The 72,089-nt window shown below is 43.3% G+C and overlaps 1 pseudogene; it reads left to right on the top strand.

The window, feature by feature from the left end:
- Positions 1-30,332: 30,332 nt before the first annotated feature.
- Positions 30,333-32,199, top strand: LOC132659033 (testis-specific Y-encoded protein 1-like; annotated as a pseudogene).
- The last annotated feature ends 39,890 nt before the right edge of the window (positions 32,200-72,089 follow it).

Here is a 72,089-nt window from a genome sequence, read left to right as displayed (position 1 = left end):
TGCATTAAGAGGTGGATTCTTTACTGCTGAGCCACCAGAGATCAACCTTTCCCAAAGTACTGGATGACTTTACACCGTGGGATTCACTTCAGTTCAGAATCAAGTGAGGCGAGCTTTGCGTTTTCAGGTTCGCAGGTCCTCTCCTAGGGCAATTTGAATTTCTTAGGTGTGATATGCAGCCCTGGAATCTCTGTGTTTAATAATGTCCCAGGAGATTCTGAGATTTGAGCAATCTTCAGAAGCATATGAAAGTGAAAGTGTTAGTTATCCAGTTGTGTCTGACACTTTGCCAAACCATGGATAGTAGCTCACCAGGCTCCTCTGTCCATGGAATTCCCCAGGCAAGCATACTTGAGTGGAGAGCAATTTCCTTCTCCGGCAGATCTTCCTGACACAGGAATTAAACCCTGGTCTCCTGTACTGCAGGCAGATGTTTTACTCTCTGAGCCATCAGGGAAGCCTAGAAGCATAAGTCTGTAGTCAAAATGTTTCTTCCCCTCCCCTAAGTATTTGCAAACATTTTAAAACTGACACCCAAAATATTTCTGTTGTAAGTGTAAACACTGCAAAGGATGTACCTTTTGGCATACAATCAAAATAAACCCTTTTAAGTAAATCAAACTAGGAATTGCCTGGCAAGCCAGCACTTAGTGTTTAATGCTTTCAGTCTGGTGACCGGGGTTCAGCGCCTGGTCAGGAAACTAAGCTCCTGCAGGAAGTCTCATGGTGTGTCCATAAATAAATAAAACTGTTAATATCACGCTTTCAAACATATCCAGAAGAAAGTAAAGAGCATAGAGTTTTAAAAATATTCCGTTTTATTCACTTATTTGGCTTCTTCGGGGCTTAGCCGTGTCATGCAGGATCCTTTGTCCGTTCTACGGCCCTCTGGCATGTGGGATCTTACCCACCACGTATTAAACTCACATTCCCAGCATTGGAAGGCAGATCCTCAACCACTGGACCGCCAGGAAATCCCTAGCCCTGGGTTCTGATACTTACCGACATTGGAGGACATGGCAACCCACTCCAGCAATTTTCCCTGGTGCACTCAACGGGTAGAGGAGGCTGGCTGGCTACAGTCCATGGGGTCGCAAAAATTCAGACACAGCTGAGCTCCTAGGCACAACACTGGCCATCATGCTTCTTAAAAGAGTCTAAAACGAGCTCTTTCTAATGGTCAGTTTTTCTTCTTTTTTCCCTGGTTCATTGAGATGTAATGGACATACCTTCTGTAAGTTTAAGGGGAGAACATGTTGATTTGATGATAATGGTGTCTTTGATGGTGTATCTGATCACAGCATTTGAGATCACGTTCATTAGTGGACATCATTTTTGTTCGAATTCAGTGACTCTATTACCTTATAACGAATGGAAATACACGTATTTCTTCTCTGAAACCCTCTCTGAAACCCACGAATCTGTGTGCACAGGGCTGTAAAGGCAGTGGGAGGGAAAGCTTGAGATATAATCTAGGTGCTGCAAAGGAGGACAGAGAAGAGGGCGAGTCAGGGGGGAAGGGTGCAGGAGGGCGGTGAGGGTGTGACCTGACACCCCTGACGTGGTTTAAGAACGCATGAGCCCCCGCCTAGAAAAAGCTCCTGGGGTTCAGCATGTAGATTCACAGTGAGGACCCTGGGAATCCAGCGGGTGCTGAGCCTTCAAGTGCAGATCACTTGGGAGTAAGCTTGCTTCCTGCCCTCCTCACCCTGCCTCCTCCCCAACCCACCCCCTTGCCCTCGGAAGAGGACAGGGGTTCGCTGTTTGCAGCTGGAGAATTTTTTGCCATTGGAAGAGAACTCCTGACTTTGTAGGTTCCTGACATCAGCCCATGCCCTGTTGGAATAGCTGTGTGGACCACCTTCCCTTGCCCTTGAGCTATTGAACCGCAAATATCTAAAGACTCAGATAAACTGGAGATAAGGTGGTGGGCCTCTGGATGCTGGAGATGCAAGTGGGGACTCTCACCACACTGAGACCTGGAAAATAGCCCCTGGGAGGGGCCCTGAAGCCCCACTCAGATTCTTTCCCCTCTCCAACATTTTGCTAGAAAGGTTTCTAGTTGAAAGATCCTATGGGGAAAAACTGGTTCAGAAACCTGATTGGAGCCTGGTTTGGGTACTATGGATTGGACTCGAATGGGCTTTAAAAGGCGTGGAATCTCCTGATGCCGCCTCACTGGGAAAAGGCTTTTGGAGAGCCAGGGAGGAGTTTCACGGACACTGGACACAGGAAGCGGTGCTGCTATTCCCAGAGAAATCTTTCTGGGACGTGGAGACAAAGACACTCCAGCTTCACCCTCCACTTGGTCTCAGAGTAGGAAGTGTTTAGCTGCACTGAGTCAACTGGACTTCAGGAGCTGGTGAGCCATGGGGTTTGGAATGCTTCCTTTTGTTCTCTGCAGCCATGAGTCTGCAAAATTTATCTGCTAAGGGCTAGAGAGTAACCAGGCATTAAGGGCCATGAGGTCTCTCCCATTAGCAGGGTGAAATAGCCTCAGGCAGAGGCAAATGATCACGTCTGTGTTCCAATAAAACTTTCTTTGTGACACTGAAATTTAGATATCATATAATGTTCACACGTCACAAACCTTTCCTTTGTTTTTCCCAAAATTAAACATCAATGTAAAAAATGTTAAACGTTTTTAAAAATTAAAAAAAAAAAAAAAAAACAATCGGGAAGCAAGCCGATTTGTCAATCCCTGTCTAAACCACTTGCCTATATAATGCAGCTAGCATGCCATTAGTGACTTGTGACATGAATTTAGTAGGCTGGATTCTGCTTATGAAAAATAGAAATCTTCAATAAATCTAAGATGACATCAGCTGTAAGATACATTATTCCATTTACCTTTGGCCACACCCAGTGGCATGTGGGATCACAGGTCCCTGACCAGGGATTGAAGCTGTGTCCCTGGCCTGGAAGTGAGAAGTCTTAAATACTGGAATACCGGGGAGGTCCCACAGCACTATTTTTCATACCACTGTAAAATATATATTTATATACATATGTCTGCGTGTGTGTTCAGTTGTTTCAGTCATGCTAGACTTTCTGCAACCCTATGGACTGTCGCCCACGATTCTTCTCTGTCCATACGATTCTTCAGGTAGGAATACTGCAGTGGGTTGCCATGCCCTCCTCCAGGGGGTCTTCCTGACCCAGAGATGGAACCTGCATCTCTTAGGTCTTCTGCATTGGCAGGAGGGACCTTTACCGCTAGGGACATCATTTACACACAAGCAAACAAACTATGATATGCTACTGATGAAATGTGATCTGGTATCACAAATGGCCAAATGTAAACTTTAGAATGGCCTTTAATGTCTATGAAACGTGTTAATGGCATGGAAGCTATCAACAAATGTATTATATGGAGAGAAACTGTGTTACAAACCTTTAATTTCAAGGAGCACCGCTGCCCCTGTCAGCATCCAGCTACATACTGGCTGACTTTCTCTCTTGCCTGATAGTTTTAATCCATTCAGATTTGGAAGTCATCAAATGCTTGGAGAAATTGCTTCTCAGCCTTTTGGCTAAGATCAAGTGTAAGTACCTGGGGAGCCAGGAATGAGTGGGCCGAGCTTGAGGTACAGGTAAATGATTGTTTCATAACAGTTACTGTTTATTTCTGCAGCAGGCATGTAGCACTGACAGACACTCCATGTTGTTCTAGAAACCAAAATACAGCAGCCCGATAGCTCTGGAGGGGAAAATGGCATGTGAGTTGGGGGAGGCTGTGATTTCTGACATCATGGTCAGGAAAGCCTGGCAGAGAAACTGTGGACCGAGGCAGCTCAGGAGTTGGGTGCTGGTAATTGAGACAGCATCCAAGGCAGGGGGAGCAGTAGAAGTCTTGAGAAGTCCCGTCCCTCCCTCCTTGGTACCCTTGGGAGATTGGGTCTGGGAACCCTGCACCTGGAGACACCAAAATTAATGGGTGATCAAGTCCATTACATAAAATGGTACAGTCTTTGCATGTAACATAAGGGGATACTCCCACATGTTTTAAATCATCTCCACATCCGTATAATACCTAATACAATGTTGATGCTGTGGAAGTAGTTTCAAGTACAGTGTAAATGCTCTCCCTCTCTGAGAGAGAGAGAGAGAGAGAGAGTTGCCAGCATGAGGCAGGTTCAAGTCCTGCTATTAGAAATGGCTGGGATTTAAAGAAAATATTTTGGATCCATGTATAGACTATGGTGCCTTCTGGACTCGGAGAGTGGAGGGAGTGAGAGGTACCCCCAAGGGACAGCTGGGGGCTCTTTTGGACATTTTCTGTCGGTCAGCATTTCTGAGTGAGATTGTAGATCTGTAAGCAAAATGGTGCCTACCAGCTCTCCTGCAGAATTTAACAGGAGCACGGGGGCCACCATGGGGACTCAAGGCAAAAGTGGTGGCTGGAGAAGGAAGTTTAAAACGGTCATGTCATTTCACTGAGTTTGAGATGTTTCCTTATGTCTAAGGGTGCTAATAGTTATCTCAATGTTTCAGCCAGTGATTCAACCAGGTACTAATTTTGTCTTTTGAAAGAAATATAATCATCACCACTTATCGGCAGACAGTAAGTTTCAAGACCCCCAGGGGACATCGGTAACCTCACACAGTATCAAACTCTATGTACACAATGGTTCTTCTATACAAACACACCTGTGATGCAGTCTACTGTATAGAGGCACAGTAAGAGATAGCTACTGCCTAAAAATAACAGGAAAGTGAAAGTGAAGTCGCTCAGTCGTGTGCAACTCTTTGCGACTCCATGGAGTGCCGCTTATTACGCTCCTCTGTCCATGGGATTTCCCAGGCAAGAATTCTGGGCTGGATTGCCATTTCCTTCTTCACAGGATCTTCCTGACCCAGGCATTGAACCTGGCTCTCCCGAATTGTAGGCAGACACTTTACCATCTGAGCCACCAGGGAAGGTGTAATAATAACATAGAACAATTATAACAATATACTTTTATAAAAGTGTTGTGAGTGTAGTCGCTATGTAAAATATACTACTGTACTAATTGAGCGATTTTTTTTCACCCTAACTAAGCACTTCCTACGCTCTGTGTCCATACCTTTTGCAGTTGGAGGTTTGACAGCAAAACTAACCCAGATTTATTTTCTCTTCTTCACATTCACCACAGATATTAGCAACCTCAGCATACATTGTTTCTTTCTCTTTTATATCAAATTGAGAACTTGGATCTTTTCACTGAAAGGCAGCACTTAATGGATTTTTCTCTGGCATATGTCAATGGACAGCATCCCTCCACTTACGGTTTGGGGCCATTATTGAGTAAAGTAAGGAAAACTTGGTCACAAGCCCTGTGGCATCTCAACAGTCATTGTGGTAACCGAGTGACAGACGCGTGGGATGTTCAGGACTAAGGAACGATTCACATTCTGGGCAGGAGGAAGCAGGATGGTGTGAGATTCCAATCACTCTCCTCAGAATTACCTGCAGCTTAAAATGCATAAGTTGTATATTTCTGGAGTTTTCCATTTAATATTCTCGGTGACCAACTGAGGGTGACCTGAAACCACAGAGACTGACACCTGAGATCAGAGGGGATGACCTTGCCTGGTGATTGCTTTTAGGGGGAGAGAAACACTAGAAGGGGCCACTTGAAGCCACAAGTGGTTGCAAAATGGCCCATCTCTTCCCGTGTGAGGAAGCACAAGCACGACCACAACCCGAGAAAAAGACCGCCGTGTCCAAATCCAGAGGTGAGGACAATGACGATGCTGAGGTCATCTTTGTTGGAGTGGAGCACGTCAAGGAGGATGCTGAAACCTTCTTTGTCAGAGTGATTTCAACTTCAAAGCCAGTCATTTCTAACGTTTTGAACAGAGTGACCAGGGACTCATCTTCAAGAAGAATGAAGGACCACGTGAATCCGGATCCCTCCTGCAGGTGGCAACCTGCAAATCTTAGGACCCCAGCATCAGAGCCAGCTGCCGTATCACCAGTTTCTCAGTGTGTATGGGGAGGAAGAGGCAGTTCTATTATTTCGGAGCCTTCATCTAAACCTGATTAGAAAACGAGCTCGCCGGAAACTGTCCTTCACAATTCAGAATCGTTCTCTCTGCGGCCTCCCTGTCTCTCTCGAGCCGTTCTCTCATTAGGAGGCAAGGATGAAAGCCCTCTTAATTCAAAGCGGTGTCCCACTTCAGATGTGAATTTTAACAGTGGGAATCCCAAAAGACCCAAACTCAGCGATGGAATCCCAGGGGGACCTGCCTCCACCATGGCCCCTCCAGGTATCCCTCCTGGAAAAACACGGTTATGACCTTGGAAGATTCCCTGACCTCACCAAGCTGTGTGCATGGTGGGGCATCATTTTCACGGACTCGCACCAATGGCCAGGCATGCTTCCGTCTTATGGATCCAGAAGGAACATGTAGTTTGTCAGGCCTGGAGAAAATGGACTTTCTGACTCTTGCACGTCAGAGCAAGACTGTTGATCCCATGAAAGTAAATCTGGGATCAAATTCACTGATGAGAGTAAATGTTATCTGATGGCTTTTACTTTGGAGCATACAAGAGACAGCACCAGAACAGAAGACTCACACAGCCTTCAAATGCCTCAGCTGCTTGAGTCTTCTAAAATATGTCAAGTTTATGACCCACCTGAGGAACCATCTGGAGCTTGAGAGGCAGAAGGGTGACAGCTGGGAAACCCACACTACCTGCCAGCACTGCCACCGCCAGTTTCCCACCTCGTTCCAGCTGCAGTGTCGCATGGAAAGTGTCCCTGCTTCCTGGGAGCCCTCCACGGTCTGTAATATCTGTGAATTGTCCTTCAAAACAGATCAGGTTCTCTTACAGTACCTGAAGGACAGTCACAAACCTGGCAAAATGCCCTATGTCTGCCGTGTTTGCACTTACAGATTGTCAGCCTTTGCCAATGTAGAGGCGTATTTTAGAACATGGCATGGACACATGAACAATTTGTTTGTCTGTTTTGCCTCAAAATGTTCAAATAGGTGACATCCTTTGTAAATCACGCTCGGAGGAACTGCAACAGGAGGGTCTTTCCATGTTGCAAGTGCTGGCTACAAAGTTTGAACGTGAAGGAAAAGACCGAGCACCAAACCAAGAATCATCAGTCATTCAAACAGCCAGAGCACTTGCCAGGGTTGCCTCCTGAAACAGAGGTCATGATCCAAAGTTCAGTTCAGCTGGGACTGAGAGAGACAGCATCCATCATTGTGAGGAACACTGACTCCCAAGTGCCACCCAGAAAACACACAAAAAAGATTGACTACGAGCACAAAATATTCCAGACATGCTGCAGCATGGGATCTGGCTAAAAAATTATGTTCTACCCACCTCCAGAAATTCAGAAAAGCCCCATTGAGGTTCAGCCAGCTGTACATAAAGACCCTGCCTGGCTTTTGTTGTTCAGTTGCTCAGTCGTGTCTGACTCCCTGTGACCCCATGAACTTCTGTATGCCACGCTTCCATGTCCATCATCATCCCCTGAAGCTTGCTCAAACTCATTCCATTGGGTTGCTGACGCCACCCAATCATCTCATCCTCTGTCATGCCTTCTGCTGCTGCCTTCAATATTTCCCAGGATCAAGGGTTTTGTTTTGTTTTGTTTTCCCAATGAGCTGACTCTTCCCTTCAGGAGGCCAAAGTATTGGAGCTTCAGCATCAGTTTTTCCACTGAAGATTCAGGGTTGATTTCCCTTAGGATTGACTGGTTGGATCTCCTTGCAGTCCAAGGGACTCTCAAGAGTCTTCTCCATTCTCCAGCACCACAGTTTGAAAGGATCCATTCTTCAGCACTCAGCCTTCTTTATGGTGCAGCTCCTCCATCTGTACCTGACTCCTGGAAAAACCATAGCTTTGACTTTATGGACATTTGTTGGCAAAGTAATGTCTCTTTCTTTTAAAACACTGCCTAGCTTTGTCACAACTTTTCTTCCAAGCAGTGAGCATCTTTTAATTTCGTGGCTGCAGTCACCATCTGCAGTGATTTTGGAGCTCAAGAAAATAAATTCTGTCACTGTTTCCATTGTTTCTTCATCTATTTTCCATGAAGTGATGAGACCTTTGCCTGTGTGAACCACAACAAACTGGAAAATTCTTAAAGAGATGGGAATACCAGACCATCTGACCTGCCTCCTGAGAAATCTGTATGCAGGTCAAGAAGCAACACTTAGAACTGGACATGGAACAAGCGACTGGTTCCAAATAGGGAAAGGAGTACGTCAGGATTATATACTGTTGCCCTGCTTATTTAACTTAAACGCAGAGTACATCATGAAAAACACTGGGCCGGATGAAGCACAATCTGGAATCAAGATTGCTGGAGAAACAGCGACAACCTCAGATATGCAGATGATGTCACCCTAAGGGCAGAAAGTGAAGAGCCTCTTGATGATGGCAAAAGAGGAGAGTGAAAGGCTGGCTTAAAACTCAAATTTCAAAAGACGAAGATCACAACGTCTGGTCCCATCACTTTATGGCAAGGAAATGGTGAACAACTGAAAATAACAGCACGTTTGATTTTCTTGGACTCCAAAATCACTGAGGATCGTGAATGTAGCCACAAAATCAAAGGAAGCTAGCTCCTTGGAAGAAAGCTATGGCAATCATAGACAGCATTAAAAAAGAAAAAAAAAAAAAGCTAAGGCATCACTCTGCTGACCAAAATTCTTATAGTCAAAGCTATGGTGGTTCAGACAGTAAGGAATTCACTTGCAATGTGGGAGACCTGGGTTCATTCATGGGAAGGACATCCCTGTAGTCCGGTGGAAATACTCGGTGCTCCCAGATTAGGGCATCCAAGTTCATTCCTTGGTCCGGGCATTAGATCCCACATACTGCAACTAAAAATACCACATGTGACAATTAAAATTCCTGCTCCCACATGCTACAATGAAGATTGAAGGGTCCTTGTGCTGGAACTAAAAACAAGCACAGCCAAGTAAATGAACAAATATTTGAAAGAAAGAAAGAAAGAGGTATGAGAATTCCCTGTTGCTTCAGTGGTTCGGACTTGATGCTTTCACGGTCAATGGCCAGGGTTCAACACCTGGTTGTGGAACTAAGATCCCACAGCTTCTGTGGCATGACCAAACAAAACCTCAGAAAGATAACTGAGGAGTACAGAACTCCCAAAGTTTGAAAATGAAGCAATGGCACTGCACACAGGCTGAGGATAGAGTAAGGATTGCCAGGAACCCAAAGTGCAAAAGCGGCACCTCTGCAATTCACAAGCCTCTTTAATGTTGTGGTTTAGGCTTCTCCTTCTCCTGCTTCTGAACCTAAATAACTTATTGCTCCTAAGAGAAATTGTTATGGGGAAAACATTATTTGAACTGAATGATAGTGAAAATAGCAAATTTTTGAGACAGAGCTAAAGCAGTTTCATGTGTTAATATGCATCACATTTGAAAAGAAGAAAGGTTGGAAAAACAATGACCTAAGTCAGTGCTATTCACAGACCTTTCTGCAGCAATAGAAAACATTTTCATAATTGTTACATATATTCCCTCATAAGGGCGATCAGCTTTTCACATATATAAATGCTTATGTTTCTTTTCTTTTCTGTGAGGTGTTCTGTTTATATCCTTTATCTGTATATTCAGATGGAGTATTCATCCAGCAGGGTTTGTTTTCTTTCTTTGTTTTTTTTTTTTTTTTTTTTTTTTTGCCTTGCAGTGAGGATTAATGGATCTTAGATCTTCAACCAGGGATTGACTCTCTGCCCCCTGCAGTGGAAGCACAAATCTCTAACAACCCGATCATTAAGGAATCCTCAGTAAAATATATTTTCTATGTCCGTATCTAATATGCCACTTTGCAAATGTAAAAATGTAGCCAGTGTGACTGCGGTATTAAATCTTTGTGTGTGTTCAGCGGCTTCAGTCTGTCCATCTCTTTGCGACCCCATCAGTGTAGCGCACCAGGCTCCTCTGAACCCACATCTTTTACATCTCCTGTATTGGCAGGCAGGTACTTTACCACTAGCACCAACTGGGAAACCTATTAAATCTTTACTTTAATTAATTTAACATTAAAAGATATGGCTAGAAGGATCAGATCTTCCTTACAAAGGAGTTTCAATTAACTTGTATACTCAGTAATTTGTGTATCTCTTCGATATTTTCCTCAAGATGAGATTCCATGCCCCTCCCTAAATGTAGGCTGTGTTTAGCGGCTTGTTTCCAAGAACAGAATATGTCAGCAGGAAGGAGACAACTTTCTAGCAGACGAACTAGTGGTAGGTCATATTGATAGTATGAATCCTTGATGGGAGATGATGAGAAAGATATTTTGCCTTGGAGGTATAGTTCTACAATTATATAAACCCCAGGGCAATCAGGAGAAACATCCCAAACCCATATAGAGAGTCATTCTGCAAAATACCTGTCCCTGAAGAACTCCTGAAAACTGTCAAAAGGCTTGAAAAACAAGGAAAGTTTAAGAAACAGCTATAGACCAGAGTAAGCTAAGGGAGGTATCTGTAGCTTCTTGCTCTATATTCTCATGCAGTTCAGTATTCTATATGGGACTATGAAACTAGGAAAGAACATTTGTGGAAAAACTGGTAAAATTTGAGAAAACCCTGGAACTTAGTTAAAGGTACCCTACTGAAAGATGCTGGAATAATTGTGAAGCATAAAGGAAGTCATTTCACACACACACATTTCAGACATTGCAAGTGCTTTCTCTACACAACACCCACTTCATTTTGACTTCACGGAGATGGAAATCTGAAGTACGGCATACTTAACGGAAATCTTCGAATACAAAGGATCAATAATATTTAGACTGTGTCATCTGACTATAATGCAATAATGAGAAATTGACCAAGAAACGTCTTTGAAAATGCCATTCACTTGGAAAATAGAAATAACTATCTTAACACATATCTCTATGGAATTTTCATGCAAGAATCCTGGAGCAGATTGTCATTATTTTCTCCAGGGGATCCTCCTGACCCGGGATCGAACCCAGGCCTTTTGTGTCTCCTGCATTGGCTGGAAAGCGATTTACCAGTTGAGTGACCAGGGAAGCCCATGCAATATTTAGGCTTGTCTTTAGAAGAGAATATTAGGATATACTCGGACGTGAATGATAATGAACAGCCTATTCGCAAAAATTGCGGGACACAGTTAAAGTTGTACGGAGAAACAATGGAAAGAGTAACAGACTTTATTTTCTTGGGGTCCAAAATGATTGTGGGTGGTGAATGCAGCCATGAGCTTAAAAGATATGTGGCCCTTGGAAGAAAAGCTATGACAAGCCTAGACAGCCTAGTAAAAAGCAGAGACATTTCTTTGCTGACAAAGTCCATCTAGTCACAGCTATGCTTTTCCCCACAGTCATGTATGGATGTGACAGCTGGACCGTAAAGAAGGTGGAGTGCCGAAGAACTGATGCTTTTGAACTGTGGTGTTGAAGACTCTCGAGAGTCCCTTGGACAGCAAGATTCAACCAGTCAATCCTAAGGGAAATCAACTCTGAATATTCACTGGAAGGACTGATGCTGAATCTGACGATCCAATAGTTTGGCCACCTGATGGGAAAAGCCAACTCATTGGAAACCACCTTGATGCTGGGAACGACTGAGGGCAAGAGAAGAAGTGGGCGGCGATGGATGAGATGTTCGGATGGTATCACCAACTCAATGGACATGAGTTTGAGCAAACTCCAGCAGACAGTGAAGGACAGGAAAGCCTGGTGTGCTGCATGCAGTCCATGGCGTTGCAAAGAGTCCAACATGACTGAGGGACTGAACAACAACAACAAATTAAGGTAAATTTATAGCATTAGATACAAGAGAAATGAGAGTTACAAACAGTTATCTCAAAAAGTTGTAAAGATGAGCAACAGAACAAACTTATAGCGATGTGAAGGAATGAAATTAGTAAAGAATGAAAAATGAATATATTAGAGAAGAAAATAATGTAACAAAACCAAAACTTTATCCTCCCATAGGAGATCTCAACGGTCTACTAGGAGACTTCCAGCAGCACAGGGCATTTAAAAAAGACTCTGTGAAGGGCCAAAGAAGAGATATTTTAGGCTTTGCGAATATGATCATTGGCGATTAAGTTTTCAGCCATAGACAACAACGAAAGAAACTGGCAAGTCCCTGTTCCAAATTTAAGGACTCCGAAAACTGAATTTCACACAATTTCCACGTCAGAAAATAAAAGTCTTTTCGGTTTTCCTCAGCCATTAAAAGCGTAAAGCTCTAAAATTAAAAAGAAGAAGAAGAAGAAGTAAAGCTCATTCTCAGCTCACAATAGACAGTGCAAAAACAGGGGCAGGCTGCCCTGCCTTGATTGAAATGTAATTCCAAGAGGAGGGGCGCCAAGATTCACTGTAAGGTCAAGTTCCTTAAGCAAAGAACTGGCTTAAGGGAGGTCACCCCTGAGGGCTGTGAGTGCCAGATCACCATCACTGGACTCCCCTAGTAGAATCGGAGGCCGTTCTCAGCCCTGTGCCCTGGCGACTGTGCCATCTGTTTTTTCTTTCTTCGCCTTCGGTGAGCTGAGCAATCTTGACCCAATACTCTTGAGATTCAGATTCAGCCTGACCACGCCCACAGGGGGTGCTTTTACTGGGTGGGGGGAGTGGGTGGGGGGGGTGTCCATCTCGCGCGCATGCGCCCAACTCAGCCTCGCGGCCAATCAGATGGCAGGAGCCAACACCTGGCAGCCAATCATCGGAGGCAGCCCGGTCGCCTGTAGGGGGAGCTGAGGCGGCGCCCCAGACCTGAGGAAGCCTCGTCCCGTCCGCCTCGCCTCCTCATCCCCTCCGGCTGGCCTCCTCAGGCTTGATCCGGGAACTGCCTAAGGCAGGTGAGCTGCAGGCAGTTCTGTCTCCTCGGTCAACGGGGGCTGGTAAGGACTGGAGCGTGGTTCAGCCTAAGAGGTGCCTGACGGCTAAAGGGAGGGTTTCTCGGGTCCCCACTCGCACGAGGCCTTGCTCGGTGGGGCGGCTGGTGAGGGCCCGCGGGCCCTCAGGAGGGAGTGTGCGGCAGGACCCACAGGCCTCAGGCGCCTTTCGCCCTCTCTCCTCTCTAGTCTGGGCGGGCTCAGCTCTCCAGCAGCTTTCCGGCCTGGGGGTGGGTGGCACAAGTCAGCTCGCGGAAAGGGCCTCTTAGGCCCCTGGCCCCGGGCACCACCCCCAGCTCTCCTGTGGAACCTAATGATTTAAACACACACACACACAAATCTTCACGGCCCAACCCGGTCCTGCACCCAGGCATAGTCAGGCGAGCGCAGCAAAAAAAAAAAGAAAAAAAAATCGATCTAGTGGCCTTTTCACTGCCCTGGTGCTTTGGTCGTTTTCCTGTTTCCTCGGCCTCTCCTCAGACTCCAGGGCTGCCCCGTCCCTGGGGGCCCCGAGATTCAGGCCTTTGGTTCGGGAAGTTGGCAGATGAGGTATTTGTTTGTTACTGAGAGAAGGGAGGTGGGAGGAAGAAGCTCAGGGCAAAGGAGTTCAATCACTTGGTCTGGTTGAGTGTGAGACGCCTGGTCAGCATCCGTAGGGTAGGACCAGGGAGGGCCTGGGGGGATAGAATGTTCCCGGAACAGGGGACTCACCCTGGCCGTTTTCTCTGCTTGTCCCCAGGATGTGACCGTGTGCTGCCTGGGAGGTCTCAAGCGCTCAGGACTTAAGTGGGCCCCTGAGGTAAGGTGACAGACATCTTTACAACAAGGGACAAAGTTGTGGCTTTCTTACTTTGTGTTTTTCTCCTTTCATTCGTCGGCTGACACGTTGCTGTTGAGAGAGAGTATTCCTGATTGGGGATTACGTGACCCTGATTGCGGGTGCTGACTTCAGGGCCATCATGGTTTCAGGTTTGCAGCTTTCTGAGTGGCAAGCTTAAAAACAGGCATGGTGACTTGCTTTCTCCTGCCTTCTTGAAAGAAAAAAAGTAAGAGCACCATGGGTCTTAAGCTGTGTAGAGTTGACTCCTGCCACTTGGTGAGGCTAAAATGGGGCAATGCACATATCCTAAGGTTTTAGCTAGCAAAGCAAAGCAATGCAGGTGTGGGGTTCCCTGGTGGCCTGGTGATTAGGATTTTGGGTTTTCACTGCAGTGGTCTGGATTCAGTCTCTGGTCAGGGAACTGGGACCCCACAAGCCAAACAGCATGGCCAAATGAATGAATGAATTCGGTGGTTCATTCAGAGAAATTATCCTGTGATTTAACATGTTCACGTGAGATTACTTGCTCATTTCTGTACCCTTAAGGGCTTTTCTTCATTAAGTAAGTGAACTCCACTGGATGGGGGTGAGGCACCATCTGAGTTCATTTCATGCGAGTAAACAAGATCATAGGAAGCTCTATGCCCAGCCACTTGTGCCTACAGCTGTGTTGTATACTTATCTTGCTGGTACAGCTTTGAACTTCACCGCATGTTTTGTTTTGGTCACAACCTGTGGCTTCATAGGATATTAGTTCCCCAGCCAGGGATCGAACACAGGATCCTGGCAGTGAGAGGGCTGAGTCCTAACCAAACCACTGGACTGCCAGGCAACTCCTGTGTTTCGGTGCTGTGGATAGGGGTGTGTGTGTGTGTGTGTGTGTGTGTGTATGTGTGTGTGTATGTGTGTGTGTGTGTGTGTGTCTTGATTTTTGCTATATTTATAGGAGAACTGATCTGTGTGTAAGTATGATGTCAATGGTATTAGAACTTGAAATGTTTGTGTTGTACATATGATCTCAAAATGGAATAGTTTGAAAGAACTTACCACTTGTTATCTCTTGGCCTAGGATCTCTCCTTAGGTAGTAGTCAAGCTTTTGTCTGGCTTGGCAACCTCTGAAGACTTAGCTAGTTGAATCTAAGCTCTCTCACTTGTCTGTACTCTTCTAGCCTCAGTTCCTCCTTCTGTGGGCCTCTCCAAGGGGCTTCTCTTGTGGAGGCTGCTGTCTTTACTCAGAATGAGTGATTCAGGAAAGTACTTGCACCCATGATAAAGTGCAGAGTTTTTTTGAGATGTTACACATCTGCACTTGTGTATTTGCTTAGGCTCACAGGTCTACCCTGTGATAGATTGAGAGAGAACTACACAGGGGGAGGAATATCAGGAGATTGAATTCACTTGAAGGCTGGTTACCATACCCATTAATCCACTATGCCAGCCTTTTTTTTTTTAATATGATCTCAGCTCTGTCAATGTGAGCAAATTATTCGGCTTGTGTACCCTTCTTGTGTGCTGCTACTGCTGCTAAGCCGCTTCAGTCGTGTCTGACTCTGCAGTCTCATGGACAGCCACCCACAAGGCTCCCCCTTTTCTGGGATTCTCCAGGCAAGAATGCTGGAGTGGGTTGCCATTTCCTTCTCCAGTGCATGAGAGTGAAGTCGCCCAGTCGTGTCCAACCCTTCGAAACCCCATGGACTGCGGCCTACCAGGCTCCTCCACCTGTGGGATATTCCAGGCCAGAGTACTGGTTTGGGTTTCCATTGCCTTCTCCAGCTTGTGTGCTCTTGTGGTTTGATGTACTCAATTCCTGATCTGCTCATTTCTAGACCTACTCATTTCTTGATATTCTAGCAAGTCTCCTCTTTGTCCTCCTGGATTAAGGTTTCTGTTTCTCTGGATGGTTCCCATCAGCAAACAGACTGACTATAACGTGACCTGTCGGTAAAAATCCATCTTTTGGTGACACCTCCTGCTTCTGCTGCTTTTATTTCATATTTGCTTGTTATAGAACTCTGCAGAGTTGTTCCTAGACTTTGTTATCTCGAGTTCTCTCATTTTCCCATAAAGCCACTCTTGTCAAGGCCACAGGTGAATTCAAATGTTTAACTCAGTGGTGAACTTTTAATTGTTATTTTATTTAATTTGTTGGCAGCCTTTATCAGAGTAGTTCATTTCCTCCTCCCTGAAAAAAATGTTTCACTTGGATTACAGAGTGCTTCTCTTCCTGCTTGTCTTCCACCTACAGTTCCCCACATACAATGTGTGACCTTTGTGTCTGGCTTTATTCAGATGTCGTATTTTCTTTTTAAGTATTTATTTATTTAGCTATGTGGCATGTGGGATCTTAGTTCCCAGCCCAGGGATGGCACCTGTGGAGAGTCTTAAACCCTGGATCGCCAGGAAAGTCCCCTCGTTTGTGTACTTTCAAGATTCATCGTGTTCATGCTTGTATAGCAGTGAATGTTTTTATTTTATTTTTATGGCTGAATATGGTATATGAATATGGTAAATGGCTTCCATGCAGTCCATTTTGAGCATATACCACAGTTTGTTTATCCATTCGTCAATGAATGGATAATACATGGATGGTGTACTCTTTGTGGCTATTGCGAGTAATGTTGCTGTGAACACTGATTTTGCATGGACTGAACATTTTCAGTGTTGGTGCATATATACAAAAGAGGGAAATTCCTGGATCATATCTCTACTCTACATTTAATTTTTGAGGTACTGACCAACCACTTTTGCAAGAGTGGTTGTACCATTTTACAGCAATTACCTCAACAATATCATGAAGATTCCTTTTCTCCACATCTTCTGCAGCACTTGTTATTATTCGTCCTTTTGATTGGGTGTGAAGTAGTCTGGTGTGAAGTAGTATCTCAGTGAGACTGATTGACATTTTGCTCAGGGCTTCCCTGGTGGCTCAGAAGGGAAAGTGTCTGCCTGCAAGGTAGGAGACCTGGGATCAATTCCTGGGTGGGGAAGATCGCCTTGAGAAGGAAATGGTAATCCACTCCAGCACTCTTGCCTGGAAAATCCCATGAATGGAGGAGCCTGGTAGACTACAGTCCATGGGATTGCAAAGAGTCGGAAATGTCTATTCAAATTCTTTTCCTGGTTATTATATGCTTTTCTGTTTTTAATTGTTGTAGAAAACATCTAACTTAAATTTTTACCATTTTACCCATTTTTGCATGCTAAGTATTTTGCACACTTTCATCAGCCTTTTGGAGAAAGAAATGGCAACCCACTGCAAATCTGATGGAGAAGGGAACGTGGTGAGCTTTAGTCCCTGGGGATGCAACGTTGGGCACAACTGAGTGACTAAGACATATACACACACGTAGTCACAGTGTTGATTTGTTGTTGTTGTCATTGTTTTAGCTGTGTTGTGCAGCTTGAATGACAGTTCCCTGGTTGAGGATCATACCCAGGCCCCTGATAAGACACTGTGGAGTCCTAACCTCTGAACTACCAGAGAATTCCTTATCACATTGTTATGAAACAGATCTCTACACCTTTACAGCTTGCAAAATCGAAACTCTGTACCCATCACCTGTCCCATTAAACAGCAACTCCTCTTTTCTTGCCCGTTGACCTAGACCATGGACTCCATCGTTCTTTTTTGTTTCCTTTCTATTGCTTGACTGTGTTAGCTATTTCATGCAAGTAGAAACTTACAGTATTTGTCTTTTTGTACGACTGGCTTATTGCATTTGGCTTGATGTCTGAAATGATCATGCATGTTGTAGCATGTGACAGAATTTTCTCTATATGGCTAAATAATATTTCATTGTGTGTATATATCACATTTGATGGACATTTCGATGCTTCCACCTCTTAGTTGTTGTGCTTCGTGCTGCTGTGAGCACGGCTCTGCAGATATCCCAAGACCCCATGTTAACTTCTTTTGATTTTATATCTGGTAGTGGAACTGCTGAATCATGTATCAGGTCTAGTTTTTTAGTTTTTTGAGGAGCCTTTAAACTGTTTTCTGTAGCAGGTGCACCATTTTAAAATCTATCTATAACACACAAGGATCCAGTTTCTGTATGTGCTTGCCAACAGTTGTCCTTTCCTTTCCTTCATATGTAAACACACACATATGCACATACAATTTTTTCATACCCTGTTCCATGATTGTTTATCACAAATTATGAATATAGTTCCTTGTGATATACAGTACGCTGTTATTTCTCTCTTGTATATATTATAGTTTGCATCTGCTAATCACCAGCTCCCAATCTGTGCCTACCCCAACTTTCCCCTCTGGGGAATCACATAGTGTGCTCTCTATGTCTGTGAGTCTGTTTCTGTTTCATAGATAAGTTCATTTATGTCATATTTTAGAGTCCATGTAAGTGATACCATATGATATTTGTCTTTCTCTCCTTTTTATTATTTTTATTTGTACTTTATTTTATTTTACATCACTGTGTTGGTTTTGCCATACATTGACATGAATCCACCACAGGTGTACATAAGTTCCCAATCCTGACCCCCCTCCCACCTCCCACCCCATATCATCTCTCTGGATCATCCCTGTGCACCAGCCCCAAACATCCTGTATCCTGCATCAAACATAGACTGGCGACTACCTTACATGATATTGTACATGTTTCAGTGCTATTAACTCCCAAATTATCCCACCCTCTCCCGCTCCCTCAGAGTCCAAAAATCTGTTCTATACATCTGTGTCTCTTCTGCTGTCTCTCATGCAGGGTTATCATTACCATCTTTCTAAATTCCATATATATGTGTTAGTATACTGTATTGGTGTTTTTCTTTCTGGCTCACTTCACTGTGTATAATCGGCTCCAGTTTCATCCGTCTCATTAGAATTGACTCCTATAAAGTCTGCAAGCAATAAATGCTGGAGAGGGTGTGGAGAAAAGGGAACCCTCTTACACTGTTGGTGGGAATGCAATCTAGTGCAGCCACTATGGAGAACATTGTGGAGATTCCTTAAAAAATGGCAAATAGAACTGCCATATGACCCAGCAATCCCACCGCTGGGCATACACACTGAGGAAAGAAGAATTGAAAGAGACACATGTACCCCGGTGTTCATCGCAACACTGTTTATAATAGCCAGGACATGGAACAACCTAGATGTCCACCTACAGATAAATGGATCAGAAAGCTGTGGTACATATACACAATGGAGTGTTACTCAGCCATTCAAAAGAATATATTGTCTTCCTCTTTCTGACTTCCTAAGTATTCTTTTGAATGCTAGTGTAGATTCAAGTATTTACTCAACAACATTTGTTGCTACAGTGTAAAATGTGGTTGACTTTTAAAATATTTGTCTTCTATTCTGCAAGCTTTATATTAATTCTAATACTTGGGTTTTCTTCAAGATTTTCTATATACAAATGTATGTTATCTCCAATATACTTTGATTTTTACTTTCCATTCTGAAGGCGGTTTTTTGTTTTTTCATTGTGTTTTTTTTTTTAAACTACAGCAACAATTCTCTTTTGTTACCTGATTGCTCTGGTTGTAAAACTGCCAGTATAATGTTGAGCCAAAGTGTGTAATAGACTTCCTTGTGTTGTTCCCAGTCTTAGAGGGAAAGCTTTCAGTTTTTCATTCTTAAGTATGATGTTAGCTGTGGGTCTTTTTACAGGTGCCCTTTGATTGAGAAAGTTCTCTTCTGTTCTTAATTATTAAGTGTTCTTTTAACCCTGGTTATGAAAAGGTGCTAGATTCAAGGAAATGCTTTTTCTTCAGGCAGATGTGTTATTTGTTTTATTGTTTTAAAATGGCATAATGTTGGTGACTTTCCTATCATGAACCAACTTTGCATACCTCCCTAAATCCCATGTGATCATGGTATACAGTCTTGTTTATATGCTGTTGAAATTTGTTTGCCAGTATTTTGTTTTGGACTCTTTCACCTGTATTCATGAGGGATATCAGGTGTGTGTGTGTGTGTGTGTGTGTGTGTGTGTGTGTGTGTGTGTGTGAGTGATATCTCTGTCTGATATTGGTATGAGAGAAAGAATGGCATAACTTTGCCTGCTATGTGGGGAAGAGACATGTGGCATAAAGGATGAAGCATTGTTGGATTGAAGTTTTGCCAGGATTAGAGGGAGAAATTTAGGATATATCAGTGTGGAATTGGGGTGAGATTATCAAAGAGAGCCCATTCTCCTTTTCCTAGGCCTGTATTAAGTGCTTGACATTGAATTATGCTGTCTGTTAACTAGGTATAGATAGATTATACTTTGAATTTGCTACCTATTTTGTTTGTTAACATTTATGAAATTAGAATTTGTGAATCGGTTGTAATGTGCATTTAAGATCCATTTTCTTCCATTTTTACTACGAAACAAGATGCCATTGAATAGCTGATGCCTTTTAAAAAAGCTGTTAACCTTAAGTCTAAGAAATAAGCATGTTTGTCTTTAAGATACAGAAACACATTTAAAAGTTACAAATTTGCCAAAGAAGACGCAACTGGTGTCTGGTTAAGTTAGAATTCCAACTTAATCTCCTATGACACCAAAGTCCATGCTTCGAAACGCTGTAGAACAATGCTTTTGTAAAAATACTCATCCTTTACATGTGATTTCACCTAATGATCAGTGTGGCGGGTTTTTTTTATTTTTCCTCTTTATTTTTTTAACTAGAAGAGGTTAAAGTGAACATGCGACAAAGCTATGATTCTAGAGCCATGGAGACTTGTAGTCGTAGTTTTTTCAGCTGTCATTGAGTCTGGTTGACACTCAGTGTCTTTGTCTGTAAGATAAGGGTGTGTATAAGTACTCTAGAGTTTTGGAGATAATCAAATAGCCCATTTTTCTGTACTTAACTAATCTGTAGTATGTTTACACTTAGGTGGCAGTTTGTATAAAGGAAGCACTGGGACTTGTGGTCGCACCCTCTAAGGATAAAAAAGTATTAAAAATATGGAACTCCCACGTATGTTACGTGAAGAAGAACAAGAGCCAGAAGTACGGAAAAGGGAGGGAGAGACAAAACAAGTAGATGATGATGATGATGATGACGTGATCTTGGTTGGAGTGGAACATGGAAATGAAGATGCTGACGTGATCTTTGTTGGGATGAGCTCAGCTTCAAAACCAGTCGTTTCAAACATACTGAACAGAGATACCCCAGGTTCTTATTCAAGGAGAAAAAGGTGTGGTCACTTCAGGAGAGGTAACGCTCACAGATTACAGCCTGTTAGTCATGTGACTCCTACATCAGAAGCAAAGACTGTCTTGCCAGTGTCTGACTCTGACTCAAGATCAACAGGTAGTCCTATTATTATTGAACCTCTGTCTCAAGCTGATTATAAAAATCTTTCACCACAAATAGTGCCTGATGGCTTTTCGAAGGAGTTATGTTCTTCCTTGATTACCTTCACAAGGTCATTGCAGCATCCAGTAGAAACAGCAGTTTCTGCAGGAGATGTGAATAAAAGTCCTCATGTATCAAAGCGAGTTTCCCCTTGTGAAACAAATCGCAGAAATCCCAGAAGGCCTAAACTCAGTGATGGCATTGTAGGGGAACATTCTTTAGGTTTCTCCCCGTCACGTTTTTTTCATACAGAGACCACTCAGCAAAGCACACCAGACCGTGTCCATACCTCACTAGGCCATGTTCAGAATGGAGAACCTTGTCCAACACCTTTTCCAAAGGACAGTGTTCATTGCAAGCCTGTAAGATCTTTAGGGGAAAGTGGACAGACAAAAACTGATTTTCCAAGTTTGGCAAGTCCAAACAAAATTGGTGATCCCACAGAAGGAAATCTGATTGTGTTACTTCGTGACTTCTACTATGGCGAGCATGGAGGAGTTGGGCAGCCAGAAGCGAAGACCCACACGGCGTTTAAATGCCTCAGCTGCTTGAAAGTTCTAAAAAATGTCAAGTTTATGAATCACATGAAGCACCATTTGGAACTTGAGTGGCAGAGAGGTGACAGCTGGAAAACCCACACCACCTGCCAGCACTGCCTCCGCCAGTTTCCTACTCCTTTCCAGCTGCAGTGTCACGTTGAAAGTGTCCACACGGCCCAGGAGCCCTCCGCAGTCTGTCACATCTGTGAGTTGTCCTTTGAGACAGATCAGGTTCTCTTAGAGCACATGAAAGACAATCATAAGCCTGGTGAAATGCCCTATGTATGCCAGGTTTGCAGTTACAGATCATCATTTTTTGCAGATGTGGATGCACATTTCAGAGCATACCATGGTAACACTAAGAAATAACTTTGCCCGTTTTGTCTCAAAATTTTTCAAACTGCAACAGCATACAGACGTCATCATCGAGGGCACTGGGAAAAGAGTTTTCACCAGTGTTCCAAATGTCGGCTACAGTTTTTAACTTCCAAAGAGGAGAGGGAGCACAAGACCCAGTGTCATCAAATGTTTAAGAAGCCTAAGCAGCTAGAAGGATTGTCTCCTGAAACAAAAATTGTTATTCAGGTATCACTGGAACCCCTTCAGCCAGGATTGGTGGAAGTTGCATCCATTACTGTGAACACATCTGATTTTGAATCATCACCCCCCAAATCTAAAAGGAGGAGGTCAAAAAAAGAAAAATAATAGTTAATTCTGCCTTCAGTAAGTCTGAAGCAAGTATTTCAGTCAAAGTTAAAAACCCCATTAAAAACAAAAAGATCAACTTATAGCATTATTCAATAATATCAAATATAGGGAAACCGATGGGTAATTTATGTGATTTTGTTTTAAATAGAGGAAGTACAGTTTTGTGTGATCTTCATATTGAGATGCTATTTAAAAATCTATGATCTGTTTTTCGTGTAATTGTCTTAACATGTAAAAAGGATGTGTGCATGTGTGTGTGAGAGAGAGAGAATGAGAGAAGTGGAGAAAGGAAAAGTAAGAACCTATTTTGGTATTTGATGTTACTTGTAAGTTCGAAAGCTCTCCTATACATATAATCTGTAGAGTGTTTTAGCAACGTAATTTTGAAGTGTTTTCATGCCTTGCAGATCTCAGTATCAGCTATATAGCCAGACTTGAATGTCACTCTCTGAAGTGCCTCTTGGGCTGATCTAAGATAACCTGGCTCTGAAAGCGTGCAGTGGAGGTTGATGGAGAAGCTACGATGTGAGTTTGGAACAGACACGGGATTTAATCAGTGAAGAGCTGTGGCTTCTTGTCCCAGCTGAGGAAGAGGCATACATTCAGTGCAGGCACAGAGCCAAGGGAGAAGGAACACTGTCTCAGAGTGCTTTCACCTAGCCCAGGGACATCTCAAGGATGCCAGCTGCTAAAATGCCTGTGTTTGGTGAGAGACCCTGGCAAGCATGAAGCAGGCCCTGTGTAGCACTGACTGCAGTTGGAGAAGCAGAGATAGTTAATAGAATGAGACCTGGTGCCTGTGGACCTCCTGTTGAGTGAGCAAAAGGGGGATTTGATTCATTTTGTCCCCTTTCCCATTTGGCTGGCCTGTAGTCACAGTGAGGTCGGCATATCTGTGTCAGACACAGTAGCAAAGCAAATTAAAATTCCCAAAGGAAAAAGAGCCTTGACGTCCACTTTGATTTGCGCTGGACCCATAGTTGTAACTGAAAAGGATCAAACAGAGGAAATCTGTTCAGCTTTTGAATTGGGCTAAATTGAGTTCTCTTACCCTTAAGCTACAATGGAGTTGTCCAAGAATCGTAAATATAGTGGACAAAAATAGTCCAGGGTGATTAAAGCCTTTTTGGAACTCTTCCTTCCAATTTCCAGTTACATGTGTCTTACCCGAGTTGACCATGTGAAGATTTCGGTTCTGTATCTTATCTTGCCTTGGACACAAATGTAGTACAGTTAACAGCTAATTCTTTGCGTGTGTAATTTCCCATTGTATCAAACTGATTGAGTTTCCGTCTTTCTTGACACAGTCTGATGTGCAAGAATTGTCTCATGTATTTCAGTAATTATCAGGTCATAGAGTTACCCTTCCTCTAATGTATCCAACCATCTAATCTGTGATTATACTTGTGGAAACCTTCTTTCTTGCGGTCTCCAAGGGCTCTTTCACAGACCTGTGGGGTACCCTCTAAGTATTGGTGCCTGAACATCAGCGCACTTGGCTGCCTCTAGGTTCTTGAAGTTGAGTCTCCTCCTGCAGTTGAATGTCACCCCTTCTCCACTTCTGGCACGGATACCTAGCAATCTCTGTGCACCATTCCAGGAAGCTGGGATCCTGTCTGTAGACCTATGCCAGGAGCAATCTCTCCGTTTCCTCTTCCTTTGTCCTCCTCTTTGTCTCTCCCCACTCTCCCCAGTCCTCAATTTCTTTAAGTCCTCTAAGCTTTCACAAAATGCTGGAAAGAGATCATCACCAAGCGGTTAGCATCCTTCTCAGAACTGAAAAGGAAGGACTACAGATGATGAAGCTGCAGTGAATCTGTTGTCTCCATTTTAGGTAATTTCGTGAGTATAAATTCAAATTCAAATAAATTGTGTTTATTTATTCAAAGCTTGATTGATATATTTGCACTTTGAATATTTTACTAGGCCTTTCTGGTTAGTTTATTTGGGCCAAAGCACTTTGCTAAGTGTCAGCTGAAACCACTTTTAGTTGTATAAAGAGTGTGTGTGTGTTCTGGTCTCAGGTGAAAACTCTCTGTATAAATAAACATGCAGACTATTGCATATGTATCTGCTTTCTTCGATTTCTATAGTAAAAAATACGAAATGTTTTAGTTACGTGTTTTTACTGTTGCTTAGTATTATCAACACTGTTGCTGTTAGTTGCTGTGAAGTATGCTCCTAAGGACTACAAGTTGTATTTATTGCCAAATTAAAAGGTTCCCACAATATGGTCCCTGACTGCTTCCTCTCTTCCATTCTCTGTCTTCTACTGTACTATTTTCCCCACTAATGTACTCTTTTTGACAACACAGGCCTTGGTTTTCCTCCATCAAATTCCGTTTCTTGCCGATCCAGACTGCAAGTGTTGTTCTTCTGGAAATACTCTTCCCGTAGGCCTGCATGGCTCCCTTGTTTGAGCTTCACCAATGCTGTTCAAATAACACAATCAAATCTCCAACCCCCTCTCTTTCCTCCTCCTCCTTAAAGGCACTTGAAGTCTCTATCCTCTTCTTCCCTCTCCAGCCTAAATTTCCTAAATTTTCACAAAAAAAAAAAAAAAAAAGAAAGAAAAATGAAAAAGAGAAGAGATAATAACATCAGGGCTTTGCTTCTTAGAATTAACTTGAGTCAGTTTCTGTGCCTGCAAATCAAAGATTGTTAATAGTGAGTTGAATTCTTTCAGGAGCTTCCTCTGTTTTTCTTTTGATACCTCTATATTTTGTTCACACAATGACACTTTGTTTTCTTTACAAATTATTGAAGATGTGTCAAGATTATTATTTTGTTACTGCCCTTTGTGAATTTCCTTGTCTGCCTTGCTTGTTCTTTCAGGTAAAATTTATTATTTGATTAATGTTGCCAAAACATTGTAAGTAAAATTAGTATTTGTAGAAATAATGTTTTAAAAATTATTTCTGCTGTCTTTTTACAACTAACATGGCATGGTTTTATTTTTTTTAAATAATCGTATTGTGTTGGCCAGTTCTAAACAGTGATGTGTAAGTGGGCTTTCTTGTTCTGAGTACCATCAAAAGCAATGAGTATCTGGCTTAATAAATTTCCGTTTCTGCTTTTAGATCTTGAAGAGAATTGTTTTATTGGATAGTTTACAACATTTGTTGAGACACTTACTGTTCCTTCCTCTCCTCTCCTTTCTTTTTCTTGCTTTCTTCCCTTGTCTCTCTTCCTCTTTCTTTCCTTCCCTTTCTTTCCCCAGGTTGTTGCTTGACTGGACCTTTCCTGAAACAAAAGGAATTCCACACAGAGTTGAATGTTATCCTCTCAGAATCCCATTTCGTTCCTCATTTCTAGTATTGGAATTAACCTCCCTGTCCCCTTATTAGATTTGCCACAGTTGTATCACTGTTTCTGATTTTCTTTTTCCAAGAAGCAGCTCTTGTCGTCTTATCCCAACAAGCTTTATTTTTGTTTTCTATTTTTGTTTCAATTCATAGATACTTCCTACATTCTTTAGGATTTTTTTCTTTATACCTTTGCATTTTAGAAGTTTCTTCACAATTTTTTTCCTGTAAATATATTAGATTTACAATGTTGAATTTCAGATGTATATCAGAGTGATTTAGTTATGCAGATACGTATCTATTCTTTTGTAGGTCCTTTTCCATGATAGGTTATTACATGATACTGAGGATTTCTTTTCTTTTTTTTTCCAGAGATGGTTTAGGGGTTGACCTATCTATATTTAGCAATTTTGTCTGAATCCCAAATATTTTTATGTATCCATGTTTTTTAATTAAAATTTCATTGTCTAAGATTTTTGGCAAGTTGATTCCAAAGAGTTCACTATTTTCAGGCTGAATGTTTTCATTTATTGTTTACTGAGAATTAAGTTTTCCTTGGAGCTCTGAGGGCATGTGTGTATATACACTGACATGTCTATATACGCATCCTTTTCAGATTACTACATGTTTTAAGATATGTAAATGTATTTTCAAAGATATTTTCTGTTTGTATGGTAAAAACATGAAATGTTTTAATGCTAGAAATTTGTTCCCCCGAATGAATATAGTATAAAGAATAAAGATATAAAACTAGATTCCTTTGAGAGTAATCCTTACTAACAGAACTTGGGAATGTTCAAAGAGTACTCATAACACTTACGAAAGGTGGCAAGAAAAACTTTATTCAAGGTAAGAGTACTACAGTGGCGTATTATAACATGGGAGAGAGATTGAGCTTATGTGTGACTCCAGGAGGGGTGCAGCTGGGATTTATAGCTAAGGAACAGGGTGGGCCCATGGGATTGCAGACAGAGATGGGAGACTGAAAAGCAATGGACAACAATAACAGAATGGGTGTCAGTGGATGGAAACTTATTAAAATGAGGACTATAATCGTGAGGGTGGACTCTGGCTCAACTGAGAGGATCATTGCTGAGGCTAGGCAAGGCTGATAAGATATTCCGGTGAGTGAAATGATATTTGATCGGATACTGAGGGTGGTCAGATCAAGGGTGGGCTATGTTTTCTAAACTGAAGTAGCAGATTCTGGATTAGATTGGACTAGATGGACAGGCAGCCCTGAATAAAGACATTGCCCAAAGTTGGCAGTGCATTAATGAACTAGTGCTGCATAAGCAGTTAGCCAAAACTAGCAGCTTAAAACAATATTATTTCATACTGCTGCTGAAAGTTGGGAATCCAGGAGTAATTCAGCTGAGTGTTGTGGCTCAGTGTCTGATGAGATTGCCATCCTCTGAAGCCTTGACATGCGCTGGTGGATTTCCTTCCAAGATGGCTTACTCACATAGCTAATGAAACCGGTTTGCTTGCTGGCTGTTGGGAGAAAGCCTCGGTTCTTTCACATGGGCCTCTCTAAAGGGCTACCTGAGTGCTCTCGAGATATGACTAAGCTGGCTTCTAGAGTGAGTGATCCAAGAGGATGATCAAGGAGGCTGCAGTGCCTTTTATGACCTAGTCTCAGACGCTTCATTGTTCGTTTCTACAGTATTCTAACATGAGAAGTGAGCCACTAAGCCCACCACACATGTGAAGGGGCGGAGGAAGGAACCGTGGACATAATTTAAAACCACGTGGTACACACATGGCCAGAAATTGTTCACATACGTGTATGTCCAAAATGCCTTTTCCTGCCAATGCTTTTAAACAATTTATCTGTTACAGCATTAACTTGAAGTTCAGGACCTTGTCATCTAAGTCAGGTCCAGCTATGGATCAGGGTCCACGTGTACAGTATCTCAAGTGTTCTGTTGCTCAGTTGTGTCGTATTCTTGGCGACCCCATGGGCTGCAGCGCTGCAGGCTTCCCTGTCCATCAACTCCAGGAGCTTGCTCAAACTCAAGTCCATTGAGTCGATGATGCTATCCAACAATCCCATCCTCTGCTGTCCCCTTCTCCTACCTTCATCTTTTTCCGCATCACGGTCTTTTCCAATGAGACGGCTATTCCCATCACATAGCCCAAGTATTGGAGCTTCAGCTTCAGCATCAGTCCTTCGAATGAATATGCAGGAGAGATTTACTTTAGGATTGACTGGTTTGATCTCCTTGCAGTCCAAGAGCCTCTCAAGTCTGCAACACATCAGTTCAAATTATAGAAGTGTAGTTCCTCTAGACCTGAGGATGTGTGAACAAAAGAGATGAGTTAATCTGCTCCCTTTCACAGCCAACATACAGTGGTGGTTCAGGCATAGATAACCTTCATAGACACTCCTGTTCCAGAAAGGGGAGGGGAGATGGGAGTCAATAGTAGCAGTTCTGAAATCCCATGGGTTCTTGCGGGCAGTCCTTTGATTAGTATTTAAGGCCTGGACACTTCCTAGGCTTCCGTCTCTGATTTTTTCATTCTACCCGCTGACATGATGCCATTGCATGAAAGGTGGCTAGTATATGGTTACATGAAACAGTCTCCCTAGCCTGCTTCCTGCTTGTAGAAGGTAGAAGTCCAGAGCTCCTATTTTGTACTATTGCTGGTCCTTTCAGTCCGAGCTGAACTTAAATATGTTATCTTAAAACCTTGGTGTGTCTCCTGATACTCTTACTGGTGTTCAAGGCAAAGCACCCCACTCCAAAGCGACAGTCACACATGTCTTCATAATAAGGCTTACTCTGTCTTGGTTTTCTGCTGAGATAGCTGAGGGATAACACCCTGAACCTTGGTAGAAGTCTTATTGTGTGACTGAAAGGATCTCTGAGTGACACCCCTAAACTCTTTGGAGGGTATTGGCCTGACTAAATAATGCCATGAGGCATCCCCTTCCAGCTTTCTGAGGCTTAACAAAGAATTTTACAGTCACACTCGTCTTTAGAACACCTTTGTTTATAAAAAATAAGAAGAAGAACTGGCCTATCGGTGGTGTAAAATGTTCTATTTAGACCACCTAATCTCAATGCCCTGGATATGATCTTGCTTGAGAGTCATTAATTTTAACAACTTCTGTCATCTTAAAAGACTGGAAAATTCCCAAATCAGCAAGTTTTGTCCCCTGTTTTAATAATCTTTATATTAAACATTAAAGAAAAAAAAAATCCCTTCATGTTTTACTACAGGCAGCAAGAAAAAACCAGGAAGTACTTTTGGCTGTTTGGATGGAAATCCTCTTAGATAACTCAATTAATTAAGTACAGTTTGTCCTCCCAGCTCATTAGGTACATTTTCTACTTTTCATAAACTGCAGATGTAGTGGACTTTCGTCTTCACACTCCCCAGGCTCTCTCCTCCTGCCTCTCCTTTCTGCCAAGCATCCTAGGTGCACGACTGTGATTCCACTTAGAACGTGTTTGCTCAGTGAGCAAACGGGGAGCGATTCCCTGGCTTCAGTGCTTCTGCTGGCCAGAGACTCTGTACCGTTCCCTAAGAACTTCATGGTTTCGCTGTCCAACTTCTATCACCTGGCTAGGTCAGTTGCAGTAGTTCATACTCACAAGTGAACTGGCAGGGATTTCTACACGCACATGTGCAGAAACATACATGTGTACACAGTAACATCGCTGAGGGGAAACCTGTCCATATGCAGAAGTTCAGCTTTCTTTTCCAGGAACGTGAATTTTGGTAAGCGCTCAAATTTCTACACACACATGTGCGCAAATATATTGGTGAATACAGTTACATCGCTGAGAGGAAACCTGTCCATATGCAGAAGTACAAGCTTGCTTTTCCAGGAACATAAATTTTGGTAAGCACTCAAATTTCTGCACGCACATGTGCACAAACATGCACGTGTACTCAGTAACATCCCTGAGAGGAAACTTGTCCATATGCAGAAGTACAAGCTTTCTTTTCAGGAACATTAATTTTGGTAAGCACTCAAATTTCTATGTGCACATGTGCACAAATATATGCGTGTACACAGTAAGATCGCTGAGGGGTAACCTGTCCATATGCAGAAGTACAAGCTTTCTTTTCCAGGAACTTGAATTTTAATAAGCACTCAAATTTCTGCACGCACATGTGCACAAACATGCACGTGTACTCAGTAACATCCCTGAGAGGAAACTTGCCATATGCAGAAGTACAAGCTTTCTTTTCCAGGAACATTAATTTTGGTAAGCACTCAAATTTCTACACACACATGTGCACAAATAGATGGGTGAATACAGTTACATCGCTGAGACAAAACCTGTCCATATGCAGAAGTACAAGCTTTCCTTCCCAGGACATTGAATTTTGGTAAGCACTCAAATTTCTACGTGCACATGTGCACAAGTATATGCGTGTACACAGTAACATCGCTGAGAGGAAACCTGTCCATATGCAGAAGTACAAGCTTTCTTTCCAGGACCTTGAATTTTGGTAAGCACTAAAATTTCTACGTGCACATGTGCACAAAAATATGCGTGTACACAGTAACATCGCTGAGAGGAAACTTGTCTATATGCTGAAGTACAAGCTTTCTTTTTGAGGAACATGAATGAGACCTGGTGACTAGGACCTCCTGTTGAGTGATCAAAAGGGGAATTTGATTCATTCCGTCCCCTTTCCCATTTGGTGTCCGTGAACAATGGAGATCAACGTGGCAAATGGTGGGGTTTTTCCCTACTTCCCTAGCATCTGGCCAGCAAAAGCCTGTCCTGGTGATGCTGTGCATGGCTGGGACGTTGCAGCCACCAGTGGCCACACCAGGCGAAGATGCCACCCTCTTCAGAGTGGAGGCAGGAGAGGACAGCGAGGCCCAGGTGGACGGAGTCGTGGCAGGGATCAGACGGGGTTTCCAGCTGCTTGCAGAGGACATCACTGAGGATGTGGAGGTTGTGCCAGATGAATGACAGAAACAGGGGTCCTCCCTGGAGCTGGAGGAGAAGACATTGGAGGAGCAGTGCCAGGAAAGGCCTGGAGGCCCGAGTGAGCTCCCGGCACTAGATGTGATGCAGGCACTGGCGACCTTGTAAGTGGAACTTAGCTCTAAGCCTGAGAAAACCTGCAGGGCCTACGTTTGGTTCATGTGCAAGAGTCATGAGAGGAGGAAGCGTGACTTGGCTCAGAAGAGTGCCAACATCCAGGGCATCCCTGGCTTCTGGGCCAACGTGGTATCCTTTCTGCTACTCGTTGTGGTCCAGTGCTCAGGAGGAGGGGGAGGTGCAGAGGCAGGAGCAGGAGGAGGGGTGGAGGCGAGGGGGCAGAATGGTGGACCCTGAAGGAAGTGTGGTACTGGGCAATTGGCAGGCTCCACAGGCACAGCTGAGTAGAGTCCGGGCAGGGCCACAACTGTAAGTGTCGCAGCCATGACTCTGTGTGTCTCCTTTAGGCCTGCATCTGAGGAGGATTAGCCTCTGAGTCAGAAATGACCAGAGACAGTACATGAGAGCCACCTTAGCTGACAGTTATTGTTGTAAAGGTGAATGATTCCAAAAATAACTGAGATATGGGAGTCACACACACAAGCGCGCGCGCAGACACACACACATACACAAACCCACAGAACATATGTAGACATACTTTCTGATCCCCGTTATCTCACTGAGTGAGCAAGTTCTGAGTGGAATCACAGTGGTACAGCAAGGATGCCTGGCAGAAAGGAGAGGCAGGAATAAAGTGTCTGGGGGTGACCAGTGAGAGTTCAGAAGATCTGAGACACAGAACAGGTTGCAGTCCCAGACACAGAAGCCACAGTGGGTGACCCCACAGCCCTTTGAACACCCTGATACAAGGGCCTTTCCATCCTTCCCAAGTGCCAGGCATACTTTCTCTGACCTTACCATGAGCATGAGCACTACTGAGTTCCAGGGCAAGATGCGCTGCAGGCACTGGCTGCCCTGCTGGTGGAACTGAGCTCTGAGCATAAGAAGAACTGCAGGGCCTACTTCCAGTTCATGTGCAAGAACCATCAGAGGAGGAAGCCTGACTTGGCTTGGAGGATCGCCATCACCTGGGGCATCCCTTGCTTCTGGGCCGTAGCTGTATCCTTTCTGCTGCTCTTTGAAGTCTGCTGCTCAGGAAGAGGAGGCGGCGCAGGAACCTTTTCCCTGCTCCCTATCCTGACAGGTGCTGTTGCGGAGCCATCCATCGTCCCACTGCAAGTTGATATTTTCCTTTCAGGACCCCCCTACTTCTTGAACACAGTGACCACTAAGTAGAATTACCTTGACATCACTTGTGAAACGTGGTTCCTGGGGTGATGAGTGTGGGTGTGCAAGGTTGTGGAGTGTCGACCTGTGGGATCCACACCCATCTCCCGTCTCTCTGTAGGGCATAGGGCACGTTGTTCCACTCCTGTCCACTGGTTCTGGGACTTTGAACGGGGAGCATCCAGCCGCAGCGTGGACACCAGGAGCCTTAACTTTCTCAGCTGGTTGTCAGGTCACAACTGCTCAGAGTCGAACAGGATTGCTGAGGTGTGGTTGCTTTGGGCCTGAACACAGTTAGCAATTCACTTTGGGATTCTTGGCTGCTGGCTCACCTTGCTCGGATTGCCAGCGGATTGTCGGCCAAGATGTGTGGGATGATCGCCTGAAGTAGTACCCTGGGCAGGAAGGTTCTTCCATGAGAGTAACTGACAGAAACGTGTGGAGATGGGGTCTGAAGGTGGGCCCTGAAGGGACACTCATGTGATACTACAGGGACACTGTCCTTTCCCAAATGGGGATGCTCAGACTCATGCAAACTGGCTGTGGACCCTGAGTTTGGGTCGTGCTTGTAGCAGGTGACCTCCTGAGACTGTTTATTTGGGGACTTGGTGTGTCCGTGAGTGAAGCAAGTCTCCATCAAATCAGCTGAGGTGGCAGCACCAGAGTCCAGGTGATACTTCTAGAGGCAGTGTGTATTAAGTATCTTTGTCAGAATCATCCTTTGTGGGTCCTTTCATCCCCTGGCCTCCTGCTGCTCACTGAGTTTGAGATTGCCTGGGCACTTCACTCCCGCCCCTTACCCAGGGAAGGCCTATCATTGAAAAGCTGTCCTCTCCGGGGTCCCAGTGCACCTGTGTGCTGACTTTGGGATCTTCTGTGAATTTCCACATTCACCACTCAGTGTCTCACAACCACCAAACATGCTGCGCTGGAAGCGGCTTCAGGCTGCCTTGGGAACATACGGAAGAGTTCGTGGAGAAGGTGAACAGGGAGCCCCAAGGGCAGGACATGGTGCCTACTGTCACCATCCCCGACATTGCTGGCCTCGGTCGTCTTCACCTCCTGAAACACCTATGCTCGTTGTTTGCATTTGTGTCCCCGTGCTGAGCATGTGTGTGTATACACACGTGTGCTTATTTATGCTGGCTGTGATTGTGTGTGTGTGTGTGGGTGTGTGTGTGTGTGTGTGTGTGTGTCCGGCCCAGGGCAGAGGCAGAGATGAAGGTGGCAGGAGAGGAGGTGCTGAGCAACCAGAAGAGGAGTCATGAGGCGACCAGGCTGAAGGTGGTCTGTCGCCTCATCTCTGCATTGACCCTGCCCAGGATGGGAACAAGGAAAGGATGGCCAGTGATAACTCCAGACTGTGGCTCCAGATATCTGCAATTAGACCAGATACAAAACACGCTCATCAGTTCTACCGTGTTGTTGTGTGTGCTTGGATCAGGAAGAGGGTTTCATGGTCTAAGGATTCACACAGAGCAAATCACGTGGGGTGAGGCTTTGAAACCACTGCCTGTGGAGCCCTCCGTGTGAGGGGCCATGGGCTGGCCTCTGGAAATGAGGGACGTGGCTATGGCAAGATCTGGGATGGTGAGGCTAAGGTCCTGCCGAGATGGGCAGAGAGCTGAAGGAGAAAGAGTCATAGATTGCCTGCTGCACTGGAGATTGTTCCACACACATGTGAAAAGGAGAACTGGGAAGGTCCTGGGCCAGTGCTGCCCAGATCAGCCCAGCAGCCAGCACACGCCCTCCCTGAGTGTGGCACACACTGGCACGATATGACACAAAACATGAGATGCACTAAAGTATGCTATATCTGCCAACCACAGGCATCCTAGGAGAGACATGGTCTGTAAGCAAGGCATGCCTCCAGGCACTTCCAGCCTGCCTCGCTGGCAGTGCCCAAAGCCGAGAAATGTGCAAGTGGGTTTCCCTGTGTGACCCTATCCGGGATATGCCTGTGAGGGAGGGAACAGAGAAAAGACAAGGGCGGTGGGTAAACTGCATGTCCTAAGGGACCTCAGGGGAGTGCAGACAGAGAAGCCCCTGGGGCAGTTCAGGGCCTGCTGGTTTTCAGGGTCCAGACTCTAGGCAGTAGCGGTCCTGCCAACGATACCCCATGGTCTGTGCTGAAAGTTCTGATATGAATTCCTCCTTTTCTTTGGGGTCTTGCCCCTGGCTTGGGGGCCTGAGTGTCAAAGGTGCACGTCTGTACCTGAAGGAGGATTCTGGTAGTCTTGCTGGAGCAGAATCTCTGATTGCGTTGTAGGGGATCTGCACCCAGGTGACACAGGGATGCTGCCTTCCAGGTGACCGTCTTGGATATCCCTGGGCCCAACCGCGCACTGGCTTCCTTGGCACGGGTGCTGTGTAGGGAAGCAGGGATGCGTGACTTTAGGGAGTCCTACCTGGGCCTAATGAGAGCAACTGAAAGAGAGCCTTGGCATTTAGCAAATCACTGAGGCATGGGTGGTTCAAGCCCTCTTGGTCCATTTGAGATAGTAACGCTGCTTTCTGTCCAACGGAGGCATTAGCTCTGGGCCCAGAACCTGCAGGTTCCCCAGGGCATCATCTGTTGGGGGACTCCCATGTGCATGGGTAGTGTTAAACAGAAAGGAAGACGTGTAGGGATGCCACCTTACTTTGATGGCCTCCGGTTCCATTCTTGGTATTGGAAGAGACCCTGCATCCATGTGTACCTTCTTCACAACCTTGGATCAGAACCAGGCCTGTCACAGTCTCCGGGGGCTTTTGGAGGCTCAGGCGTTTCTGGCCTTTTCCTGCCACATGGAGAGAGCACATCGGGGCACAGGTAGATGGTGCACACAGAACGCTCCACAGATAGGAAGAACAGGGGGCCTCATTCGAATGCTGGGGGCTGTAACGGGTGGTAGGCTACCAAGAGGGGCACAACATTGACACGGAATGACCTAGACAGGTGCACACCGAGAAAGCAGTTCTTCAAGTCAGCTGAGCTCAGAGGTCCTTGTTTTCTGGTCCCCTGAAGGAATGCACAGTCAATGGATCAGGCCAACGTGACTGGTACTGTGAAGCTGTCCAAGGTGATGGGAGAATGCAGAAGGCAGGCACATGTTATACAGCTGTTCATGGCAAGAACTTCCAATGCTGCCTGCTGCTCTGCAGGCCAGTCCCTATCAATAGCAAATGCCAAGGTTTTGGAACCTTTGAGGATAAGGCACAGAGTTAGAAGTGTAACATGACATAATCGATGAGCAAGTGAAAAAACAAGGACAGAAATGTGGATGCTTACCAACATTCATGTTCCTGGAAAAGAAAACTTGTACTTCGGAATATGGACAAGTTTCCTCTCAGCGATCTTACTGTGTGCATGCATATATTTGTGCACATGTGCACATAGAAATTTGAGTGCTTACCAAAACTAATGTCCCTGGAAAAGAAAGCTTGTACTTCTGCATATGGACAAGTTTCCTCCCAGGGATGTTACTGAGTACACGTGCATGTTTGTGCACATGTGCGTGCAGAAATTTGAGTGTCTACCAAAATTCAAGTTCCTGGAAAAGAAAGCTTTACTTCTGCATATGGACAGGTTTCCCCTCAGAGATGTTACTGTGTACACATGTATGTTTCTGCACATGTGCGTGTAGTAATCCCTGCTAGTTCACTTGTGAGTATGAACTACTGCAACTGACCTAGCCAGGTGATAGAAGTTGGATAGCGAAACCATGAAGTTCTTAGGGAACAGTACAGAGTCTCTGGCCAGCAGAAGCACTGAAGCCAGGGAATCGCTCCCCGTTTGCTCACTAAGAAAACACGTTCTAAGTAGAATCACAGTCGTGCACCTAGGATGCTTGGCAGAAAGGAGAGGCAGGAGGAAAGAGTCTGGGGATTGTGAAGACGAAAGTCGACTACATCTGCAGTATTATGAAAAGTAGAAAATGCACCTAATGAGCTGGGAGAACAAACTGTACTTAATTGAGTTATCTAAGAGGATTTCCATCCAAACAGCCAAAAGTGCCTCCTGGTTTCTTCTTGCTGCCTGTAGTAAAACATGAAGGGAATTTTTTTTTTTTTAATGTTTAAGATAAAGATTATTAAAACAGGGGACAAAACTTGCTGATTTGGGAAGTTTCCAGTCTTTTAAGATGACATTAATAAAATAATAAATTTTACCGGAAAGAACAAGCAAGGCAGACAAGGGAATTCACAAAGGGCAGTAACAAAATAGTAATCTTGACACATCTTCAATATATTTGTAAAGAAAACAAAGTGTCATTGTGTGAACAAAATATAGAGGTATCAAAAGAAAAACAGAGGAAGCTCCTGAAAGAACTCAACTCACTATTAACTATCTTTGATTTGCAGGCACAGAAACTGACTCATGTTAATTCTAAGAAGCAAAGCCCTGATGTTATTATCTCTTCTTTTTTCCTTTTTTCTTTTTTTTGTGAAAAGTTAGGAAATTTAGGCTGGAGAGGGAAGAAGAGGATAGAGACTTCAAGTGCCTTTAAGGAGGAGGAGGAAAGGGAGGGGGTTGGAGATTTGATTGTGTTATTTGAACAGCATTGGTGAAGCTCAAACAAGGGAGGTAGCAAGCCATGCAGGCCTGCGGGAAGAGCATTTCCAGAAGAACAGCACTTGCAGTCTTGGGATCGGGAAGAAATGGAATTTGATGGGGGAAAACCAAGGCCAGTGTTGTCAAAAAGAGTACATTAGTGGGGAAAAAAGTAGAGTAGAAGACAGAGAATGGAAGAGAGGAAGCAGTCAGGGACCATATTGTGGGAACCTTTTAATTTGGCAATAAATACAACTTGTAGTCCTTAGGAGCATACTTCACAGCAACTAACAGCAACAGTGTTGATAATACTAAGCAACAATAAAAGCACGTAACTAAAACATTTCGTATTTTTTACTATAGAAATCGAGGAAAGGAGATACAAATGCAATAGTCTGCATATTTATTTATACAGAGAGTTTTCACCTGAGACCAGAACACACACACACTCTTTACACAACTAAAAGTGGTTTCAGCTGACACTTAGCAAAGTGCTTTGGCCCAAATAAACTAACCAGAAAGGCCTAGTAAAGAATTCAAAGTGCAAATAAATCAATCAGGCTCTGAGTAAATAAACACAATTTATTTGAATTTGAATTTACACTCACGAAATTACCTAAAATGGAGACAACAGATTCACTACAGCTTCATCATCTGTAGTCCTTCCTCTTCAGTTCTGAGAAGGATGCTAACCGCTTGGTGATGATCTCTTTCCAGCATTTTGTGAAAGCTTAGAGGACTTAAAGAAACTGAGGCCTGGGGAGAGTGGCGAGAGACAAAGAGGAGGAGAAAGGAAGAGGAAACGGAGAGTTGCTCCTGGCATAGGTCTACAGACAGGATCCCAGCTTCCTGGAATGGTGCACAGAGATTGCTAGGTATCCGTGCCAGAAGTGGAGAAGGGGTGACATTCACCTCCAGGAGGAGACTCAACTCCAAGAACCTACAGAGGCAGCCAAGTGTGCTGATGTTCAGGAACCGATACTTAGAGGGTACCCCAAAGGTCTGTGAAAGAGCCCTTGGAGACCGCAAGAAAGAAGGTTTCCACAAGTAGAATCACAGATTAGATGGTTGGATAGATTAGAGGAAGGATAACTCTATGACCTGATAATTACTGAAATACATGAGACAATTCTTGCACATCAGACTGTGTCAAGAAAGACGGAAACTCAATTAGTTTGATACAATGGGAAATTACACACGCAAAGAATTAGCTGTTAACTGTACTACATTTGTGTGCAAGGCAAGATAAGATACAGAACCGAAATCTTCATATGGTCAACTCGGGTAAGACACATGTAACTGGAAAATGGAAGCAAGAGTTCCAAAAAGGCTTTAATCACCCTGGACTATTTTTATCCACTATATTTACGATTCTTGGACAACTCCACTGTAGCTTAAGGGTAAGAGAACTCAATTTAGCCCAATTCAAAAGCTGAACAGATTTCCTCTGTTTGATCCTTTTCAGCTACAACTATGGGTCCAGCGCAAATCAAAGTGGACGTCAAGGCTCTTTTTCCTTTGGGAATTGTAACTTGCTTTGCTACTGTGTCTGACACAGATATGCCGACTTCACTGTGACTACAGGCCAGCCAAATGGGAAAGGGGACAGAATGAATCAAATTCCTCTTTTGATCACTCAACAGGAGGTCCACAGGCACCAGGTCTCATTAACTATCTCTGCTTCTCCAACTGCAGTCAGTGCTACACAGGGCCTGCTTCATGCTTGCCAGGGTCTCTCACCAAACACAGGCATTTTAACGGCTGGCTTCCTTGAGATGTCCCTGGGCTAGGTAAAAGCACTCTGAGACAGTGTTCCTTCTCCCTTGGCTCTGTGCCTGCAGTGAATGTATGCCTCTTCCTCAGCTGGGACACGAAGGCACAGCTCTTCACTGATTAAAACCCGTGTCTGGTCCAAACTCACATCGTAGCTTCTCCATCAACCTCCACTGCACGCTTTCAGAGCCAGGTTATCTTAGATCTGCCCAAGAGGCACTTCAGAGAGTGACATTCAAATCTGGCTATATAGCTGATACTGAGATCTGCAAGGCATGAAAACACTTCAAAATTACGTTGCTAAAACACTCTACAGATTATATGTATAGGAGAGCTTTCGAACTTACAAGTGACATCAAATACCAAAATAGGTTCTTACTTTTCCTTTCTCCACTTCTCTCATTCTCTCTCTCTCACACACACATGCACACATCCTTTTTACATGTTAAGACAATTACACGAAAAACAGATCATAGATTTTTAAATAGCAGCTCAATATGAAGATCAAACAAAACTGTACTTCCTCTATTTAAAACAAAATCACATAAATTACCCATCGGTTTCCCTATATTTGATATTATTGAATAATGCTATAAGTTGATCTTTTTGTTTTTAATGGGATTTTTAACTTTGACTGAAATACTTGCTTCAGACTTACTGAAGGCAGAATTAACTATTATTTTTCTTTTTTTGGCCTCCTCCTTTTAGATTTGGGGGGTGATGATTCAAAATCAGATGTGTTCACAGTAACGGATGCAACTTCCACCAATCCTGGCTGAAGGGGTTCCAGTGATACTTGAATAACAATTTTTGTTTCAGGAGACAATCCTTCTAGCTGCTTAGGCTTCTTAAACATTTGATGACACTGGGTCTTGTGCTCCCTCTCCTCTTTCGAAGTTAAAAACTGTAGCCGACATTTGGAACACTGGTGAAAACTCTTTTCCAAGTGCCCTCGATGATGACGTCTGTATGCTGTTGCAGTTTGAAAAATTTTGAGACAAAACGGACAAAGTAAATTCTTGGTGTTACCATGGTATGCTCTGAAATGTGCATCCACATCTGCAAAAAATGATGATCTGTAACTGCAAACCTGGCATACATAGGGCATTTCACCAGGCTTATGATTGTCTTTCATGTGCTCTAAGAGAACCTGATCTGTCTCAAAGGACAACTCACAGATGTGACAGACTGCGGAGGGCTCCTGGGCTGTGTGGACACTTTCAATGTGACACTGCAGCTGGAAGGGAGTAGGAAACTGGCGGAGGCAGTGCTGGCAGGTGGTGTGGGTTTTCCAGCTGTCACCTCTCTGCCTCTCAAGTTCCAAATGGTGCTTCATGTGATTCATAAACTTGACATTATTTAGAATTTTCAAGCAGCTGAGGCATTTAAACGCGGTGTGGGTCTTCGGTTCTGGCTGCCCAACTCCTCCATGCTCGCCATAGTAGAAGTCACGAAATAACACAATCAGATTTCCTTCTGTGGGATCACCAATTTTGTTTGGACTTGCCAAACTTGGAAAATCAGTTTTTGTCTGTCCACTTTCCCCTAAAGGTCTTACAGGCTTGCAATGAACACTGTCTTTTGGAAAAGGTGTTGGACAAGGTTCTCCATTCTGAACATGGCTTAGTGAGGTATGGACACGGTCTGGTGTGCTTTGCTGAGTGGTCTCTGTATGAAAAAAAAAGTGACGGGGAGAAACCTAAAGAATGTTCCCCGACAATGCCATCACTGAGTTTAGGCCTTCTGGGATTTCTGCGATTTGTTTCACAAGGGGAAACTCGCTTTGATACATGAGGACTTTTATTCATATCTCCTGCAGAAACTGCTGTTTCTACTGGATGCTGCAATGAACTTGTGAAGGTAATCAAAGAAGAACATAACTCCTTCGAAAAGCCATCAGGCACTATTTGTGGTGAAAGATTTTTATAATCAGCTTGAGACGGAGGTTCAATAATAATAGGACTACCTGTTGATCTTGAGTCAGAGTCAGACACTGGCAAGACAGTCTTTGCTTCTGATGTAGGAGTCACATGACTAACAGGCTGTAATCTGTGAGCGTTACCTCTCCTGAAGTGACCACACCTTTTTCTCCTTGAATAAGAACCTGGGGTATCTCTGTTCAGTATGTTTGAAACGACTGGTTTTGAAGCTGAGCTCATCCCAACAAAGATCACGTCAGCATCTTCATTTCCATGTTCCACTCCAACCAAGATCACTTCATCATCATCATCATCTACTTCTTTGGTCTCTCCCTCCCTTTTCCGTACTTCTGGCTCTTGTTCTTCTTCACGTAACATACGTGGGAGTTCCATATTTTTAATACTTTCTTATTCTTAGAGGGTGCGGTCACAAGTCCCAGTGCTTCCTTTATACAAACTGCCACCTAAGTATAAACATACTACAGATTAGTTAAGTACAGAAAAATGGGCTATTTGATTATCTCCAAAACTCTAGAGTACTTATACACACCCTTATCTTACAGACAAAGACACTGAGCGTCAACCAGACTCAATGACAGCTGAAAAAACTACGACTACAAGTCTCCATGGCTCTAGAATCATAGCTTTGTCGCATGTTCACTTTAACCTCTTCTACTTAAAAAAATAAAGAGGGGGAAAAAAAAACAAAACACCACACTGATCATTACGTGAAATCAAATGTAAAGGAGAGTATTTTTACAAAAGCATTGTTCTACAGCGTTTCGAAGCATGGACTTTGGAGTCATAGGAGATTAAGTTGGAATTCTAACTTAACCACACACCAGTTGCCTCTTCTTGGGCAAATTTGTAAGTTTTAAATGTGTTTCTGTATCTTAAAGACAAACATGCTTATTTCTTAGACTTAAGGTTAACAGCTTTTTTAAAAGGCATCAGCTATTCAATGGCATCTTGTTTTGTAGTAAAAATGGAAGAAAATGGATCTTAAATGCACATTACAACTGATCCATAAATTCTAATTTCATAAATGTTAACAAACAAAATAGGTAGCAAATTCAAAGTATAATCTATATATTCCTAGTTAACAAACAGCATAATTCAATGTCAAGCACTTAATTCAGGCCTAGGAAACTGAGAATGAGCTCTCTGATAATCTCACCCCAATTCCACACAGATATATCCTAAATTTCTCCCTCTAATCCTGGCTAAACTTCAATCCAACAATGCTTCATCTTTATGCCACACGTCTCTTCCCCACATAGCAGGCAAAATGATGCCAGTCTTTCTCTCATACCAATATCAGACAGAGACATCACACACACACACACACACACACACACAAACACACACAGACCTGATATCCCTTATGGATACAGGTGAAAGAGTCCTCAACAAAATACTGGCAAACAAAATCCAACAGCATATAAAAAAGACTGTACACTATGATCACATGCAATTTAGGGAGGTATGCAAAGTTGGTTCATTATAGGAAAGTCAATCAACATTATGCCATTTTAAAACAATAAAACAAATAACACATCTGCCTGAAGAAAAGGCATTTCCCTGAATCTAGCACCTTTTCATAACCGGGGTTAAAAGAACACTTAATAATTAAGAACAGAAGAGAATTTTCTCAATCAAAGGGCACCTGTAAAATGACCCACAGCTAACATCATACTTAAGAATGAAAAACTGAAAGCTTTCCCTCTAAGACTGGGAACAACACAAGGAAGTCTATTACACACTTTGGCTCAACATTATACTGGCAGTTGTATAACCAGAGCAATCAGGTAACAAAAGAGAATTGTTGCTGTAGTTTCAAAAAAAAAAAAAAAAAAACGAAAAAACAAAAAACAATAAAAAACAAAAAAACAGCCTTCAGAATGGAAAGGAAGAAGTCAAAGTATATTAGACATAAGATAATTTAGTATAGAAAATGTTGAAGAAACACAAGTATTAGAATTAATATAAAGCTTGCAGAATAGAAGACAAATATTTTAAAAGTCAACCACATTTTATACAGTAGCAACAAATGTTGTTAAGTAAATACTTGAATCTACACTAGCATTCAAAAGAATACTTAGGAAGTCAGAAAGAGAAAGACAATATATTCTTTTGAATGGCTGAGTAATACTCCACTGGGTATATGTACCACAGCTTTCTGATCCATTTATCTGTTAATGGACATCTAGGTTGTTCCATGTCCTGGCTATTATAAACAGTGTTCTCCATAGTGGCTGTACTAGATTGCATTCCCACCAACAGTGTAAGAGGGTTCCCTTTTCTCCACACCCTCTCCAGCATTATTGCTTGCAGACTTTATAGGAATCAATTCTAATGAGATGGATGAAACTGGAGCCGATTATACACAGTGAAGTGAGCCAGAAAAAAAACACCAACACAGTATACTAACACATATATATGGAATTTAGAAAGATGGTAATGATAACCCTGTATGAGAGACAGCAGAAGAGACACAGATGTATAGAACAGATTTTTGGACTCTGAGGGAGCGGGAGAGGGTGGGATAATATGGGAGAATGGCACTGAAATATGTACACTATCATGTAAGATAGTCTCCAGTCTATGTTCGATGCAGGATACAGGATGCTTGGCGCTGGTGCACAGGGATGATCCAGAGAGATGATATGGGGTGGGCAGTGGGAGGGGGGTGAGGATTGGGAACTCATGTACACCTGTGGGGGATTCATGTCAATGTATGGCAAAACCAACACAGTGTTGTAAAATAAAACATAGTAAAAATAAAAATTAAAAAAAAGAGAGAGAAAGACAATTATCGTATGGTATCACTTACATGGACTCTAAAAATATGCCACAAATAAGCTGATCTATGAAAGAGAAACAGACTCACAGACATAGAGAGCAGACTATGTGATTCCCAAGAGGGAAAGGTACGGCAGGCACAGATTGGGAGCTGGTGATTAGCAGATGCAAAGCATAATATATACAATAGACAAACAAGAGCGTACTGTATAGCACAAGGAACTATATTCATAATTTGAGATAAACAATCATGGAAAAGGGTATGAAAGAAATTGTGTGTGCATATGTGTGTGTTTACATATGAAGGAAAGGAAAGGGCAACTGTTGGCAAGCACGTACAGAAACTGGATCCTTGTGTGTTACGGATAGATTTTAAAATGGTGCAACTGCTACCGAAAACAGTTTAAAGGCTCCTCGAAAAATTAAAGAACTAGGGCTGACACATGATTCAGCAATTCCACTTCAGGATATAAATTCAAAAGAATTTAACATGGGGTCTTGGGATATCTGCAGAGCCGTGCTCACAGCAGCACGAAGCACAACAACTAAGAGGTGGAAGCATCGAAATGTCCATCAAATGTGATATATACACACAATGAAATATTATTTAGCCATATAGAGAAAATTCTGTCACATGCTACAGCATGCATGATCATTTCAGACATCAAGCCAAATGCAATAAGCCAGTCGTACAAAAAGACAAATACTGTAAGTTTCTACTTGCATGAAATAGCTAACACAGTCAAGCAATAGAAAGGAAACAAAAAAGAATGATGGAGTCCATGGTCTAGGTCAACGGGCAAGAAAAGAGGAGTTGCTGTTTGTTTAATGGGACAAGTGATGGGTACAGAGTTTCGATTTTGCAAGCTGTAAATGTGTAGAGATCTGCTTCATAACAATGTGATAAGGAATTCCCTGGTAGTTCAGAGGTTAGGACTCCACAGTGTCCTATCAGGGGCCTGGGAACTGTCATTCAAGCTGCACAACACAGCTAAAACAATGACAACAACAACAAATCAACACTGTGACTATGTGTGTGTATATGTCTTAGTCACTCAGTTGTGCCCAACTTTGCATCCCCATGGACTAAAGTTCACCACGTTCCCTTCTCCATCAGATTTGCAGTGGGTTGCCATTTCTTTCTCCAAAAGGCTGATGAAAGTGTGCAAAATACTTAGCATGCAAAAATGGTTAAAATGGTAAAAATTTAAGTTAGAGGTTTTCTACAACAATTAAAAACAGAAAAGCATTTAACAACCAGGAAAAGAATTTGAATAGACATTTCCGACTCTTTGCAATCCCATGGACTGTAGCCTACCAGGCTCCTCCGTTCATGGGTTTTCCAGGCAAGAGTGCTGGAGTGGATTACCATTTCCTTCTCAAGGCGATCTTCCCCACCCAGGAATTGATGCCAGGTCTCCTACCTTGCAGGCAGACATTTGAATATTTGAAATTCACCTGTGGCCTTGACAAGAGTGGCTTTATAGGAAAATGAGAGAACTCGAGATAACAAAAGTCTAGGAACAACTCTGCAGAGGTCTGTAACAAGCAAATATGAAATAAAAGCAGCAGAAGCAGGATGTGTCACCAAAAGATGGATTTGTAACGACAGGTCACATTATAGTCAGTCAGTTTGCTGATGGGAACCATCCAGAGAAACAGAAACCTTAATCCAGGCAAAGAGGAGACTTGCTAGAACTTCAAGAAATGAGTAGGTCTAGAACTGAGTAGATCAAAATTGAGTACATCAGGCCAGAGAGCACACAAGCTGGAGAAGGCAATGGAAACCCAAACCAGTACTCTTGCCTGGAATATCCCACAGACGGAGGAGCCTGGTAGGCCGCAGTCCATGTGGTTTCGAAGGGTCGGACACGACTGAGCGACTTCACTCTCATGCACTGGAGAAGGAAATGGCAACCCACTCCAGCGTTCTTGCCTGGAGAATCCCAGATAAGGGAGAGCCTTGTGTGTGGCTGTCCATGAGACTGCAGAGTCGGACACGACTGAAGTGGCTTAGCAGCAGTAGCAGCACACAAGAAGGGTACACAAGCCAAATAATTTGCTTACATTGACAGAGCTGAGATCATATAAAAAAAAGGCTGGCATAGTGGATTAATGGGTATGGTAACCAGCCTTCAAGTGAATTCAATCTCCTAATATTCCCACCCCTGTGTAGTTCTCTCTCAATCTATCACAGGGTAGACCTGTGAGACTAAGCAAATACACAAGTGCAGATGTGTAACATCTCAAAAAAGTCTCTGCACTTTATCATGGGTGCAAGCGCTTTCCTGAATCACTCATTCTGAGAAAAGACAGCAGCCTCCACAAGAGAAGCCCCTTGGAGAGGCCCACAGAAGGAGGAACTGAGGCTTCAAGAGTACAGACAAGTGAGAGAGCTTAGATTCAACAAGCTAAGTCTTCAGAGGTTGCCAAGCCAGACAAAAGCTTGACTACTAACTACCTCAGGAGAGATCCTAGGCCAAGAGATAACAAGTGGTAAGTTATTTCAAACTATTCCATTTTGAGATCATAGGTACAACACAAACAGTTCAAGTTTTAATACCATTCACATCATACTTACACACAGAACAGTTCTCCTATAAATATAGCAAAAATCAAAACACACACACACACAGACACACACACACACTCACCCAATCCAAAGCACCGAAACACAGGAGTTGCCTAGCAGCCCAGTGGTTTGGTTAGGACTCAGCCCTCTCACTGCCAGGATCCTGTGTTCGATCCCTGGCTGGGGAACTAATGTCCTATGAAGCCACATGTTGTGACCAAAACAAAACATGCTGTGAAGTCAAAGCTGTACCAGCAAGATAAGTATACAACACAGCTGTAGGCACAAGTGGCTGGCCATAGAGCTTCCTATGGTCTTGTTTACTCGCATGAAATGAACTCAGATGGTGCCTCACCCCCATCCAGTGGAGCTGACTTACTTAATGAAGAAAAGCCCTTAAGGGTACAGAAATGAGAAAGCAATCTCACGTGAACATGTTAAATCACAGGATATTTTCTCTGAATGTACCACTGGATTCATTCATTCATTTGGCCATGCTGTTTGGCTTGTGGGGTCCCAGTACCCTGACCAGAGATTGAATCCAGACCACTGTAGTGAAAGCCCAGAATCCTAATCAGCAGGCAACCAGGGAACCCCCACACCTGCATTGCTTTGCTTTGCCAGCTAAAACCTTAGGATATGGGCATTGCCCCATTTTAGCCTCACCAAGTGGTAGGAGTCAGCTCTACACAGCTTAAGACCCATGGTATTCTTACTTTTTTTCTTTCAAGAAGGCAGGCGAAAGCAAGTCACCATGCCTGTTTTTACGCTTGCCACTCAGAAAGCTGCAAACCTGAAACCATGATGGCCCTGAAGTCAGCACCCGCAATCAGGGTCACGTAATCCCCAATCAGGAATACTCTCTCTCAACAGCAACGTGTCAGCCGACGAATGAAAGGAGAAAAACGCAAAGTAAGAAAGCCACACCTTTGTCCCTGTTGTAAAGATGTCTGTCACCTTACCTCAGGGGCCCACTGAACTCCTGAGCGCTTGAGACCTCCCAGGCAGCACACGGTCACATCCTGGGGACAAGCAGAGGAAACGGCCAGGGTGAGTCCCCTGTTCTGGGAACATTCTATCCCCCCAGGCCCTACCTGGTCCTACCCTACGGATGCTGACCAGGCGTCTCACACTCAACCAGACCAAGTGATTGAACTCCTTTGCCCTGAGCTTCTTCCTCCCACCTCCCTTCTCTCAGTAACAAACAAACAAATACCTCATCTGCCAACTTCCAGAACCAAAGGCCTGAATCTCGGGGCCCCCAGGGACGGGGCAGCCCTGGAGTCTGAGGAGAGGCAGAGGAAACAGGAAAACGACTAAAGCACCAGGGCAGTGAAGAGGCTGCTAGATAGATGTTTTTTTGGTTTTTGTTTTTTTGCTGCTCCTGCCTGACTGTGCCTGGGTGCAGAACCGGGTTGGGCCGTGAAGATTTGTGCGTCTGTGTTTAAATACATTAGGTTCCACAGGAGAGCTGGGGGTGGTGCCAGGGGCCAGGGGCCTAAGAGGCCCTTTCCGCGAGCTGGCTTGTCCCGCCCCTGGGCAGGAAAGCTGATGGAGAGCAGAGCCCGCCCAGACTAGAGAGGGGAGAGGGCGAAAGGAGCCTGAAGCCTGTGGATCCTGCCGCAAGCTCTCACCGCCCTCACCAGCCGCCCTGCCGAGCAAGGCCTCGTGCGAGTGGGGACCTGAGAAACCCTCCCTTCAGCCGTCAGGCACTGCTTTGGCTGAACCACGCTCCAGTCTTTACCGGTCCCCATTGAGGGAGGAGACAGAACTGCTGGCAGCTCACCTGCCCTAGGCAGTTCCAAGATTAACCCCGAGGAGTCGAGCCTGCGGGGACGAGGCCTCCTCAGGTCTGGGGCGCCGCCTCAGCTCCCCCTACAGGCGTGCGGGCTGCCTCCGATGATTGGCTGCCAGGTGTCGGCACCTGCCATCGGATTGGCCGCGAGGCCGAGTTGGGCGCATGCGCGCACGATGAGCCCGCCCCACACCCCCTCCCCCCATAAAAGCAGCCGCTGTAGGTGTGGTCAGGCTGAATCTGAATGTCAAGGATCTTGGGTCAAGATTGCTCAGCTCACCAAATGCGAAGAAAGAAAAAACAGATGGCACAGTCGCCAGAGCTCAGGGCTGAGAACGGCCTCCGAGTCTACCAGGGGAGTCCAGTGATGGTGTCCGGCACTCACAGCCCTCAGGGGTGACCTCCCTTAAGCCAGTTCTTTGCTTAAGGAACTTGACCGTACAGTGGATCTTGGTGCCTCTCCTCTTGGAATTACATTTCAATCAAGGCAGGGTAGCCTGCCCCTGTTTTTGCACTGTCTATTGTGAGCTGAGAATGAGCTTTACTTTTTCTTCTTCTTCTTCTTTTTAATTTTAGAGCTTTACACTTTTAATGGCTGAGGAAAACCGAAAAGACTTTTGTTTTCTGACGTGAAAATTGTGTGTAATTCAGTTTTCGAGTCCTTAAAGGTGGAAGAGGGACTTGCCAGCTTCTTTGGTTATCCTCTATGCCTGAAAACTTAATTAATTGCCAATGGTCATATTCGCAAAGCCTAACATATTTCTTTTTTGGCCCTTTACAGAGTGTTTTTTAAATGCTCTGTTCTGCTGGAAGTCTCCTGGTAGTCATATGGGAGAATAAAGTTTTGGTTTTGTTACAATATTTCTTTTCTTTTTTTTTTTTTAATACCTTTTCTTTATTTTCCTCAACTCATGTTATTTCCCCCCCCCCCAGTGTTTTTTTTTTTTAATGTTAATATCTTTAATTCTTACATGCGTTCCCAAACATGACCCCCCTCCCACCTCCCTCCCCTCAACATCTCTCTGGGTCATCCCCATGCACCAGCCCCAAGCATGCTGCACCCTACGTCAGACATGGACTGGTGATTCAATTCTTACATGATAGTATACATGTTAGAATTCCCATTCTCCCAAATCATCCCACCCTCTCCCTCTCCCTCTGAGTCCAAAAGTCCGTTATACACATCTGTGTCTTTTTTCCTGTCTTGCATACAGGGTCGTCATTGCCATCTTCCTAAATTCCATATATATGTGTTAGTATACTGTATTGGTGTTTTTCTTTCTGGCTTACTTCACTCTGTATAATTGGCTCCAGTTTCATCCATCTCATCAGAACTGATTCAAATGAATTCTTTTTAATGGCTGAGTAATACTCCATTGTGTATATGTACCACAGCTTTCTTATCCATTCATCTGCTGATAGACATCTAGGTTGTTTCCATGTCCTGGCTATTATAAACAGAGCTGCGATGAACATTGGGGTACATGTGTCTATTTCAATTCTGGTTTCCTCAGTGTGGATGCCCAGCAGTGGGATTGCTGGGTCATAAGGTAGTTCTATTGGCAATTTCTTAAGGAATCTCCACACTGTTCTCCATAGTGGCTGTACTAGTTTGCATTCCCACCAACAGTGTAGGAGGGTTCCCTTTTCTCCACTTCTCCATTATATTCATTTTTCATTCTTTACTAAGTTCATTCCTTCATATCACTATAAGTTTCCTTTAATGGAAGCAATGAAATAACATCAAAGAAAATACCTCTGTTGGTAGTTTTAACAGGTAACATGTTAGAAGGTATATGCTCAACTACAAATATGTTGTATATATACAGTAAATACCACTTTAAGTAGCTTCAGAACTTGTATCTGGTTTCAAGTCACTAGGAAGGTTTGTTGAACATCCAATATTCTAACCTCCAGCTGTTCTCAACTTCAAAAAGATACAACTTTTTCAATAATTTGTTATCTCAAGTTTAAACTCCGTTTTAGCCACATATATGAACATGCTTTCTAGGTCACATGATTGAATCTGACCCATTGCCAAAAAGTGAAAATTTTGGAATACCTTTCTCAAAAGAGAGATGTTGTTTTCTTCTTCCAGAAAGACTGGTAGTGCAGCCGATCTTTGAACAGTTTGTCGGTTTTTGTTAACTCCATAAAGATTAAGCTGTCGAATTAAACTCTTCATGCTCTTGGTTTCAAATTTTCTGAAAGGCTCCTTTCTTTCCAAGACTTCTTTCCTGAAGAGTTCTTCATTGATCACTCTACATGTGCCTGTCTCATCCCACCAAATAGACTCAAACTGATCACTTTCCACTATATTCCAAAGTTTTTGTGGAAATGTGAGTAAAAGAAAATCATTCACATCATCTGTTTCAGAGACAGAATATGTGTAGTGTGGCCTTTTGACCACCAGATCCTCAGCCAAAGCCTGAAAAGCATATTCTTCAATCATAGATCTCAAAACTGAGTCCCCAGTTGTATAATCATACCAGTAAGATCGAATGGAGGTTTCTGAACCAGTGGACTCACCTTTAGGAGGTCCATCTTGAATTTCTGAAGAAATATGTGCCATCTCAGGGAAATCTTTCTTCAGATAATGTTCTCATTTGTCTGCTTTTACACAATGCAACTTCACATGATGTTTGGCTGGCCTACAGAGAGAAACTCTCTGGACAATCACAGAGATCCCCCCAGTCAAACAGCTGTGACATCACAAAATCACTGGTCTCCTAGCAATCGAAGGTTAGTTGTGACATGACAAAGTCACTGGTCTCCTAGCAACTGAAGGGTAATGTTCAACCAAGCGTTTACTTCAGCATCAACTTAAAATACAGACTGCTGGCAGAAATAGTAACCAAAACCATGAAGCATGCAAAAATCTCATTAGTCAATTTGGCCTTTTTTTTGGGGGGGGGTCGGGGGGGGTTCCTGTGTTTGGGATGGTCTTTCTCTTTCTGGCAGTTTGTGGTTCCTCTTTATTGTGGAGGTTCCTCCCTGTGGCTGGGGTTGGACGAGGGGCTTGTCAGGTTTCCTGGTTAGGGAAGCTTGTGTCAGTGTTCCGGTGGGTGGAGCTGCATCTCTTCTCTCTGGAGGGCAATGAAGTGTCCAGTAGTGAGGTTTGAGATGTCTATGGGTTTGCTGTTTGGGCAACCTGTGTATTGAAGCTCCAGGTTCTGTTCCTGTGTTGCTGGAGAATTGGCATGGTATGTCTTCCTGTGGAACTTGTTGGCTCTTGGTCGTGCTTGGTTTCAATGTAGGTGTGGACCTTTTTTAGAAGATTTCCTTTTTTTAAAAAAAAATAAATTTATTATTTTAATTGTAGGGTAATTACTTTACATTATTGTAATGATTTTGCTGTACATTAACATATGTCCGCCACAGGTGTACACACGTTCCCTTTCCTGAACCCCTTCCCTTCTGCCAACCCGTACCATCCCTCTGGGTCGTCCCAGTGCACCAGCCCCAAGCATCCAGTATCATGCATTGAACCTGGGCTGGAGACCCATTTCATATATGATATTATACATGTTTCAATGCCATTCTCCCAAAACATCCCACCCTCTCACTCTCCCACAGAGTGCAAAAGACTCTTCTATACATCGGTGTCTCTTTTGCTATCTCGCATACAGGGTTATCGAAAACTCACATCAATAAATCTACTTTATTTCTGAAATAAAAGTGATTTATCATCCTTCTATGCACACATTCTTAATATTCAGTACTGTTACCCTAGCAGACTTGGTCTACTTGCTTCTGTGCAAACAAATTTATGAATTGACTGTGGGTTTCAGTGTGGGGGGGGGAAGTGCTTATTGTAGGACGAAGCAAGGTGTCTTAGCAGCTGGTGCTTCAAAGACACAAATCCCCAAATACTTTCAGGGGGACTATTTTAATGGCTGAGTGAGGGTGGAACATGGGGTCTGTGATCCATATTGGGACATTCTACTAATGGCCTATTAGTGAGGATATTGGGAGTCCACATCATTGACCGTCTAGTTCCAACTATGCACTTACATTTCAGCCTGGTTTGGGCTTTAGCATCTCTAAAATTGTTCACAGGATATTGCTCCGAATGTCAGCGATGGTCCTTGCTGCTGCTGCTGCTAATTCGCTCAGTCGTGTCCGACTCTGTGCGATCCCAAAGATGGCAGCCCACCAGGCTCCCCCATCCCTGGGATTCTCCAGGCAGAACACTGGCGTGGGTTGCCATTTCCTTCTCCACGCTGGCCCTTGAGGAGGGACTAAAGACCCTTGAGTTTGATTAGTGGCTAAATCATTATTATTGTCTATCACTTGATTGTTTTCCTTAGTTTCTGTCTTTTCTAGCTTCTCTGATTAAAATTCCTTTTGAACATGAGGAGGTCTACAATCTCCTACCTCTCTCTCTCGATTTCCAGGCTTTTCAATCTTAAGAAGGGACTGCTTAGTACAATAAAGGAAAACAAGTCTTGGACTTAGAGCTCGATCTTAAATATGACAGAAAATCTCAGTGCAGGTTCCGTTTCTTTTTCAGGTTTCCCAGCTCTTGGAGTGATTAAGTCAGTAACAACTTTGGCTCTTTCCTGTTGAGATGGAGCATGGAGGTGGAAATAATTCTAAAATCTAGGCTTGCTATCAACAGTTTATGATATGAAAACATATCTCTATTTTACATATAATATATATATATATATATATGTCTATGTTAGTATTTTTTCATTAAACTGGACAAACATTTGAAAATTGGTCTATATTTATGAAAAGGAGAGAGGTGAGTGATATAAAAGAGTCCTCATATGTTACATGCAGCCAAGGAAACAGATTTTGAAGTATTTCAACTTACATAATATTCAACAATCGAGTAGAATTTGAATCATTCTACATTTGGGTTTTATTGTTTTCCCATTTCTACTACACCTAACATGAATTAAAAGCTAATGTTTATTACAATTCTCTTTCTGAAAGCTATGACTTGCACGTAATCTAGATGCACATCAGCAGATGAAAATATAAGGAAGTTGTGCTATATATTCAAATATAATATTACTTAGCTACAGAAAAACACATGTTAGTGTCACTTTTGGTAAGGCAGTTCAACCTGCAGCCTATTATTCAGAGCAAAAAAAAAAGTTAGAAAGAGAAAGGCAAATATTGTTTATTAATGCGTACAAATGGGATTTAGGAAGACAGTAACAATGATTCTGCATGAAGGCCAGTAAAAAAGATCCACATATAAAGAACAGACTCTGAGACTCAATGGGAGAGTTCAAGGATGGGATGATTGGAGAAATTAGCATTGAAACAGGTACATTACCATACATAAAAGAGATGACCAGTGCAAGTTCAATGCATGAAAGATGCATCCAACCCTTGTGCTGTGGACAAACCCAGAAGCGTGGGGTAATAAATGAGGTTTGAGTTGTGTTCAGGATAGGGGGACGCATGTATCCATGCGGCTGATTCATGTTGATGTATATGTCAAAAACTATCACAGTAATACACAATAATTCTATTCCAATTAAATCATTTTTTAAAAGAAATATGAAGAAATACAAAAAGAATGCATTCAGAAATAACAGGGACATGCTCCAGAATACAACCTCAACAGTTGTTTCATATCTCTTCCAGAAAGCGGGCTTAGGAGGGGCAGAACATGTGTGCTGGTATAAAAGCTGAAAGTCGAAGAAGATAAGCTTGAGATTGCAACTATGCAGTTGCAGCATGACCTCAGTATCATAGTCTAAATAGTGAAAGACGCATGCGGCACAATGCAAGCTTAGTAGATCGGCATGACTACTGTGGAGCTTAGGCTGAGTAGGAGTTCAATGCATGCACTTGAGCATCCTTTCAGGAGTGACGGTACGTATGTTTCAGAGTGAAGATAAAGAGATGCAGCGAAAGTGCTCTAAAATGGTGGACAAATACTTGTAAGAAGGAAGGTTCAGAGTGGAAGCTCAGTATTTGCTATAGACTTAGACTTAAGTTGAAGACAGTAGGGAAGACCACTCGATGATTCAGGTTTGACCTAAATCAGATCCCTTATGATGGTACAGTGGACAAGAGAAAATATTTAAGGGATTAGGCATAATATAGTGTTTGAAGAACTACATTTGGAGGTTCATGACATTGTAGAGGAGGCAGTGATGAAGACCATCCCCAAGAACATGAATGCAAAAAGGCAAAATGGTTGTCTGAGGAGGCGTTACAAATAACTGAGAAAGGAATAGAAACAAAAGGCAAAGGAGAAAAGGGAAGATATACCCATATGAATAGAGTGCACCAAAGAATAGCAAAGAGCGATAAGAAAGCCTTCCTCGGTGATGAGTGCAAAAAATAGAGGAAAGCAACAGAATGGGAAAGAGTAGAGATCTCTTCAAGAAAATTAGAGATACCAAGGGAACATTTCATGCAAAGGTGGATACAGTAAAGGACAGAGATTGTATGGACTGAACAGAAGCAGAAGATATTAAGAAGAGGTAGCAAAAATCTATACCGCAAAGATTGAAGAACTAGGCAGAAAAGATCTCCATGATCCAGATAATCATCATGATCTAATCACTCACCTAGAGCCAAACATCCTGGAATGTGAGGTCAAGCGGGCCGCAAGAGGCATCAATAGAAAGAAAGCTAGCGGAGATAGAGAACTCCACTTGAGTGATTTCAAATCCTAATAGATAGTGAGTGCTATGAAAGTGCTGAACTCAATATGCAAGCAAATCTGGAAAACTCAGCAGTGGCTACAAGACTGGAAAAAATCAATTGTTCCAGTATATGCATTTTAGAGCTTCTTCTCTGTAGTGGTGAAATGTGTTCCACACAGAGTTAGACAGGACTGAAGCAATCCTGTGCAAATAGTTGCACGATTTGTTTTTTTAACCAGTAGCAGCTTTTTTCTAATGAGAGTTAACTGTGAAAGTGGAGCAGCTGCTTGGCATTGAGGGACACAGGTGGTGTCAAACGGGCAGGGTGCAGGGACACAGACTGACTACACCACAGGAGTTAGGGCCCTATCAGAGCCCTTTTTTTTTTTCTTTTTTGAGCCCTTATATCCGGTGATAAGAAGGCGTCTTTGGCCAGTCTTCTCCCTAGTTCCACCTATTCAGCCACTCAGAAGGCTTCCTTGCCTGGGATCCTTCTCTGTCGTTCAATGGGTCAGCACATAGAGCGAATTTCCTGGCTGGGGTCCTCCTGTGTAAATCAGTGCATCCGACACTTAAAGGAGCATCCTGAGTGGGATTCTACTCTAGTATGGTGCATCAGGCACTTAATGGATGACCCTGCGTGGTGTCCTGCTCGGCATTTCAGTGTGTTCAGCATTTGAAGGGTCAGCCTCATTATTGTAGTAACTACTGATGCTAGCATGTGGGAGAGAGAGGCTATGGTGATTGCTCCACCCCCGACATGTGACTCGGTGTTATGGCCTTGCTTTCATGGCTGCCTAGCTTTCCTCCACAGGCATACCCTACGACAGTGTCCTCCTTCAAACCCCCTCTCTCCATCTCTCCCCTGGAAACAGCAGCCCTCCCCATGAATTGCCGCAAAGTCCCTAAACTGCAGGTGCCAGCCACGGGGCCTTTCAGGGGATGGATGTCCTTGTACGGGGTATGTACGGCTGCAGCAAGGACCCTCTGCTTCTCATTGCACCCAGCTTTCCACAGATCAGCTGTTTCACTCTCAGCTTTAAATGTCTATTCTACACTTCAGACGATTGACCCAATGTGGGATTGGACCACAGCTTCAGTTCCTTCCCCCACTCAGGGCAGATCCAGTCCTACTAACACTCCTGATTTTTCCCCCAGTTCTTTCCCCCGACTGAGTTTTGCGTGGTTCTATATATTCTTTGCCACTTGTCAGGTACTCCTGTCTACTTTCCAGTAATGTTCTGATTACTCTTCTGTGTCTGAAGGTGTATGCCTAATGTATCCATGGAGAGATGTACTGCACATCCACTTATAGCTCCATCATCTTGTTCTCTCATCTCACGAGAGTTTTAGAGCACAGAATCCACCGTGGTAGTAGGTGTGGCTATAAAATGTGAGTTCAGATATACTCTTGAGGGCAAGCTCAGTGATTTTAGCACAGCTGATCTAAAGCGTGGATTTAGTGTTGGCCAGACATATGCTTCAAATGTGAAGAAAATTATGTATGGTGTGCCAATTCTAGAGCACAAGGTCAGTGTTTGTGTACCATTTCCTGTAGAATGCAAGTTCACTTGTGGAAAGAGGTATGCTCCGCAATGCAACTGAGCAGTTTTAGACATCTTGTGGTAGAGTACATGCTCAATAGTGGCAGGAACTGTGCTCTAGTGTGCATTCAGCAGTGGCTGGACGCATGTTGCCAGTGCCAATGGGATGGCTTCAGACAGCCTGCTCTAAAGTGTAAGCACACTAGTGGCAGAACGTGTGCTGCAGATTGCGAGCTAAGCTGTTTCAGTACTTCCAGGCTAGAGCAGAGACGCAGTAGTGAGGCATGCAGGCTCCAAAGTGTCACACCCGCTCTAGAGCACAGATTTAGTAGTGGTGGGGAGAATCGGCAAAAGCACCATCTCAGGAGATGAAGCACGTGTTCTCGAAAGCCAAGATTCAGGATGTGAAGCATGCCTGCTCTAGATCATGGGTCTGTAGTAAGAGGGGTATGCCTAAAGTGTGTTTCACTGTTGAGAGGCATGCTGAAGAGCTAAGTTCAGCAGATGTAGCATGCCTGCTCTACATGTGCTTCAGAGTGTTGTCTCAGGAGGTGGTGCCCTTGCTCAAGAGTGCAGACTGCAGAGGGACATGTTCTCTTGAAAGCTGGGTTTTTTTTTTTGGTTGCATATCCAGAGATCCAATTCAGAAAATGTGATATACCTGCTCTGCCACACAAGCTCAGTAGAGGGAAGACAAGCCCTCAACAGTGCAAGCGCAAGGGTTGTGGCATATGTGTATGGTGACGCACGATCAATTGACGCAGGACATATGAAGTATACACCAGGTCTGTAGTGGTGGCACGTCATCCACAGATATACAGGTACACTACTCACAGCTTGCACAGTCTAGAGTGCTGGGTGACTAGCAGCAAAATGGCTGGTATAAAATGTCACGGGGGTAATTGTTGCACACACCTTCTCGAGCAATACCTCAAGGAAGTTAAGATAACACTTCAGAATTCAAGGTCACTAGTGGTCACACAGTTGATCTAGAATGACGGTTCACTCGTGGAGACGATATGTGTTTTAGAAAGCAGCCTCCTGGAGTAGGTGCTCCAGAGTGCAGGAAGAAGCGTGGGGAACATATGCAACAGAGGGCAAGCCAAGTCATTGGCAATTTTCAGCTGCAGAGTGTAGGCTCACAGGTTTAAGCACTCAGGCCATCGAGCAAGATTAGTAGTAGTGGAACTCATGCTCTGTAACGCAGGCTCAGCAGTGATAAAGGAGTGTACCAGGGTGCAATATCAGTAGCTGAAGCATGAATATTTGGGGGCCTGGGCTTACAAGTGGCAAGACACAGGCTTCCGAGTCTGAAATTAGTAATGGCCACACATATGCTCTAGACCACATGCTCACTAGCTGTGCCATGCCTGCTTAGTGTAAGGACTCAGAAGTGACAAGTGTGCTGCAGTGCTAGGATTTATACTGCTGGGATACATGATTCAGTGTGCAGTTGTGTAGTTCAGGCATTCTTACTCTACAGCACAGTCTCCGTAGTGTCAGAACATTGGCTCTTGAAGGCACACGCAGTCACGATGGAAGATATGCTTCTGAGTAAACCTCAGAAGCGCAAAACCCATGATGAAATGTGCTCACTCTGTATTCATGAGATCTGTACCCCCAGCTGCACGTTCAGTTACTTTGGCATGTGTGCAACTAGAGCATGTTCTCAGCAGAGCCCGGATGCCTGCACTTGAGCTCATGCTCAGGAGAGGCATACCATGTCCTCCAGTGTTTAAAATCACTCTGTCTACAGGAGTTCTGGCTCAGTTGTGTCCAGAAGGAAACTTCAGAGTGCAAGTTCAGTAACTATTTAGGCACACCTGAACTACAGTGCAGGTTGAGTAGTGGCCTGACTTACCTATAAAGCAACAAGCTAATGATTGTGATGTTCATGCTTCAGAGTGAAAGTTCAGCCGGTGATGAACTCTTGTTCTGGAAGGCAATTTCAGTAGTGCAGGGATGCAGAATCCAGAGCGTAATACACCAAAAGTGTATGTGAGTTTACAACAGGCATGTTTTAGGGACAGGCTCAGTAATGGTAGGCCATATCCTAAAGAACCCGGGTTTAGGAGTGATGGGATGTATGCTCTACTGTGCAGTCTCAGTGACAGCAATGCACTTGTTCTAAAGCTTGTTAATAGTCTCAATAGTGGCAGAAAGGGTGATCCAGATTGGAAACTAAGTAGCTCCTGCGAGCGTTCTCTAGATAGCGGCCTCAGTATCAACAAGCGCATATTCCAGAGGGCAAGCTCAGTGTTTGTAGCATGTATGGTTTGACATAAGAGAAGGAAATGGCAACTCACCCCAATATTCTTGCCTGGAGAATCCCGTGGACAGAGGGGCGTCGTGGGCTACTGTCCATAGGTTCGCATGGAGTCGGATAAGACTAAAGCGACATAGCATGCATGCATGCATTGGAGAAGGAAGTGGCAACGCACTCCAGTATTCTTGCCCCAAGAATCCCAGGGACAGGGGAGCCTGGTGGGCTGGTAATCTATGTGGTCACACAGAGTCGGACACGACTGAAGTGACTTAGCAGCAGCAGCAGCAGTGGTTTCAAATCAGGGGTCAGTAACTGTGAAAAGTTTCTTGCATTTTCAGTCGTTGCCGCATGCCAGGTCCGGAGTGCAGACGCACGTGGTTGTGATCCTTATGCTCTAGAGTTGTAATGTATGTGCCAGAGTGCAAGCTAAGTAGTGCACCTGTCCTAATTCAATTCTTAGTAAAAGCAGAATGCAAACTCGTGATTTCAACCTCAGTAGTTGCTGCATGCATCATCAGAAGTAGTGGTGCATACACTCATTTGATCTCTGGTTCCTCTGACTTGTCCAAAACCAGCTTGAACATCTGGAAGTTTATGGTTCGTGTATTGCTGAAGCTTGGCTTGGATATTTTTGTGCATTACTCTACTAGCGTGTGAGATGAGTGCAATTGTGCAGTAGTTTGAGCATTCTTTGGCATTGCCTTTGTTTGGGATTGGAATGAAGACTGACCTTTCCCAGTCCTGAGCCGCTGCTTAGTTTTTTAAATTTGCTGACATATTGAGTGAAGCACTTCCGCAGCATAATCGTTTAGGATTTCAAATAGCTCAACTGGAATTCTATCACTTCCACTCACTTTGTTCATAGTGATGCTTCTTAAGGCCCACTTGACTTCACATTCCAAGTATCTGGGATGTAGGTGAGTGATCACATCGTCATGATTATTTGGGTTGTGAAGATCTTTGATGTACAGTTCTTCTGTGTGTTCTTTGCCACCTCGTCTTAATACCTATTCCTTCTGTTAGGTCCGTACCATTTATGTCCCTAATAGTGCCCATCTTTGCATGAAATGCCCCCTTGGTATCTCCGGTTTTCTTGAAGAAATCTTTAGTCTTCCCCATTGCATTGCTTTGCTTTATTGCTTTCCTTTATTTCTTGGCACTGATCACCGAGGAAGGCTTTCTTCTCTCTCCTTGGAACTCTGTGTTCAGATGGCTATATCTTTCCTCCTCTCCTTTGGCTTCATTTCTCTTCATTTCACAGCTAATTGTAAGGCCTCCTCCGGCAGCCATTTTGCCTTTTTGCGTGTCTTTTTTCTTGGGAATGGTCTTGATCCCTGTCTCCTGTACAATGTCATGAACCTCCGTCCATAGTTCATCAGGCATTCTATCAGATCTAGTCCCTTAATGTATTTCTCACTTACACTGTGTAATCATAAGGGATTTGAGATAGGTCATTCCTGAATGGTTTAGTGGTTTGTTCCTGCTTTCTTCAATTTAAGTCTGAATTTGGCAATACAGATTTCATGATCTGAGCTGCAGTCAGCCTCTGGTCTTGTTTTTTGCTGTCTAGGAAGACTAAGCGTCTTTTCATTTCATGGCTGCAGTCACTATCTTCAGTGATTTTGGAGCCTCACCCCCCCCGAAAAAAAAAAACAAAACAGTCTGCCACCATTTCCACTGTTTTCCCATCTATTTGTCATGAACTGATGGGACAGGATGCCATCTCAGGTTTCCTTATTTAGAGCTTTAAGCCTACTTCTTCACTTTCCTCTTTCACTTTCATCAAGAGACTCTTCAGTTCCTCTTTAGTTTCTGCCATAAGGGGGGTGTCATCTACATATCTGAAGTTTTTGACATTTCTCCTGGCAGTCTTGATTCCCGTTTGCATTTCTTCCAACCTCACATTTCTCTGCATAGAAGTTAAATAAGCAGAGTGACAATATATACCCTTGAGGTGCTGCTTTTCCTATTTGGAACCAGTCTGTTATTCAATGTCCAGTTCTAACTGTTGCTTCCTGAACTGTATACAGGCTTCTCAAGAGGCAGATCTGGTGGTGTGGTACTACCGTCACTTTCAGAATTTTCCACAGTTTATTTTGATCCATACACTCAAAGGCTTTGGCATACTCAATAAAGCAGAACTAGATGTTTTTCTGGAACTTGCTTGCTTTTTTGTGAAGATCCAGCAGATGTTGGGAACTTGATCTTTGATTCCTCTGTATTTTCTAAAACAAGATTGAATATCTGGAAGTTCATGGTTCACATATTGCTGAAGCCTGGCTTGGAGAATTTTGAGCATTTCTTTGTTAGCATGTGAGATGAGTAAAATTGCATGGTAGTTTGAGCATTCGTTGGCATTGCCTTTTTCGAGACTGGAATGACAACTGACCATTTCCAACTGAGCCACAGCTGAGATTTTCAAATTTCTTGTCTTATTGAGTACATCACTTTCACAGCATCGTCTTCGAGGATTTGAAGTAGCTCATCTGGAATCGAAGCCGTAATAGAGCCTTCTAAGTCCCTAATGGACACTGCATGGACTCTCAGAACAAGTGAGATCAACAGCCATCCTCTTTAACAACACCAACAAAAAGTTCTCTCAACAAGAAAACTTACACAAGCCACTGGTCCCACCACATTCACTTGGAGGAGACCACCCAATTAATAGCAATGATGGCCCTCCGGTGTGCAGAAAATAGACCTCGAAGACAGTCATCGAAACAACATGAAAAGGCAGAGACATATCCAGCAGATGAAGGAATACAATGAAAATCAACAAACCAGTGAAAGAGGAGGAGGTAGGAAGTCTACAGGAAAAACAGTTCAGCACAACAATAGTCAATGTCTTGGAAACAAATGGATCGACAGATAAATAGACTTCAGGCATGGATTGAGAAGATGAAAGGGGTGTTTTAAATGGACCTGGAAGAAATCATGAGTAGTCAATCAATAATGAGCGATGACATAACTGAGATAGAAATCACTCTGGACAACAGGAACAGTACTGTAACTGAGGCAGAAGAAAGACTAAGTGAGCTGGAAGATCGGATATGGGAAATAAATGAAGCAGAGCAGGAAAAAAAAAAAGAAAGAGAGAAATGAAGACAATCACAGAGACCTATGGGACAATGTTAAATGCCCCCATATTTAAATCATAGGTTTTTCAGAGAAAGAAGACAAAAGGAAAGGGCATGAGAAAATATTTGAGGAGGAAATAGTTAAAAACATCCCTGAAATGGAAAAAAAAAATAAAAAAACAGACACCTAAGATGAAAAATCCCAGTGTGTCCCACAGGGGTAAAATCAAGACACAACATGTCAAAACACACATTAATCAAAATGAAAACAAACAAATAAATATACAGAATGAACAAATATTCAAGGTAACAAAGGAATCACAACAAATAACATAGAAGGGAATCCCCATAAGGATAACAGCTGATCTTACTATAGAAACTCTTCAGCTTAGAAGGGAATGGCAGGATGTACCTAAAGTGCTGAGAGGCAAAAGCCTAAAGCCAAAATTACTCTATCCAACAAGGATAGTATTCTCATTCAAAAGACAAAACAAGAGCTTTACAGACAAACAAAAGCAGTTAGTGTTCAGAACCACCAAACCAGCACTTCAGCAAATGCTGAAGGATCTTTTCTAGATAGGAAACAGAAAAGCTTATAAAAACAAAGCCACAAAATATATAGTAAATGGTAAGAAGATCATACTTATCAACAACTACCTTAAACAGAAATGGGCTAAATGCTCCAACGAAAAGGCAAAGACTGGGTGAATGCATACAAGAATATACTGTCTGCAAGAAAACCACCTCATACCTAGGGACACATGCAGCCTGAAAGTGATGGCCAGGAAAAAGCTATCTTGTGAAAATGGAGAGCAAAAGTGGGAGGAGCGATATTCATATCAGATAAATGGACTTTACCTAAAGACCACTATAGGAGACAAAGAAAGTTGCATTACAGAACATTCAAGGCATCAATCCAAGAAGAAGCTACATGCACCCAATGTAGGAGCACCTCAATACAAGAGGCAAATGCCAACAACTAGTAGAGCAGAAATAGACACTAACCAATAGTATTGGGTGATTTTAATACTTCACTCATAACATGAACAGATCATCCAGACAGAAAATGAAATAAGGGAAACTCAGGTTTTAGAAGATACATTAGAACAGTTTGAGCTAATTGATATCTACAGGTCATCCCACTGCCAAAGAACAGATTTCACCTGTTTCTCCTTTTTTTCTCCTTTTTCTCACGTGCAAATGGAACATTATCTTAGGACAGATCACACCCAAGGTTAGATCACATCTAACCTTAATAAACTTCAAGATATTATACTATTTGCAAGCATAATTTCTGATCACAATGCTGTTCGATCAGATATCAACCACAGGAAAACGACAACAACAACAACAACTAGAGGAAACACAAAAAATTTGGAGGCTAAAACCCCCAAAATTCACATTTGAATTCAACAAAATCCAAAACTTTTATGAAAAAACAAACAAACAAACAAACCTCTGCCAAAGTAGTCATAGGTGGAACATACCTCAACATAATGAAAGCCAAATATGACAAAACCATTGTAAACATTATTGTCAATAATGAAAAGCTGAAAAAATTTCCTTAAAAGTCAGCACGAAGACAATGTGCCCACACTCATCAGTACTCGTTCTGGGAATTCTAGCCACAGTTTTCAAAGAAGAAAAAGATATGAACAGAATCCTCATTTGAAAAGAAGAGGTATAACTGTCTATTTGCACATGCTATTACCCTTTACAAAGAAAACCCAAGAGATGCCACCAGAAAATTCCTGGAGTTTATCAATGAATACAGTAAACGTGCAGGGTATAAAACTAATACACAGAAACCCTTATAGTCCTACACATTCACAATGAAAAATCAGAAAGAGAAATGAAGGAACAATCCTGTTCCCCATTGCAATGAAAGGAATAAAACAACTAGAAATAAGTTTGCATAAAGAGACAAAGGACGTCCCCGATGGCTCAATTGGTAAGGAAGCTGCCTGCAATGCAGGAGACTCCTGTTTGGTTCCTGGGTCACGAAGACCCCCTGAAGAAGGGATAGGCTAGCCACTATGGTGTTCTTGGGCTTCCCTTGTGGCCCCAGCTGGTGACAAATCCTCCTGCAATGTGTGAGACCTGCATTTGAGGACTGGGTTGGGAAGATCCTCTGGAGAAGGGAAAGCTACCCATTCCAGTATTCTGCCGTGGAGAATTTCAAATTCCATACACTGTATAGCCCATGGGATTGCTAAGAGTCAGACGTGACTGAGCAACTTTCACTTTCCCAGAAGGATGAAAGAAAGCACTGAGGAAAGAAATCAAAACATATATAGATGGAGACAGATATCATGTTCTTGGATTGGACTAACTGATAGAGTTAAAATCAATATACCAGCCAAAACAATCAATAGATTCAATACAATACCTCTCAAACTACCGACAGTATTTTTCATAAACTAGAACAAATTATTTTACGATCTGCATGGAAACACATAAGACCTCGAAGAGCCAAAGCAGTTTTGAGAAAGAAGAATGGAACGAGAGGAGTCAAATTTTCTAGCTTCAGACTACACTACGAAGATATCACGAGAGTATGAAACTTGCACAAATATAGAAATATAGACCAATGGAAAACAAATATGAAGTCCAATAATAGATTCCTGCCCCCATTATCTTTGACGATGCAGGCAAAAATGCGCAACAGAAAAAGACATTTTCTTCAAAAAAGTGTTATGGGAAAAGTGGAGAGCTCTGTGTAGAAGCTAGAACGCTATCTAACATCATGTTCAAAAATAAACTCAAAATGGATTACAGGTGGAAAAGTAAGACCAGAAAATATACCACCCTCAGAGTACAATATAGGTATAACCACCACAAAATAAGTCACAGCAAGGTCCTCTGTGGCCCATTGCCTAAAGGAAATAAAAATGTTTGAAAAAAGGAACCTAATTAAACTCTATAGCTTTTGTACATTGAAGGAAACTATAATTAAGGTGAATATGTAGCTTCAGAATTGGGAGAAAATAAGAGCAACTCTGAGTGAACTCCGGGAGTTGGCGATGGACAGGGAGGCCTGGGGTGCTGCCATTCACAGCGTCGCAAAGAGACGGACACGACTGAGCGACTGAACTGAACTGAACTGAATAGCAAGTGAAAAGCTAACAAAAAATTTGTCTCCAAAATATGCAAGGTGCTCACGCATCTCAATACTCAGCTACAAATACTACTCAGCAAAACAAACCACCAATCAAAACATAGGTAAAAGCCCTCTGCAAAGAAGATACACAGATTACTAAGAGACACAGAAACGTTGCTCAGCATCACTCATTATAAGAGAAATGCAAATCAAAACCACATTGAGGTATCATTTCACACTGGTCAGATTGGCCATCATTAAAATGTCTACAATATAACTGCTGGAGAGGGTGTGGAGAAAAGGGAACCTTTTTACACTGTGGATGGGAATGCAAACTGGTACAACCATTATGGAGACTCCTTAGAAAGTTGGAAAGAGAAATACCATATGACCCAGCGATCCCGCTCTTAGGCATGAACTTCAAGGAAACGAGAATGGTAAGAAACAGTACTCCAACGTTTATTGAAGCACTGTTTGCAATACCACGGATGTGAAAGTGACCACGAGGTCCATCAGCAGATGAATGGTTAAGGAAGTTTTGCTACATATACATATGAAGTATTACTCAGGTATAAGAAGTCATGCATTTGAGTCAGTTCTAATGAGTGGGAAGAGCACGAAACCTATTACACAGAATGAAGGAACTAAGAAAGAGAGAGACAAAACTGTATATTAATGCACAGATGTGGAATTTAGAAAGATGGGCTCTACGCAGGCAAGGAGAAGAGACAAGGATCTCAAGAACAGACGTTTGACTAAGTGGGAGAAGGTGAAGCTGGGATGCCTTGAGAAAAGCGCACTTAAATGGGTACGGTACCATATGTAAAAAATAGAAGACCAGTGTGAGGTTTTACAACATGGGTGATATGGGATACCCATGTCACAACTTCTGAACTTGCAATCTAATGCACGCATCAGCCACCAAGGAGCCCTCATTCTAGTGCACGTCGTGCACATTCTGAGCTTGCCGCCTCCAGCTCTCCTTTTACCCCTTCTGACATCACGATCCAGGGTAGGCTGTGGTAACTGCTGAATTTGCACTTTAGGGGAGGCATCACAAACTTACTAAGCCCGCATTCTAGTGCAAGCATGCTGCGTCTTGAACCGGAACTCTGGAGCAGGCATCTTGCCACTGATAATACTGTTCATCATCAGCTAGTGTTTCGCTGTCATGACATGTTCCCATTGCTTCTTCATCTCTGGTCATCACTCTGTGTCGCTTACCACCATCCAGTGTTCCTCTCAGTTCTGTAACCTGTTTCGAGTGCTTGTTCAACTCACTCCGGGACAAACATATCTAGTATTCAGTGCTGTGACAGGTTCAGTGTTTCTTCATCCTCCCCTAGTTAAACACAACGGTAGTTTACCACCCTTAGTGTTTCATTTTGTGACGGGCTTCTATCTACTCCAGGTCTAACACACTCAGTAGATTATCATCATCCAATGTCTTAACTGCGGAACATCCCACAAGTCTTCTTAACGCACCCCATGTCAAACGTACCCAGTAGCTTATCACTATCCCATGTTTCAGTGCAGAGAGATGATTCAAGCGTTTCTTCATTTCCTCCAGGTAAAGCATACTCAGCAGTTTGTCACCAGTGTTTCACCTGAGACGTGATTCTTCTTCATTTATGTAGTTGGCTGTGCTGGGTCTCAGTTGTGTCACGTAAGATAGTCCTTGAGACAAGCCAACTCTAACCATGGCATGAAGTCTCGGGAGTGTGAGAACTTCAGTATTTGCAGCTATGCAGGTTTACTTACTCTGTAGCATATGGGATGTTCCTTTCCCAATCGGGGATTGAACCTTCATCCCCTACACTACAAGGTGGATGCTTAACCGCTGGACCACCAGGAGAGGCCCTGTGACATGCTCTAAGTGCCTGCTTTTACGCCTCATATGAAAGAGACACATTGCTTGATGGGAACATATCAGCATCCAGGGTTGCAAAGATTGGACATGCTTCAGGAACTTCTTCATCCACACTGGTCAAATACAAGCAGGTGTTTATCACAATGTAGTGCCATTCCATGTGCTTCTTCGTTGATTACTGGCTGAACGTGTCCAGTAGATTATCATCGTCTACTGTTTCAGAGCAGTGACACCTCGAGTTATTCTTCATGCACCCTGGGTCAAACACATCCTGTTGTGTATCTCCCTCCAGTGTTGCACTGCTGTGACATGCTTTCAGTGTTTCTCCATCCACCCCAGGTCAAACATACTAAGTCGCTTATTATCCACACTTCAGAGAGGAGGTTCAGCCACATCTTTCTCCACCCCAGGTAAAATAGCCTCACCAGCTTATCCCTTGCTGCTTTTCACTGCTGTCACAAGTTCAAGTGCATCTTTATCAAACACACCAGCCGTTTATCACCATCCAGCACTTCCAAGCTGTGACACAAACTGCTGTATCATCCAGACTGGAAAAATACATCCGGTACTTTACTAAAGTCAGTGTTTCAGTGCTATGACGTGATTCAAGTGCCTATTCATCCACTCTCTGCAAAAACACACTCTGTAGCTTATCACCATGCAGTGCTCAGTGCCTTGACAGAGGACATGCTCCGAATGCTTCTTTGTCCACCTGGTGTCAAATACTCAATAGTTTTCCAACATCTGTATCTCAGTACTGTGAATCACTGCGTATGCTCCTTTGTCAATCCTGGCCCGTCACTCCTTGGAGTTTACCACCCTTCAGTGCTTCAGTGCTGTAATATGCTTCATGTGCTTCATCTTCTCCTGAAAAACATACTCATTAGTGTATCATCATCCAATATTCAGTACAGTGATATGCTTCAAGTGCTTACTAGTCCACATCAGTTGAACATTCCCAGCATTTTATCATTAGCCAAGGTTTCAGGGCCGTAACTTGTGGCATTTAGTAGGCGCTTGTTTGATCCCCAGAGGTGAAACTCAACACCTGTTTTTTTGCCATTTATTCTATCAGTGCTGTGACATACTACAGTGCTTTCTTAACTGCTCTGGGTTAATACACACATCCGTTCTTTCAGTGCTGATTAATGCACAAGTGCTTCCGCAACTATCCTCTTTCAAATACATACAGTAGTTTTGGAACTCATGAAAATAAAACTCTTTCACAGTTTCCATTGTGTCCTGATTTATTTGCTATCAAGAGGTGGGACTGGATGACAGGATCTGAATTTATTGCATGTAGAGGTTTAAGTCAACGTTTTAAATCTCCACTTTCATCTCAGCAAAGAGCTCTAATCCCTCGTCTGCTTTCTGTCATGGGCATGTCTGAGTTTATTTATGTTTCTCCCAGCAATTTCGATTCCACTTTGCGCTTCATCCAGTCTGACATTTTGCGTGATATACTGTGCATGTAAGTTAAATAAGTGGCGTGACAACAAGACAGCCTTGACCTACTCCGTTACCAATTCTGAACAACTCCATTGTTCCTGTCTGATTCTGTTACTTCATGACCTGCATACAGGTTTCTCAGGAGCCAGGTAAAGTGGTCTAGTATACCCACCTCTTTAAGAATTTTCCGCAATTTCTGTGACCCCCACAGTCAAATGCTTTAGCATAGTGAATGAAGCAGAAGTCGGTCATTTTCTGGAACTCCCTGCTTTTTCTATGAGCCAATGAATGTTGGCAATTTAATCTCTGGTTCCTCTGCCTTTCGTAATCCAATTTGTACATTTGAAAGTTCTCAGTTCACATACTGTTGAAACCTAGATGGAGGCATTTGGAGCATTACCCAGCCAGCATATGAAGTGAGAACGACTGGGCAGCAGTTTGAGCATGCCTTCACAATGCCCTTTTTTGGGATCAGAGTAAATCTGACCTTTCCCTGTCCTGTGGTCATTGATGAGTTTTCCAAATGTCCTGGCACATTGAGTGCAGCATTTTAACAGCATTATCTTTTACAATTTGAAATAGCTGAGCTTCAAGTCTATCATCTTGACTAGCATTGTTTGTGATATTTCTGCCTAAGATCCACTTGACTTCACACCCCAGGTTGTCTGCTCTACGTGAGTGATCACACCATTATGGTTATGTGGGTGATTAAGCAGAGAAGGTGATGGCACCCCACTCCAATATTCTTGCCTGGAAAATCCCATGGACAGAGGAGCCTGGTAGTGAGCTGTCCACGGGGTCATGAAGAGCTGGACACGAGAGAAGCGACATAGCAGCAGCAGCAGCAGCAGCGGCAGCAGGTGATTAAGACCTTGCTTTGGTACAGCTCTTCTCGTGTACTCTTGCCAGCACTCCATCACATTTTCTCCTTCTGCTAGGTTCATACCCCTTCTGTCCTGGATTGTGCCCATGTCTCATGAAATATTCCCTTGCAGTCTCTCAGTTTCTGGGCAAGATTTCTCGTCTTTCCTATTCTATTGTTCCCTCTATTTCTTACTGGCATTAAATACACACAATATTATATCCCCATCCAGTGTGTAACTTTAGATATGCTTCAAGGGGTTTTTAATCCACTCCAGAAGAAATTAATGTGACAGCTATCACCATCCATTTTTTCTGTATTGTGACATGTTTTGAGCCTCCTCCATCCCCTCCAGGTAAAACACACCCTGTACATTTTCATCATTCGTTGATGCTGCGCTATTACCGGCCTGAAGGGTCCCTTTGTCTCATTTAGTCAAACACTCCCTGTCGTTTACCACTATCCAGTGTTCCAGTACTGTGGCATGCCTCATGTACTCCTTTATCCTCTCCATATAAAATATGGTAGGTAGCTTATCACAATTCCTGTTTCGGTTCTGTGCTGAGTTTAAAGTCCTTCTTTAGGCCATTCTAGATAAAACGCATTCAGAAGTTTATGATGGTCCCATGTTTTCGTCTGTGCCATGCTCTCAGTTTCTCCTCATTCAACATGTATCAAACAAACCCCGTAGTTTATCATCATCCAGTGTTTCAAGGCTGTTTCCTGCTCAACTGCTTCGTCATTCTCTGCAGAAAATACATAACCAATAATTTATCACAATCCAGTGTGTTAATTCTGGCATATGCTTCAAAAGGTCCTTTGTACACTCAAGGTTGAGCACACTCTTAGTTTATCACCATCCATTGATTCAGGGCTAGTACATACTTTCATTGATTTTTCAACTACCACAGCTCATCATACACAATGATTTACCATGATCCAGTTTCAGGGTTGTGACAGGCTCCTTGTGCTTCTTTCTATATACAAGATCAAACACAGACCATCTGAAGTGTGAACATACAGTGTTTCAGTCATGAAACCCACTTCAAGGGGTTCTTCACTTACTCCACAACAAATACACCATATAGGTTATCGACATTCATTGTTTCAATGTTGTAGCACATACTAATGGCTGCTTCACTAACTCCAAGTCAAACACCTTCAGTGGTTTGCCACTATCTTGGGTTTCAGATCTGTGACATGCTTCAAGAGCTCCTGAAACTACTCACGGTCAAAGGCACTCTGTAGATTTGTTGTTGCTGGCTGTTATGGGTTGTTCAGTCATTCAGTCATCTCCAACTCTCCAAATCCCATGGACTGCAGTATGTCACGCCTTCTTGCCCTTGACCATCTCCCGGAGCTTGTTCAAACTCAAATCCACTGGGTCGGTGATGCCATCCAAGTATCTGGTCCTCCATCGTCCCCTTCTTCTGCTCCAATCTTTGGCGGCATCAGAGTCTTTGCCAACGAGTTGACTCTTCACATCAGATAGCCATAATATTGGAGCTTCTGCCTCAGCATCAGCCCCTCCAGTGAATTTTCAGGATTGATGTCCTTTACAGTTGACTGGATTGATTTCCTTGCAGCCCAAGGGACTCACAAGGGTCTTCTCCAAGACTGTGGTTCAAAAGTATCAATTTCTTAATGTTCAGCCTTCTTTATGGCCTAACTTACATTGTCACATGACTGCTTAAAAAAACACAAATATAGCTCTGACTATATGGACGCTTCTTGGCAAACGGATGCCTCTGCTCTTTAACATGCAGTCTAGGTTTGTCACTGCTTTTCTTCCAAGAAACAAGTGTCATTTAATTTCATAGCTGCAGTCATCACCTGCCATGATTTTGGAGTCCAAGGAAACAGAAGTCTCACTGTTACCATTGTTTTCCCATCTATTTGCCATGAAATAATAGGACACGATGCTAGGATCTTAGTGTTTTGAATGTTGCGTCTTAAACCAGCTTTTTCACTCTCCTCTTTCACCTGCATCAAGAGGCTCTTTAGTTATTCTTTGCTTGATGCTACATCGGTGGTGTCATCTGCATATCTGAAGTTATTAATATTTCTATTTTTCTCTTAATTTCAGCTTGTGTTTCCTCCAGCCCCGCATTTTCCAAGATGTGCTCTGCATATAAGTTAAATCAACAGGGTGACACATGTAGTAGTTTGTTTGTTTGTTTGTTTGTTTGTTTCCAATTTCAAACCATCTGTTCTTCTTTACCTGGTTCTCACTGGTTGTTTCTTGACCTGGATACAGGTCTCTCAGGAGGCATGTAGGTAGTCTGGTATTTCCATGTCTTTATGAATTTTCTGCAGTTTGTTGTGATCCACACAGTGGATTTTTATCATACTCCATAAAGCAGAAATAGTTTTTTTTTTTTCAATAATATTCTTGCTTTTTCCATGATCCAATGGATGTTGCCAATTTGACCTCTGGTTTCTGTCTTTTCTAAATCCAGTTTGAACATTTGCAGCTTCTAGGTTAATGTGCTGTTAAAGTCTTGCCAGGAGAATTGTGAGCATGTCTTTGTTCGATTCACTTCAGCTGCTCAGTTGTGTATGACTGTTTGTGAGCCCATGGACTACAGCAAATCAGGCCTTCCTGTCCATCACCAACTCCCGCAGTTTACTGAAATTCATGTCCTTTGAGTCGGTGATACCAGCTAACTGTCTCATCCTCTGTCGTCTCCTTCTCCTCCTGCTTTCAATCTTGCCAAACATCAGGGTCTTTTCAAATGAGTCAGCTCTTCACATCAGTTGGCCAAAGTATTGGAGTTTCAGCTTTAACCTCAGTCCTTCTAATGAATATTCGTGATTGATCTCCTTTCGGATGGACTGGTTGGATCTCCTTGCCGTTCAAGGGACTCTCAAGAATCTCCTCCAACAACACAGTTCAAAAGCATCACTTCTTTGGTGCTCAGCTTTCTTTATAGTTCCACTGGTACATCCATACACGCCTACTGGAAAAATCATAATCTTAACTAGGTGGAGCTTTGTTGGCACATTAACATCTCTGCTTTTTAATATGCTGTCTCAGTTCAATTCAGTTCAGCCTGTCCGACTCTTTGCGCCCCCATGAATCGCCACAAGCCAAGCCTCCCTGTCCGTCACCAACTCTCTTAGTTCACTCAGACTCATGTCCATCGAGTCAGTGACGTCATCCAGCTATCTCAGTTGTTCATAAATTGTGTTCAAAGGAGTTAGTGCGTAAAATAATGGCCGTTGTGTGATATTTGGAACATCATGTGGTGTTGCCCTTCCTTGGATTTCAAACGAAAAACTGACCTTTTCCAGTCCTGCAGCCACTGCTGAGTTTCCCAAGTTTTCTGGCATACTGAGTGCAGCACTTCAACAATATCATCTTTTAAATTTTGAAATAGCTCAGCTGGTGTTCCATCACCTCCACTATCTTTGTTGGTAGTGATGCTTTCTAAGAGCCACTGGATTTCCCACTCCAAGATGTCTAGCTGTAGGCGAGTGATCACCCCATCATGGTTATCTAGGTCATCGGGAACTTTTTGGATAGTTCTTCTATGTAATCATGCCAACACTCCTTAATATCTTCCACTTCTTTTAGGTTCACACATTTTCGGCCCTTTATTATACACATATGTGCATGAAATACTCCCTTGATACCACTTATTTTCCTGAAGAGATCTCTAGTCTTTCCCAGGCTCTCATTCCCACTCAGTAGTTTAGCAACATTTATTGTTTCATGGATGTGACATGCTTCCAGTGCTTCTTATTCCACTTGAATTCCTACACTCCCAGTAGTGTATCAGAATCCCTTGTGTCACCCCAGGGACCTGCTTTACCTGCTTCTTCGCAACCCCGGATCAAACACATTCAGTACTTTATCCCCGTAGAGTATTCAGTGCATTAACATGCGACACTTTCCGGTGTTTCCTTGTCACCTGGGACTAATCACCCAGTGGTATAAGTGCCATACTCTATTTTAGTGCCGTTACACAGGTCAAGTGCTTCATTTTCTGAGGCTAAAACACACTCCTCATCCAGTGTCTTAGTGCAGAGACATGCTTGAGGAGCGTCTTCATCCACCCAGTCAAACACTCCCAGGAGTTTTTCACCATCCAGTGTTCAAGTTCTGTGACATGCTTCAAG

This window comes from Ovis aries, chromosome Y, assembly GCF_016772045.2.
Source record: "Ovis aries strain OAR_USU_Benz2616 breed Rambouillet chromosome Y, ARS-UI_Ramb_v3.0, whole genome shotgun sequence".
Classification (NCBI taxonomy): domain Eukaryota; kingdom Metazoa; phylum Chordata; class Mammalia; order Artiodactyla; family Bovidae; genus Ovis; species Ovis aries.
This window is presented reverse-complemented; position numbering and strand designations above follow the sequence as displayed.